The sequence below is a fragment of the Rutilus rutilus genome, assembly GCF_951802725.1.
Source record: "Rutilus rutilus genome assembly, chromosome: 25".
NCBI lineage: Eukaryota > Metazoa > Chordata > Actinopteri > Cypriniformes > Leuciscidae > Rutilus > Rutilus rutilus.
Window position 1 is genome coordinate 18902079 of NC_140229.1, and position 67666 is coordinate 18969744.

General features: G+C 38.0%; 2 protein-coding genes across 2 annotated transcripts in view; both read right to left on the bottom strand.

The window, feature by feature from the left end:
• Positions 1 to 27788: 27788 nt before the first annotated feature.
• Positions 27789 to 60670, bottom strand: igsf9a (immunoglobulin superfamily, member 9a). Its single transcript, XM_084400508.1, has 21 exons — positions 60418 to 60670; positions 55287 to 55371; positions 53376 to 53570; positions 41319 to 41468; positions 40157 to 40308; positions 39511 to 39628; positions 38016 to 38157; positions 37781 to 37926; positions 37180 to 37322; positions 36768 to 36908; positions 35344 to 35460; positions 34712 to 34862; positions 34255 to 34366; positions 33726 to 33913; positions 33068 to 33285; positions 32860 to 32944; positions 32511 to 32678; positions 32321 to 32357; positions 30014 to 32224; positions 29552 to 29733; positions 27789 to 29328 (listed from the first exon to the last, which is right to left on the bottom strand). Exons 2-21 carry the CDS (start codon positions 55342 to 55344, stop codon positions 29171 to 29173), a joined length of 4872 nt encoding a protein of 1623 aa, XP_084256634.1. The 5' UTR covers positions 55345 to 55371; positions 60418 to 60670; the 3' UTR covers positions 27789 to 29170.
• A 3822-nt stretch (positions 60671 to 64492) lies between these two features.
• The window catches only part of tmem230a (transmembrane protein 230a), a 4231-nt gene continuing 1057 nt past the window's right edge, over positions 64493 to 67666 (bottom strand). Inside the window, exons 3-4 of the mRNA XM_084400642.1 lie at positions 65482 to 65604; positions 64493 to 65393 (exon numbers count right to left, since the gene is read on the bottom strand). Coding sequence (XP_084256768.1) covers positions 65253 to 65393; positions 65482 to 65604 — 264 coding nt within the window. The 3' untranslated portion in view covers positions 64493 to 65252. The remainder of the gene's footprint in view (positions 65394 to 65481; positions 65605 to 67666) is intronic.

The following is a 67666-nucleotide window of genomic DNA, read 5'->3' on the forward strand; positions in this document are numbered from 1 at the left end:
CAAGTGAGTGTGTGTGTGTGTGTGTGTGTGTGTGTGTGTGTGTGTGTGTGTGTGTTGTTGTTGTTGTGTGTGTGTGTGTGTGTGTGTGTGTGTGTGTGTGTGTGTGTGTGTGTGTGTGTGTGTGTGTGTGTGTGTGTGTGCGCGTGTGTGTGCTTGTGAGAGAGAGGTTGTGTGTAAGTGTGAGAGTGTGAGTGCAAGAGTGAGTTTTGTGTTTCTACCCCTGCCGTTCCCGCAGGGTTGCAATTCTTAAATGTGATCTAACAAAGGTGTAAAACTTTAACCACATATGCTGTATATATTGCTTGTAATTGGGATGAAGTAAACATCTGTTGAGTATTTTAACATAAAATTGTTTGATTGAGTTGAATTAAAAAACCCAAAATGCAACGGGTCCACCAGACCCACAAACACTGGCTGAATAACAAAAATATGACCACCACACAAGAGTTAAATTAAGTACAATCAACTTGGATGTTTGAGTCATTTCAACTCAAATTACAATAAACTGACTCCAAAATTTTAATTGAATCTTGTATAACTTCTAAAAGTAAAAAAAATTGCTTCATATAATTTCACCACGAATACAAGCGTGACAAAGCCTAGCCCGAAAGTTCAAAAATGTCTTAGCCTTGAAGTTTGAATAAATTTTATACGGTAAGTTGTTGCTAGAGCGCTCTGTGGGTTGCTGGTTGTTAAGTTGTTTTGGATGAATGAAAAAGCAAGATCCTTGCACTTCTGATGGAACAACATGCTCTAAACTTCAAATCGAAACAGATCATTATTCACAAATACAGCCATCAGACAGCATAGATTTGTTTAAGTCTAAAATGTCAAAATGAACTTGATCGAGACTGGCAGCATCACCCTCTTAGCCTCATGGACCTTCAGTTGGACAAGCTGACAGGCTTTCTCAAGTAATCAAAAAATGATGAGAAGTGAGTGCATTGTCTTGTTTTTATATGGATTATTTGAAGCAAACAGCTGGCTGCTCCCCTCCTTGTTTATTTCAACACAAACAGTGGTCTTTGTGCAGAAGATTATAGTATATCTCAAAGGAGGAAGGAACTGTGTCAAAGCATCGCTATATAACTGCATATAGCATTCAAAAGCTTGCTGTCGGAAAGATTTGTTCAACTTTTTAAAAGAAATCGTACTCGGTTACTAACGTAACCTCGGTTCTCTCTAGAAGAGGGAACGAGTACTGCGTTTTTGTAAAAACGCTACGGGAAAAGTCTCTTTTCACGAAATACTGAAGCAAAAAATTATCCTTAATTTTCATACATGTAAAGCGCGTTGCGGCAGTGCTTAGCTATGGCGAGACGGCTTGCTCGCTCATTGGCTGCTCTGCAGCAACTGCATAAGCCTATCGAGCGAGGCATGAGGTGACGTCAGGCCAATGAGGACGCTTCGCGCCCTCCTAGCCATTTCCCGCCGAGACGGGTGTGGCTAACCTCTATATAAGGAGCTCGAGAAGGCTGATTCACTTGATTTTCATCGCCGGAGCGAACCAGAGTGAACCATACGCACGGCAGATAACGCAGTACTCGTTCCCTCTTCTAGAGAGAACCGAGGTTACGTTAGTAACCGAGTACGTTCTCTTACGAGAGTCCTCTCGTACTGCGTTTTTGTAAAAACGCTACGGGAACCCCTTGTAAAACGCCGTGCGTGCTGGGATAAAGACACCGATCACTGGAAGCTAACCAGGTGTACAGTGCATAATCACCAGATAGACTCACAAAGAGCCTGGGATTAAGGGAGGGGAACCTTAATTCCCTATATTGTAACGTCCGCAGACGTAAAACATGACCTCACAGAGAGAGTCTAGAGACAAGAGGGGATTCCTCTGTCCTTATATGGTTGCGTCAGCAGACGCGAATATGACATCACATAGACAGGGTGGGGAAACCTGAACTAAATGTGGGAAATGTGGGTCTTACACAGTTCTGCCCATAAGACAGTCGGCAGCGCGTTGCGCATGCGATTTCAGTGTTCTAGTTAGACAGCTGAATCGGCTATACCGATAGTAGCTTAGCCTGCAAGGCGGGAACCTCTAGGTTGTAAAACCTGATAAATGTAGACGGCGAGGCCCAGCCCGCCGCCGTACATATATCCTGTAAGGAAATCCCGCTGGACCAAGCCCACGAGGAGGCAACGCCCCTCGTGGAGTGCGCTCTAACTCCCAACGGGCACTGGAGGCCCTTGGCAGTATAAGCCAGCGCTATGGCGTCAACTATCCATCTGGATAAGCTCTGTTTCGACACAGCCATTCCCTTGGAACATCCACTGAACGAGACAAAGAGCTGCTCAGTCTGTCTGAAGACAGCAGAGCGGGACACGTAAGCTCTTAGAGCCCTAATGGGGCAAAGAAAACTTGAGTCCCCTTCCTCACTTGATCCCGGCAGGGCAGACAGGGAGATAACCTGAGCACCAAATGGTGTGTTGAGGGACTTTGGCACATAGCCATGCTTAGGTTTGAGTATGACCTTAGAGTCGTTGGGTCCAAACTCTAAGCACGCTGGGCTCACAGAGAGCGCGTGCAGGTCGCCTATGCGCTTCACCGAAGCGAGAGCCATCAAGAACACTGTTTTGAAAGACAAATGTTTGAGGCTAATAGATTGGATAGGCTCGAATGGGGGCACCTTTCATGGCCGCCAAAACCGTAGAAAGGTCCCACATAGGGACTGAAGGAGGTCTGGGAGGATTTAGCCTCCTAGCTCCCCTGAGGAAGCGGATGACTAAATCGTTCCTTCCTAGAGACTGCCCCAGCGTTGTTCCAGAAAACGCTGTAATAGCCGCCACATAAACTTTGAGCGTGGAAGGGGATCTGCCCTTATCCAACAGCTCCTGTAGGAAGGAGAGAACCTCCGTCACCTCACAATCGAGAGGTGATAGGCTCCGAGCTGTACACCAGCCGGAGAAAACCGACCACTTCGAGGCATAAAGCCGCCGAGTTGACGGCGCCCTGGCCTGAGTGATGGTATTTATCACTCCCTCTGCGAGGTCAACGGATAACCGTTGAGCGCCCACACGTGAAGGGACCACAGCTCCGGGTGTGGGTGCCAAATTGAGCCCCTGGCCTGCGAGAGGAGATCTCTCCTCAATGGCACTGGCCATGGAGCGATGTCTGCTAGCTGCATCAGGACTGGGAACCATGCTTGGTTCTTCCAGAACGGTGCTACAAGCAGCACTGAGCATTTCGTTTCCTTGACCCGCTCTAACACCTGTGGCAGGAGGGAGACGGGGGGAAAGGCATAAAGTGGGCAGCGCGGCCACATGTGGGACAGCGCGCTGTCGTTCTTGGAAAAGAACACGGGGCAATGAGCGTTTTCGCGGGACTTGAATAGGTCCACCTCCGCTCTGCCGAATCTTTCCCACAACAGCAGGACTGTTTGCGGGTGTAGAGACCATTCGCCCAGGGGAATGTTGTTCCTGGACAGCCTGTCTGGGCCCACATTCTGGAGCCCAGGCACATGCACTGCTCTCAGCGAGCGCAAATTGTGCTGAGCCCATATTAGGAGGCGTTTCGCCAGCCTGTACAGGGATGTGGATCTCAGACCGCCCTGGCGATTTATATAGGACACCACAGCCGTGTTGTCCGAACGGACTACGACGTGTTGGTCCTTGATTTGGGGACAAAAACGCATCAGCGCATTGTGCACTGCCAGCATCTCCAGGCAGTTGATGTGTTGGAGCTTTTCTCGTTTCGACCACAGGCCGAAGAACGGTCTGCCCTTGAGCAGCGCTCCCCATCCCGAGGTGGATGCGTCTGTCGACACCATCCTCACTCCCGAGGAAGTCCCCAGGCTTACACCTGATCGGTACCAGTCGCCCGCCAACCAAGGTATTAGGGCTGTCACACAGCTCTGATTGACCTTGAGACGTAACCGGCCGGACACCCACGCTCCGTGCGGTACTCGCGCTTTCAACCAGAACTGCAGAGGGCGCATGCGGAGCAAGCCCAGCTGAAGAACCGGTGATGCTGAGGCCATGAGACCTAGCATCCTTTGAAACGTCCTGAGCGGGGTAGTCGCGCCGCAGCGGAAAGATCTCGCTGCGCGCTGAATGTGCAGCACGCGCTGTGGCGACAGCCGCGCTGTCATAGACTGTGAGTCCAGAATGGTACCCAGAAACGAAATCGTTTGACTGGGGTTCAGTGAACTCTTCGTCCAATTGACTGTGATACCAAGATTCTCGAGGTGATCGAGTAAAATGGTTCTGTGCTCCACGAGCTGTGATCGTGATTGAGCTAGGATCAGCCAGTCGTCCAAATAGTTCAGCACTCGCATGCCTCTGAGTCTGAGAGGAGCGAGCGCTGCGTCCATGCACTTCGTAAATGTACGAGGTGCCAGGGACAAGCCGAACGGCAGGACTGTATACTGGTATGTCTGACCCTCGAAGGCGAATCTCAAGTATCGCCTGTGATGTGACGCTATTTGTATTTGAAAATACGCGTCCTTCAGATCTATCGACATGAACCAGTCTCCTCGGTGAACATGCGCGAGGATTTTCCTGGTCGTGAGCATTTTGAAACTGCGTTTCACTAATGCTTTGTTCAGCCGTCTTAGATCCAGTATGGGTCTGATACCACCGTCCTTTTTGGGAACTAGAAAGTATCTGCTGTATAGCCCCCCTTTGCTTTGAGCTAGGGGTACATGCTCTATCGCCCCTTTGCTTATCAGTTTTGATATTTCGGCGCGAAGTAGGTGTGCTACTTCTAAATTCACCGAAGTTTCGACGCGCGCTGTGAAGCGGGGAGGGCGTCGACAAAACTGTAGCGAGAAGCCTCTCTTTATAATGCCTAGCACCCAGTCCGAAACCCCTGGAAGCGCTGCCCATGCTACTGCATGGCTGGCTAAGGGCTGGATGCGAAGCACGCTCTGTTCGTCGTGTGACAGAGGTGCTTCGGGGTGCGATAACATAGGCGTTATGCCTGTGGCATTCGAGGCGGGGGGCGCGCTTATTACAGCGGGCAGAGCGCTCGTCCTCGACCTTACTACAGTGCTTAACTGAGTGAGGGAGGGCTGAGCGAGTCTCGCGGGACTCATGTCTGCGAGTAAATGTGGGCGGGACGCGGGCACATTCACTGCTTTGGACGCGCTGTCTGCCTGAGCAGAGCGAGCGCACACAGGTCTCGTTTTTACAGAGAGCCTGTGGTCTGTGAGACATAGTGTATGTGGGCACTGGGAAGTGGGCACTTTCACTATATTTGAAGCGCAATCGATCTGAGTCGATTTTATGTGCGCGAGCCCTAAGTGTAGGGCTGTGCTTATGTGTAGGGATGGGCACTGAGGAGTGGGCATCGACACTACATTTATAGCACCATCGGCCGTGGCCGGGACACCAGAAAATACACTCTTTTCGGGATATATCTGGGTAGCCGTGAAAACGGCTTTTGTGTGCAGGCAAGCGGGCAACTGTGCGGGCTTGCGTCTTGCAGAAAACGCTGGAACAGTCGCAAGTCTTGGGACTGAAACAGCGGCGCGCTTGGGTGAGAGACCGGCCGCAGCGGGACTCACACACCTGCGCTTTCCTAGGAGTGCTAGGACTTCTTCGGGGCTTCCGGCTTTACCACAATCCTCGGCCGCGGCCCGCGCTGAGCGGGGCGTCGGCTGGTAGAGCGAGAGCGGGACCTAGAGCTGTGCTGCTGTCGCTGCTGTCGCTGCTGTCGCTGCTGTGAAGATGTGGCAGAAGGCGGGGGCTGAGGCTGAGAACTCCGCGGAGTCTGTTTTTCACGACTCGCTGCAGAACCGGAGCGCTTCGGGAGGAAGTGCTTGAAGGCTTGAGACGCTTTCTGGGCTTCGGTAAATCTCTCCACGAACTCGGAGAGAGAAGAACCGAAAAGGCCAGCGGAAGACAGCGGGGCGTCGAGAAACGCGTTGCGCTCGGAATCAGCCATCTCCGTGAGCGTAAGCCATAGGTGTCTCTCAGCAACAGTGGCGGAAGCCATACATCTTCCCATGGCTTGTGCAGCAGACTTGGTAGCGCGGAGTGTTAGATCCGAAGCGCTCCTCAAATCCGCGATGCAGATAGCTTCAGGTCCCATCTCATCCAACTTACGGAGGAGATCACCCTGGAATATCTGCAGCGTAGCCATGGTGTGTAGCGCTGACGCAGCCTGCCCAGCGGCGGAGAAAATTCGCGCGAGCAGCGTCGACGTCATGCGGCAGGCTTTAGAAGGCAACACCGGTTTAGTCCGCCGTCCAGCAGAGGGCGGGCAAAGGTGGGTCGCTATCGCCTGTTCCACCGGCGGAAGTGAAAGGTAGCCTCGGTCTTTTGCATTATCCAAGGAGGAAAATGCTGGCGACACAGACGAGCGCGTTCGCGCAGAGTAGGGCGCATTCCAAGCCTTCGCCACTTCTTCATGAAGCTCAGGAAGAAAGGGGGCGGGCTTAGATTCCGGAGAAGTGCGCTCACCAGGGAGGAAGCTACCATCCAGCCGGGTACGAGAGGGGAGTTCCGGTGCAGACCACTCGAGGCCGAGGCTCGCCGCGGCCAGCGCGAGTACTCGCATGAGCTCCTTCTCGATGTTGGCTCTCGTAGTGGGCTTGCGGGCAGGAGGCGCGAGGTCCTCAGAGCTCGCCCAGTCCTCGCTGCCTGAAGCTAGCAGAGAGCAGGAATCCTTCTCCCCCGACGCGGCCTCGGAAACGACTTCCTCTGATGAAGCGGCGGCAGACTGCGGGCGCTGAGCATCAGGAAGAGGTACAGGAGAAGCCGGTGAAGCAGGCGGGCGAACCGGCGAGCTTGGTCGGGCTGGAGCGGGTTCCGGGACCCGCTGCGAGCGGCGCTTCTTGCGGCGCGGCAGCGCGGCGGGGAATGCAGACTCTGAGAAGGATGCCAGGTGAGTCCGCAGAGTCACCATCGGCAAAAGCTCGCAGTGAGGGCAGCCGCCGTCAGCGAGCGCGAGCGCTGCATGGTCCTCTCCCAAACAGGAAACACAGATGACGTGGCGGTCTCCCTGGGAGAGTGGGGCTCGGCACGAGCCACACGAAGGCATCTTTAAAAAGACGCAGCTCTTTTAGGGGGTGAGTGTCGCGGGGCGAACACACACACACACACACAAGAACAGAGTAATGAAAGGATATAGCGCCGGAAAGCGCAGCAGGTACGGCTGTAGAAGGCGGCGTTGCCAGCAGCTTCGAGTGGCTCGTCCCGCTGAAGTGCTTGCCTCAAACGACGCTTGCTTCCTCGTGATCCAGCGATGTGAGAGCTTCGCTGAAGAGATGAAAAATCAAGTGAATCAGCCTTCTCGAGCTCCTTATATAGAGGTTAGCCACACCCGTCTCGGCGGGAAATGGCTAGGAGGGCGCGAAGCGTCCTCATTGGCCTGACGTCACCTCAGGCCTCGCTCGATAGGCTTATGCAGTTGCTGCAGAGCAGCCAATGAGCGAGCAAGCCGTCTCGCCATAGCTAAGCACTGCCGCAACGCGCTTTACATGTATGAAAATTAAGGATAATTTTTTGCTTCAGTATTTCGTGAAAAGAGACTTTTCCCGTAGCGTTTTTACAAAAACGCAGTACGAGAGGACTCTCGTAAGAGAACTCTTATGCTCACCAAGGTTGCATAATAAAATACAGTAAAACATTCATATTTGAATTTAAAATCACTGTTTTCTATTTATTAATATGGCAAAGCTGAATTTCCAGCATCATTACTCCAGTCTTCAGTGTCACATGATCCTTCAGAAATCATTATAATATGATGATCTGCTGCTCAAGAAACATTTCTTATTATTATTAATGGTGAAAACGGTTGTGCTGCTTATTTTAGTGAAAACCGGGATACGAATAGAAAGAACAGCATTTTTTAAAAATGGAATTTATTTGTAACTTTATAAATGTATTTACTGAAATTGAATGCTTATTTGCTGAATATAACTATCAATTTCTTAAAAAAAAGAAGAAAAAAAAAAGAAAAATGATCTCAAACTTATATTGGTATAAAATAAAGAGAGAGAATATTGTGAACAGCAGCAGTGACTGCTGTTTTTTGGGGTTTTTTTTTTTGTTATCCAAACGAACCGACTGCCTAAAATGAACTGAACTCCCCGATGTGTCATATGAGAGTGTTCATTTTAGGTGAACACATTTAGCTCAATATATTCCTATGTAAAGCTACTCTGTTTTGACAACAGCTGTGCTACTGTCATACTATTTAAAAATGAATTTTGTCACATTGCTCCTAAACTTAGTTCCTTAACAATCAGAGATTGTATGAAAAAAAAAAAAAAAAAAAAATCTCCCACTACAAATTTTTGGTTGCTCTCCCCCCATAATTGACAATGCACTCATGCCTTTTGATTCTGATTTAGTGCCTGTAGAAAAGCTTTTCATAATTCATAGTACTGAGGGTGAGCTGTATAGTTGTTTCTCTCAGTCTATTTTCATTTCAGTTCAGATTGATAACTCTAATTAGAGAGAGGAAAATGGCTAATTAGACGAGACACGTCAACCATATCAAACATGCAATTGATCATGTGAACATGTGGGCTGTTACCAAAAGAAATCTATTTGTCTGACTCCATACAAATCCATATGCAAGCTTGGATAGACATTCATTTTTCATTTCAAACTGCTCATTAGGTTGTAACAAATGTATTTGCATATGTATATGTGAATATAGACCTGAATAAATCATGTATTCCAGTCCAATGAAGCTAATTAATGTGGCTAAACGCTGGTGTGACATTTAAGAGACAATGATTTCTCTAGTACAATTCAGTGACTGACCATATCAACTGATCATTCTCCCTGACCTCCCATGTAGACTAACACTTTTCTTTTTTTCTAACGGTTTTATGAGGAGGCATATGTCTGTAAAGCTCCAGGTCAAAAAGGACAAGTTCTTTCTTTTAAGACTTATTTACCTTGACATAAAAGACAGTGCTCCAGTAGCAGAGCAGGCTCTATAATGTATTATTTATATGTCTCATATTTATCACGCTGTAGTTACGAAGCACATTCTTTTTGTGTGTGTTTGTACTGTCAACCGACAGCATTTGTCGCGTAAATGTTGATTGCTACAAAAAATGATTTCATCTGGTCCCTCCTCACTTCCTTAAAAAATTATCTTTGCACAGAAAAGGTTAGGGAGAGATTTTTTTCCACACTAAAATCATGTTAACATGCATATAGTTTACATCTTGTGGCTGTACTTTTGAAACATTGAGTATTGTAACATTGTAACATCAGCCTCATTCACTTATTGTAAGTGTCTCACTGAAACCCAGATTTTTTTTTTTTAAAGAAAAGGAAAGTGAAGATTTTAAGCCTAGCTGCACCCATTTGCACATTAACTCTTTCCCCGCTAGCGATAATAAAAAAATTAAAAAATAAATAAAACATTTGCCAGCCACCACCAGCGTTTTTGATGTTGGTGATCACGTTATTTTACATATGCATATGATTACATGCATAGATATCATATAATAAAGGCTAGATGTCTCGTGCGCGCTTCTGGCCAATGGAGGTCGACGTCCGCACGTGGCGGCCATCTTGCCACAGGCAGCTCGCTCACTCGTAACGTTGTTTTAATGCTGCATGTACTTTTTAAATAACCATAACTTGCTCAATTTTCTACCGATTTTCAAACGGTTTGGGTTTGTTATAAACGTCAGAGATGTAGTTATGACACTGCATACATATGAATAATTATAACCATGGACATCAAGCATTCGGAATTATAGCCACGTTAATAACGTTTGTAAGAAACCAAACCGATGAACACGTTTGTGTTCGTGCTGATCACTCACCTTACATCAGGTACCACAGAGCCCGCCAGAAAGCCTGCCTGTGACAAGATGGCCGCCGGTGATGCCGTTCGAGACCCCGCCGTAAGACATCTGGATATCTATGATTACATGTGAGATCGCTTGTTCCTGCATTTTCTTCGCATGTGTTTTGATCAGGAGATTCTGTTCAGTTAGTTCTTTCAGAAGATGTGTCATAGCGCCCCCTAGCGTATAACAGTGAAAACACGGAAAGCAGGAAATTTCTGTCAATGGTTGGGAACCGTTTCCTCACAAATTATGGAAATTTCTGTCAATGGAGGGGAAAGGGTTTGTAATAGTTCACAAAATAAGGGGGAGTCCATGACAGAATTTTTACTTTTGGAGACTTACTTAGACCTATGTATCCCATAATTTACTCGCCCTCACCCTTCCTCCAGAACTCGACTCTCTTGTGAATGTGCATACGGCCATCGCCGAAAGCCAGTGATTATAGTTTATAAAATTTTAAATATGTATATTCTTCTTACAAAAACCCATTGCTTCGCTTCAGAAGGCATTTATTAACCTGCTGGAGTCGTATGGGTTACTTTTATGATAGATGGATGTGCTTTTTGGATCTTCAAAAACTCTATTTTTTAATTAGCTATTCAGCTAATTCACTTATTCAGTGCTATTACAAAAATGGGAAGAGCTAGGATATTATTTAATGTAACTCAGATTGTGTTCAGCTGAAAGAAGAAAGTCACACAGGCTACACGGGATGGCTTGAAGACGCTGAGTAAATTATGGAATAATTCTCCTTTTTGGGTGAACTATTCCTTGAATCTCTTTTTTTTTCTTTTTTTTTTAGTTTTGCAAATGCATGTCAAGTTAGCTTTGCAGATTTATTTTGTTGTTAGCCAAGACACAACATGAATCTTGGAAAAGCAGCTAAAATGCATCTTTCTTACCAGACATTACACATTCTCATTATGCTTCGCCAGCTCTTGCCACCTTTGTTTATTATGGGATATGTTAACTAGCGGGGTAGAGCTAATGTCTTCAGGCATCTTGGCACTGACATCTGCCACCTTTGCCTTTGTTAGCTGCTTCTGTTCGTGCAAATGTTTTATTGATTGGGATATTGTACAGCAAGCAAAGGGTAGGCAATGTCTGCAACAAGTCAAACTGGCTCCCCTAATTTCCATTTTGCACTTTATTTGATTCAGGCTTTTACTGTCATGCACTGGGACTCATGAGCACTTCACATCTTTCCAGAGCTTTGACTAGAGTTAAATGCTTGGTCTAAAACGATGTACTCTTAGTGTGCAAGTATATTGCTTTTGAATGTTTTAAGCTTTGTTTCGGTTTTACAAATTATGTAAAATGACAAGCATCCATTGCCTTGAAACTAAATGAGTATACTTTAAAAGCTGCCGCATGCCGCATGCCTCCGGAGACAAAGTAAAACAATTAGAATCATTGACATTGTTATTGTTTGCAAATATTTCTACAATTACGCTTATGGATCTTTGTATCTCTCCTTAATTAAATAACCTAGCTGAAATACTAATGACTGCTACTAGACTCTTACACACCATGAATCATACCATAAAAAATAAAGTAAATCAGTAATATTGTGAATTTTTTTTACAGTTTAAAAGAAGTTTTTCTATCTTAATATATATTTAAAATGTCATTTATTCCTGTGATGGTAAAGCTGAATTATTAGCATCATTACTCAATTCTTCAGTGTCACATGATCCTTCAGAAATCAGTTTAATATGATGATCTGCTGCTCAAGAAACATTTCTTATTATTATAAATGAAAACAGTTGTGCTGCTTAGTATTTTTGTGGAAACAATTTTTTTCAGGATTATTTGCTGAATAGAAAGTTCAAAAGAACAGTATTTATTTGAAATATAAATCTTTTGTAACAATGTAAAATTTGTTAATGTCAACTTTTATAAATTTAATGTCCTTTCTTAATAAAAATAGTAATTTCATTCATTCAAAAAAAAAACTTACTGACCCCAAACTTTTGAACAGAAGTGTACTTTTCAAGATAAAAAGTACTTTTCTTTACAAATACAGCAAATTATCATTAATTTATCAATATCACTTAGGTTTTTAACACTGACCAATCAGAACTAACCTCGCCTTTGTCATAAAAAGGTTAAATTCTGATATTTTACAAGACTTAATGACTGTGGTACTATTTGTTAACAAAATAACATGAAAAGGGCTGTTGTATATCAAGTGATCAGGGGATGTGTACACAACACCATTTTCTACTAAAAACAGAAAACCCACGACAATGGCGGTTTGGGAGCCTAAAAATGCAAACTTTTGAAAACATGTTTCAAAGTGCAAGTTTTAAAAGAAAACTTAAATTTGTGAAAACGGAGACGGAGGCGCGTGCATATCACGTGTTCAGTCTAAAGTGCATCGCCAACTACTGGCCTGGCATGAATAATACAGTGTTTTTAGTTGTTCTCACGGATCCATGTGAATGTGGATCGCTTTGACAGCATTCTCATAGGAAAAACTTGCATCGATGTCGTGTAAACGTACCCTCAGTCTAATTCTTCCCTTTTATTCAAAACGATTTGCGGAATGGACCTTGTTTGTATCATCAAATGACTTTTTTAGTATTATCATTATCAGAAAGCACTCCTTGGGAGCTGTAAAAGTGCAGTGCTGTGATTTCTTGTCCATTAGCATAACTAGTTATTTTATTTATGATATGATGAAGTAGTCAATTTATCTCATAAGAATATAAGTGTAAGCACTAAAAATTCCAGTGATAAAATTAGCCCTTAGCAGAGGAGTTTCACTTAATGATTAGTCTTACGTTACAGAGCTTCCTTCCAGCTATCTTTAAAGAATGTACTGCACTTTGCCTCAAGCAATTATTTTTCCCAAGATGCTGCCATCTAGAATTACACTCCAAATTACAGGTATGCATTCAGAGGTTAGAGTGTATCCCATCATTCAACACTTACACACACTGAGTTAAATGAACAGCTACGCAGACAACGGCGCCGTAAACTCACATCTGCTGTAGTTCTTCTCCAACGGCAAACTCCATTGCCCCATATGCAAATGACTCTGATTATGTAAATGCTTCTAAATATGACAGCTATTCAGGGAAGAGACAATTAAAGTAGCATCGCTCTATGGAATCAAGCTCTGTGTAACTGGAGCCAAGACACACGGGGAACGTTTTACTCTGCGTGGGCCTTCCTGTTATTTAATGCATCGTTCTCTGCATGAGACTAGGTTTATGTTACTTCACACAATTTATAATAATGCCAAATGAGATTGTTGAAGAAAACAAAGAAGTCAGCCAATGTCATTTTAAATTTGTGAGAATATTATAGTCCTTGCATTCTTTTGAAAAAAAATAATCCATTTAATTATAGATATATTTTGTATTGGTCACACATTTATATATTCTCCCATATGTAGTGGAAAGATATTTTATTATTGAAAAAAGGAAAATTCACTGTGAAGTGGAAATGTTTAGTGACATCTCAGTATCAAAATTAGAACCTGATAATTAACTGCTGGTGTTACCGTGGTAACAAGTGGGGAATAGAGTGTAACTTTGCTGCAGACTTTCTGTAAAATCACTACTGCCCAAATGTTTCGTTGTACATATAGTTTCATAATATGGACAGAGATTATCGCTGCAGAGAGCTAAAGCTGTAAATATCAACACAGACACAAGCAGCTTCACAGAGAAGAGGACGCTTTGCCTTGTGGCTTTCAAGTGCAGAGAAAACTGGGAGGGTTTGTCACATCCAGTGACGTGCGGTCTGGGTAGGCAAACTAGGCACTGCCTACCCTGCCAAAATTCAAAAATAAAATTGTTTATTAAATAATAAACTTGTATTTGTATTTTTACTGTTTATTCTTGTGATTTATATATGTAATATGTGTGTTATTCCAATTATTTAGACGTTATGATGACAAATGTAGCAGTTACGCATAATCAAATAAAAAACAAATCGTAGAATAAGCAGTGCTTTTACTGTCCATTCATTGCAGACGGCAAGCGAAAAACCCATGTTGCGCATGCGCACTTCGATCCTGTATTCTTTAACATGTACGTCAAAAAGCACAACTCTGCTGTGCCTTTGGACGTAAATATGGTATGCCCGTAACATCTCCGTAACATATCAGACATGGACCAATTAAAATCGAGATATTACTGGACATTTGCGCAGCTAACGTCATTAACGTTACACCACAGCTAGCCCATGCCTATAATCCCCGCGCCAAATTCAAAGCCAAAATGACAGCAGTGCACCCGAGTTAAAAGGCCGTCATCACAGAGTTAAATGTTTTAAATTGAGTGCCAGAGACTTTGCAAACTGAAGGCCCGTAAAGACGAGATTTACAAAGCTGTGATCGACGTCTTCACGAGGAAAGGGCTGTGGATGAATTTTATGTAGGCTACAAATCTACCGATTGGTGAGTCAAAAACTATTTTGGGCTTAATATTGAATTGATAAATATGGTTGAATTAATGCAAGCCATTTGCCTTCATATTCAGTTGAGCAGTGTGTGATTTTACTTTTACTTTTGGCCGCTGTGCAACAATAAGGATTAAGAATGGTTGCATTCTAATGCTGAGCTGTGTGTGCCTGTGTGCCGCGCTTGTGTGTGTGCGACGTGCGTGTATGTATGTATGTGTGTATGTGTGTGTGTGAGAGAGAGAGAGAGAGAGAGAGAGAGAGAATACACGCGATATACATCCTGATTTGTACATTTCTTGATATGCCGCGCTTGTGCGTAACGTTTACTGTTATTATGTATTATTAGCCTAAACAATAAATCAGGTAATCTGGCTTTCATAACTCAGTGCCTAGCCTCTTTAAGACATCACCGCACGTCACTAACATCGGAACTATATCTTTAAGCATCTAGTTGGAAAAAATATATATTTATCCATTATGTCATCCAAATTAAAACTTAAGTGTCATCATGTTTTTGATCTTGGATGAACACAATAAAACAACACTGATATACGTTCAGAAAAGCCACATAAAACAATTATGGTAGATTTTAACTGAAAGTTTGAAGTAGCCTGTTTAACAGGACATGGGTATTTCCATGTTAAAGTTGTTTTACTTTTGAATTTGTCCTGAAAAGCCATAAACTGCCTTTAACAAGCTGTTCAATGGCTGGTCCTCTTTGTGACAACATGCCCCTTACAGGTCATGTTCACACAGCCTAGGCTACTCTGTGGCTACATTTACATTGACATTTTTTTCTGTAGGGAGAGTGGGGTGATTTGTGCCAGGGGGGAAGTAGTTCCACCCTTTTTTCTGGAAAACCATAGAAGAAATTGGTCATGTGTCCACATAATTTTGAAAAGCAATCACTTTTACTCGTCCTCCAAAGACGGGAGACACATGGCATGAGAGTTAAGCATATTTTAGTGCAAAAAACTGTTTTTTCCCTTTCAAAGTAAAATTTCTATGATTAAGGTTTTTTGATTGTAGTGTCTGAACAATTATAGACAAGTTTGAAAACATTTCACACATGTTTTAGTGCTTTAGTAGGCTACACAATGAGTCTATACAGTTAGCATGATGTTAGCTCTTAACTGCTGGATCATGCTAGTTTTTCAAACTTGTGGGTCCGGGGTGATTTGTGCCAAAGGGCCTGGGTTAAGTTGTGCCAGATCCAGACCACCTAGACCTACATTCTCACAGGGGATAATCTTGAGAAGTGAGGAGATGGGCATGCCTCATCATTGTTTTACTTGGGCCTGCCCAAAATTTGTTTAATTTAGCTAACACTGATTTCAGTTTTGAGTTTGCTCTATGTTATTAAAGAGAAGTTTTATTCCGTTTTTAAGTGGCCTATGTCAGGATGTTTAGAAATTAGCCTAGTCACTTTATTCTTATATGTTACATAATTGACAGACAGCGCTATGTCAACAGGCATCTATTGCCAAAGCCTTTTTGCCTGAAATGATATCACAAATATCATATATTGTGTTGCTATGGTGCTCTAAATGGTTGCTAGGGTGTAGCTTGATAGCTTCACAATGATCCTGAGAGACTTATTGGTCGTCTGAGTAAAATGAGCCTGCCCCCTTGTCTCTATGACACTGTGATCCAGAGTTATGTTCAACACAAAATCCCTATGCAATTGACCATAGTAGGAAAAACACATGCTATGGTATTCCGGGGTGACAATATCTAAATAAACCTTAAATGAGTAATTTTGTATTGAATTTATCTTGCTTTCATATAGCATTATGGTTCATAACATTAAAATGTTCTGTTTTACTTCAGAAATCACTGGCACAATTTACCCCCAATGTATTCCCCCAAAGGCACAACTTCCCCCACACCAGGGGCAAGTTGTGCCATGAGAACACTTTTTTTCCAAGAGCTATATTTCTGAAACAATTTATTTCAGATCCAAAGTTATTGTTCTCAGGGATGCACCACATCCTGAAATATATGTACATCCTTAAGTTGAAGGCATTACTGCCATGGCCTCACTTTAAAGTCACTTTGAGTAAAAACTGGCACAACTCACCCCACTCTCCCCCTACTCGCAATCAATAATTGTGAACCATGATGACTGAACGACACAAAAGCGGCGTGCAAGATACTTTATCATAGAAATATACATAGATTCTCTTTGGTGGCTTAGGAATAATGAGGAATCTATGTAAATCTATGGTTTATTCAAATGGAAAACGAGGATATCGCGGATATTACGTCACCATAGGCGACAATGACGAGGGACGAGCCATTAGGTAAAACTGGAATTTTTGGGAGAATGTAAGTGCACAACTGCATGAAATATATCACACTGTTAAAGTGTTTTTTGAATATTTTATTACAAAAATCGTACATTTTGTACCTTTAAATCAGCTGTAAGTTACTCGCGCAGGTGTTACTGAGTCGCAATACGCGGTGGAAGCCCATTTCCGACAAATAAGAAAACAAAATCATGCTATTGGTAAATCTTAATTATAACATAAAAAATTATTATTATTTTATGACCTTTTCTAATCGAATTAGTGTGTAACACTAATGACCTTTATAATACCTTTACCTTTTTAATATTCATTACGTAAACATAATGTATTGATGATATGATGTGAAATTTCCTCTCGAGACCCACTCTCTTGTTTGTGATCCATCTCTAATTATTTTATTGTAGAATGTATACATAAAGTAGTTGACACGAACACAGTAAATGCATAAACTGAACACGCAAGTCACGCGTGCACGACCACAATATAACTGGTATAGCTTCTCCAGGGACGAGGTCACTCGCGATGAAATCAATTACAGCATATGCACTGCGACGACTAAACAAGGGATTGCATTGAGATCCCACTCAAAAGACATGTAGACCTACCTCTCTCTGAAACTGTGGGACCGAAATAGAAAAAGACTAGAGGGAAAGGTACACCCACAGGATGGTACTGTCGCTTACTTTTTGGGCTGGCATGTGTGCCAGTCCCCTGTGGCTCCGTGGGGAATGATGGGTGAAGAATGGAGGTGACAGAACGGACTATGGCGTTACGCAATCGCTATCCGTCGTGTGTGCCAGTAGATCTGACGTGCAGCTGAGGAATCACGGACAGCATTGGGATGTCAACACTGAGAAAACAACAGCGATAATGAGATATCATTGTTCAGCGACAGGCTGAGACTTGTGTAGGAGTGCAGGCGACTTATTTCTAGTAGCCAAATCTCAATAATGTATTCAGATCATCTGTATTTTTAATTTTCATGTTACTTTGGGGATCTAGACATAAAGAGAGAACGAACGATTTATTTTTACAGCATATCACTCCATGAAGGAAGCTGAAGCTTGAGGTGTCAACGAACTAACAAGATTTATGTTTTAATTTTTTTTAATGATTAATGTATAGGCCTATATATGTATGCATGTATGTGTGTCCGGGTGTGTGTGTGTGTATATATATATATATATATATATATATATATATATATATATTCACATATATACAGTAAGGTCTACTGTAATAATAGTTTTCTACTAGTTCATTCTGCAAAGCCTTCAAAGTAGCAAGCAATATTAAATGAAATCCCAAAGCACCTGTCTAGGGCTGAATGCATAATGTATTTTGCAGACTGTATTTACTTTAGTTTTAATTAGTTTGAATTTGTGTGTTCTGTTCATTTAGTTGTGTAATGCACATAGGTCTAAAACATCTGCGGTTCTCCATAAAAGTACAACTTTTTTGGAAGGTGAGTAGAGAATGTGCCGGAAACAAATGGATCAGTCTATTTTACTGCACCGATCAAGCAAAGATTTTACAATCCCTTTGGGAATGAAGCTCAACTCATTAGTATAAACAAACATTCACCTTCATATGTCCATTCAGACTCCGGCTATCATTTCAGGCCTTCTCTTTTCATACAATCAAGATGCTATAATAATTGATTATATTATATATTATAATAAAAGTTGACACTTTATCTTACAGTATGTTACATGTGCTGTCAATTATGCATGATTACATGCAACAAACCCTAAACCAAACCCTATTGTAATTAAAATAATACAATTAGTATTATTATTGCATCTTGATTATACATGAACTGAAAGATTTTCCACTATTCCTTCAAGAGAGTTCATAACACAAACTGACTTCATGCAATCATAATTTCACAGTCTTCATTTTGTATAATTCTGTTACACTGTACTTACAGCTGTGAACTTAATGTATACTATATAACAATGTACATAATCAAGATGGAATAATAGTAGTGGTATTGACTAAGACATACACTTTTTCCCTTAAAATAATAATATAAAAAGACTATACAAGTACATGCAGTTTTGAAGAAGAGAGTTCAAATTACACAAACTGACTTCATAAATGTATAATTTCTCAGTTCCAAATCTGTATAATTTTCTGTCACACTACACTTACAGCCTGTGACCTTAATTTACCTCTGTTATGAATTTCTCATATTTCTAGGCATATCTCAATATGCACCTGTTCTCACTCCTCAATATTATGAGTGTTACCAAAAATTAAGGTCAACTGAATAACCTTTAAATAATTTGCCCTCTTTTCTTGCTGCAATTTAATATAGTGAAAAAAGATTCACTGCAACAGATCAACTGACTTTCCTCCAGCAATATACTCACATGCTGCGCTCTCTTAAAAAGGATATAGCCTGTCTTTACTTGTTTATATGCAGTACCAATTCATTCTTCGAACCCTTTGCAAGCAGTCAGGATCTCAGTAAGTTATCAGAGGAGCGTCTGGATCTGCTAGATGTATATGTGATGCAGTTTCTGTATTCCTGTGAATCAAGTAGTCATTGAATAAGGTTTGTTATCGTCAGAAACAGACGGACTGTCATTCTCCAACCCTATTTAATCAGCCAAGCCACAGGATACCAGGACCCAGATGCCCCATACTGGGAGCCAATCTTTTCCAGCTTTAGCTCTACAAAACTCGGCAAGGAGAATATTGACATGGAAGTAACTATATTTGGATTTATAGAGGCAGTTTCACAGACTTCCGCAAGTCTGGCTCTTGACCAAAGAGTTACAATAGAGTCGCACTGCAAAGTTCTTCACAGTCTTGAAATAAACTTCACGTAAGTATGCGAGGAAATTATGCCTCAAGATATTCATAGCTCTTCATCTGTTCATTCGTACATACTTCACTCAACATAATCAGCATGACGACGCACTTACAGTACAGAGGCAGTTCTGCATGAAAAGTGAATAAAAATAAATGAATATAACAGAATGTTAATTCACACCGCTCAGACTATATTTTATGTCTTACAATATACCATATGCATACTTGACACAAGGTGATTTAGAAAAGACCCAAGGCAGCTCTGAAAGAAATAATTACAATGAGCCATATGGCGACGGTTCTACACCTCGGCGAACACTTTCACAAAGGCATTTTCTCTGCTAGAAAATGGAGAGACAGCAAGAGATTTTTCCAATAAAAATGTTTCATGAAGGTCTGACCTGAATTCACTGCTGCTTACCTGACAGCTTTTAAGAATGATTGACATAATCACACTTAGCTGTCTCAGTCAAGCAAACGATCTGTCTGGAGACATCATACTAAGTGGTACAATTCAAGCTTTTGTTCCTGTTTCTAATTTGGTCTCTTTGCTTATGAAGTCAGGAGGTATGTCAAGATCAATGGAATGGATTGCGCTGGAACGTTATTACGTTTTAAGGCAAGCGTGCTAGATATTCACCAGGATTATCATATTATTTAACTAAAACTAAAAATGTTAGTTGAATTTATTTTTATTTTTTTCAAGAAATAAAGGTACATTATGTAACTTTTGGCCATTTAGCGGTTAAAAAAAATGCATGCATTGCGAAAAAAACATTGTTTTGGTTGTGCTTTGGCTCTGTCTGACTGTGTGGATGAATATGGTTATCCTACTGCTCATTAAACATTCAATATTGGCTTAGTAGATTGTAGCTGCGTCCCAAATCAGAGGCTGCATCCTTCGAAGGCAGCATTTGAAGGCAGATTGTGTCACAGTGGCGCGACGAAGGCTGTCCAAATTCGAAGGCTCCTTCAAAGAACAATCCTCTGCAGGCTAGACCGTCCAACTAAACCACACTTGGTCCGACCTTCGCAGCCTTTGAAGTCCATGTCCTTCATCTCCTTCTTCCACATCCTTCATCTACAAAAAGCCAATCCAATGTTGATTCTTGTTTTATTACGAGCTCTGTCGCGTTCTATTTTTCTCAACAGACTCTCCTTGGTTTCAGTGATTTGAAACAGACGATTCCCAGGAGGTTTGAGATTTAGCCTGGTCCATGTCAACCTTTCTCGCTAACTAACCTATGCCCACACCATACACGGGTCAAAGTAACCGGAGCAACTTCTCTCCATATACAGATGTGACGAGACAATTTCCCGCAAAAACCATCGCGACAGGTCTAAAATATAAACGCTAGGCTTACCATAGTGAATCAGGGTAAGACAAAAACACGTTTTGGAAGAAGGATTGATGATGTATTTACTCATTGTTTGAATTTTGTACTTTAACATTTTTTTTTTAACTTATATTTTTATTTAGAACCACAGCATTACATACAATACAGTATGGCATTGGGTTTTAACATGTTAGTCCATCATGTTCCCACAATATTGACAATTCTTCAAAACGGAATTATATCGTTCACATTATACAGAGAATGAAAACACATACACCTAGTACAGGGGAAGGAAGAAAAAAAAAATAATAATGGAGAAAGGCAGAGATGAACACAGGATGGATATGACAGTATAGCGTCTCTGTTACGTCTTCGAGTAGTAAGTGGGTGTGGTTACCAACATGCTGGCCACAATTTCTCCAGCACTTGTCTGAGCAAGATGGATTCCATTTTGCAATTATCTGTGGAGTTCGAAAAAATCTGCTTATTATCTTCTATTTGAATTTCCTCCATTACCTGTGGAGTTCGAAAAAATCTGCTTATTATCTTCTATTTGAATTTCCTCCATTATCTGTGGAGTTCGAAAAAATCTGCTTATTATCTTCCATTTGAATTCCCTCCAGACATTAGAGTTGGTCACGAGATGTACCTCTCCACAAGCTTCCTCCCAAGTTTCAAGAGGGACAGTTTCGGCTTCCCATTTTTCCTTGATCTGTAATGTGTTGTTTGAATTCTTCCTCCCATACTTGGAGCTATGAGCTTCCCATACTTGAGAATTAGGTTTTTTAAATATGGAACTATTGTCTCAGGTTCTGTTAGGAAAAGTAGGACATCATCGGTGTATAACGACAACTTATGTTCCTCTCCTTCAATTACAATTCTCTTAATTGCACTGTCGTCCCGAATGAGTTGAGCAAGGGGTTCGATGCTGATAGCAAACAACAATGGACATCCTTGTCTGCATCCACGTTCTAGAGTAAAGCGTCCAGATCTAAAACCGTTAACTCTCACTGAGGCGAGTGGATTTGTGTAGAGTGTTTGAACCCACTTTATGAAATTGGGGTCAAATTTAAACCCTTTAAGAGTTTGGATCAGATACTGCCAAGATACCAGATCAAATGCCTTATGAGCATCAAGCGATAAGAATACTGCCTTTGTAGATTTTGTATAGCTCATAATATTTAACGCTCTACATAGGTTATCTCTCTGGGATAAATCCGGTTTGGTCCGGATGTATAATTTGACTAATTACTTTATTCGTTTATTTTTATTTAATTCATTATTTTGCCAGAATATTATCATCAGAGCAAGTATCAGAATTTTCAGTGATTTGCAGAAATCTGCAAAGGATTCTGCAATTTCGTCAGGCTTATATTTTTTTGTACGATGTTTGAAGATATTTCCTTTCTTAATCTAACTGCTAACAATCTGCCAGCTCTATTGCCATGTTCATAATATTTTTGGTTAATAAATCTTAGATTGCCTTCGATTTTATCAGCGATTAAGCTATTGTATTCTCTTCGCGCATCCTTTATTTTATTTAGTAGTTGTGGGTTTGAGGTTTGTTTATTTTGTTTCTTTTTAATAGTATGTTCTAATTATTGTTGTTTAGCTACTCTCTCTCTCTTTTCTTGGCACTTGCGAATGAAATAATCCAACCTCTGAGATATGTTTTTGCACAATCCAATATGAGTGGTGATACCTCTGTAGAGTCAAAATACTTAGATATAATTTAAGTTCTGTTGTGACAAAGGAAATAAATCCTTTATCATTAAGGAGCGAGGCATTTCATCTCCATTGTTTGGAAGTTTGTCCTATGCTCCATAGTAGTTCCACTGGTGATTGGTCCAAAATTGTCATTGGTAATATCTTCATATCGACTATTCTATATAGCTCTTCTTTGGGAGTGAAAAAATAATCTATCCTAGAATAAGATGCATGTCTATAAGAGTAAAATGTAAAATCTCTACAATTTGGAAATTTACTTCTCCACACATCTACAAGTCCAAATTCAGAAGACATCTTACTCATTCGGGAGAGTGAAGTAGTAGAGCTGGGTTGTCTATCCAAAAGTTGTGACATAATACAGTTGAATCTCCTCCCATTAATAATATTCCAGCGCTATACTGTGAAATTACATTGAAAACTTTTTTAATAAAAGCAGGCCTGTCCTCATTTGGTGCATACACGTTCATAAGTGAAACATTAATGCCATCTATGGAGCCATTTACTAAAATGAATCTTCCCTCTGTGTCCTTATGAGTCTTTGCTAAGGTAAAGTGTACCTGCCAATGTATTAGGATAGACACTCCTTTCTTTTTCCCTGATGGATGAGAGGAAAAGCACACTTTATCTGCCCATGATCTCTTTAATTTCTCATGTTCTGCGTCAGAGAGATGAGTTTCTTGTAAGAAAGCTATTTGACAGTTAGTTTGTTTTAGCTGATGCAGAATAATTTTTCTCTTCATAAGACTATGAAGGCCCTTAACATTATAGCTTATAACCTTTATAGATCGGGTCCACAACGTGCTTACACTCTGCTTATTACACACACAGGGACACACAGCAGCACACAAACTAGCCAAATACTAAAAGATTACAAAGATTACAATGTAAAAGATTATTATAGTGTAAATAAAGATACGGTGGAATACGGTTTAACCTCGCGGATGAGCAGATCCGTTTCCTCTCTGGAGACGCGTTAAGTCTTTCTGCTTGCAAATTCTGCCATGTAAATAGCGAATCCGCCATGACGCGAACACAACTGGCTTTTAAAGGGAATGGGAGATGAGACTCGGATTGGTTTATTGCACGTTACACCCAAAACACACCCATTACTCATTAAGAGAATAGGGACTACCCTTTTAGACCATGCGCCGGGCGCGCCGACCATTTGTCCCGTTGTTAAACTAGCAAAAATGGATTCGGACATGCCCTAAGTGCTTTAGACCATGTGCTTAGATCGTTAAAATAGGGTCCAAAATATTAAAGAACTTTAACTTTAAAAATGAATTAAAAAAAAAAACCAATATAGACATAAAAAAACTACTAAAAACTAATTTATTATTTATTATCTTAATGATACTAAAGTAACACTGCTATTTACTAGCATAACTGCATAATCTGCTCAGTTAGAGAATACACTAAAGTGTACATAAAAATAAAACAAATTGCTTTTTATGTTAGTCAGATAGTCTTTTCCTGTCTAAGTGGGTGGTTCATGGCCAAAAGAAGCCGTAAAGTGGACTAAACTATGCCTTAGGTCTAAAGTCTGGCTGCGTAGAACTTTTCTTGGATATGACCCAATACAAAGTCGCCACAGTAATTTATTCTGCACGGGATCGATATATGAATGGCCAGAGGGAAAGAAACAACTTCCTGAACACCTAGATTGCTATCTCTTTTTTTCCTGATGCAGGCAGAAAGAACCACTCTAGAACTACTTACAGTCTGCCTGTGAATGATGTGTCACAATGTGATTGGATAATCAGTAAGGGCTATAGGGCACAGAGAAGAAATGGCAAATGGCCACTTTAGTGACATATTGCATTTAGGTCAACATGACCGCAAAAGGCCAGGGTCAGAACAGATCAAATCTCACATAAGAATTTGTGAAATGAAACGGAAGTCAATGCGTCATCTCACAGGAAGGATCTCTACATACTGAAGGAGATGATCTTTGAAACTTAAAAATAGTGCAGCATTTTAAAGGGATAGGTCACCCAAAAACGAAAACTCTCTGTACTCGCATCATGTTGTTCCAAACACGAACAGTATCACTTTAGTTTTTTTGCAGGACAACCAAAATACATTTTTGAAGATGATTTTTTATTCTCTTATCCATGGAATAACAATGAGGACAGTAGTTTTAATAAAAAGGAACCAAAGGTTATTGGACTTTATTTACTGATTCTCGAATTCAACTCACTGATTAAGTGATCTGGAGAGGAATTATCAGTGAATAGAGACTATAAAGGGATATATCCCTTTATAAATTGAAAATTCTGTCATTATTTACTCACCCTCATGTTGTTCCAACCCTATTCTAAATTTCTTTCTTCTGCTGAACATAAAAGAAGATATTTAGAAGAATATGGGTAACCAAACAGTTAATGAGCCCCATTGACTTCCATGGTATGGTAAAGAAAAAAAAAAAAAAATACTATGGAAGTCAATGGGGTCCATTAACTGTTTGGTTATCAACATTCTTCAAAATATCTTCTTTTGTGTTCAGCAGAAGAAAGAAATTCATAGAGGTTTGGAACAACTTGAGGGTGAGTAAAGGATGACAGAATGTACATTTTTGGGTGAACTATCCCTTTATTTCATACTATTCATCTTGGAAAACCTTGACTTCAGAAGACTTGAAATACAGTATAACAGTTCATATGGAACATTTTAAGATACTTTTATGACTTTTTTTTGCTTCCTTTGTGAAGATTGAAAGCTTCAGTCCCCATTTATTGTAATTGCACAGAAAATATCGATCAGCACAGAATGTGTCCTTTTTGTGTTTCACTGAAGAAAGTCAAAGTGGTTTAACGACATGAGGGTGAGTAAATAATGACTGAATTTTTATATTTGGATGATGTAGTGAAGTACGTGAATGGTAAAGTATTCCTTTCACAATTAATCTTTTTAGATGGTGTTTCTGGCACACGTTTGAAGGAGAGGTCTTTAGTCATTTTGTGTGTGGTTAATTATTAATGTTATATACAAGTCATGCATACTAATTATGAGTGCCATATTACACTGAATTTAGAAAAAGATGGACTATAAGAAGTGGAAAACTGTTTGAGAGAAATGCAGTATGCATGTTTTTATTTTTTTTGACACATCTCTGCTTTTCACCTCATCTGTGATTAATGCAGCATGTGGCATCGCTGGAAGCTTTAGATAATGATGGAGGCTGTGCACCTTATGTTCAGTGCACACGCTATTGTGACCGCCTGTAACCTGTCAGGATTTCACAGTCTACTCAATCACTAAAAGAGAGTTCACAAATAGAAAAAAGTGCATATCTTGCTGCTCAATGGAAGAAGAAAAAAATAGAGAGAGAAATAAAGTGATTTGGCTTCCACAGCTCACAACATTCAGATGAAATGTTGTGATCAGAATGGTCAATAATGGCAATAACTTCAGAGGCTTATATATATATATATATATATATATATAAAATTTAAAAACAAGGTGACAAGGTGACATGTGTTGAAGATGTTAACCTAGTTAACGCAGGCCTTTTTAAAATCCAAGAGGTCTCTTCTGATAAAGTTAAAAAGATAATTATAAAATATGAACAACTCCGCGGCAAAAGACATCCATAACTTAAGTATGACCTTGATTAAAAACATCAGGACAGTCTGCTACAACCAATTACATATTTAGTTAATCTCTCAATTCGGTCAAGTACATTCCCACAGTGAAAATACCCGCTGTAATAACACCAATCCACAAGTCAGGGGAAAAGGACACACCCAACAATTACAGGCCTATTGCAATTCTACCTGTTGTGTCTAAATGGAGAAGGTAATTGCAGAACAACTCATTGAACATCTTGAGTCAAACCAGCTGCTGCATCCTCAACAGTTTGGTTTCAGGTGCAAATACAGCACCGCAACAGCTAATTGTTACTTGCTAGAGAAGGGTCTCTAGACAAAGGGCAAGTAGTTGGTGCTGTATTTCTATACCTAAAAAAGGACTTTGATACTGTGGATTACAGTGTGCTAATTAACAAACTCCAGCTCTTCAAAATGTCACCTAGTTCTCTAGCATGGTTACAATCATATTTGGAGGGAAGGCAACAGTGCGTTAAGGTTAATGTGGTGATGTCAGCTCTTTGCCCTAACAACATGGGGGTTCCTCAAGGATCAGTACTGGGGCCATTGTTGTTCACAATGTACATCAGTGACTTCCCTGATAGCTGCCAAGGTGCCAACTGCCAGCTGTATGCAGATGATACAGTCATCCATCTATCTGCTAAAACCCCAGCTCTGGCAGCGCAGCAGTTGACACTTGCCCTAGTAGACATCTCTAAATGGTTCGAGTCGTCTCATCTAACCTTAAACGTGAAGAAAACCGTTGCTTTCTGACAGCGCCTTTGAAGTAAGCATAAACAATGAAATTATTCAAAAAGTAAAAGAGACCAAATATCTTGGAATTATTCTTGACAACAACCTTAAATTTCAAAGTCAAGTCAAAAATGTTTGTAAAAAGGTCAAATCCAACTTGAATTGTTTATGTTTTATCAGGAGGGATCTGTCTCATCAGGCCGCCCTGTTATACATGCATGCAATGATTTTCTCACATCTGTCTTACTGCGTCACATCCTGGTCACAAACCTCCCCGTCCACACTCAAGCCGGCTGTTTCAGTGTACAAGCAGGCAGTCAAGGTATTTGACAGAAAACCTATGAGATCGCATCACTGTGACATCATTCATAGACAATCTTTTTACTCTCGAAAACTTTATACATTTTAGTACTCTGAAATTGTTTTTTAAATGTTTGAACAGTCATGTGTCGCCGCTGTTTTCTGCTCTCATTATTAGGCGTCAGGGCTCACTTAGACCCTCCACCAGAGCCTCAGTCAGTGGGGACTGTGTTCTTCCAAGATTTACAAAATCTTTTGGTCAGTCCAGTTTCTCTTTTAATGGATCGAGACTATGGAACTCTCTGCCCACTGACTTAAAACTGCAGACAGACATGATCAGCTTTAACAGAGGTCTGAAACAATGGCTGAAGTCAAGTCAAAGCTGCACACATGGTAATGCTGTATGAAATGTATATTGATGATGTGTATTGTTTACCTTCTTAAATATTGTACTGTGTACTGTTTTGCATTGTGTTTTGTATATTGTATTGTGTTGTGTCTTGTGAAATGTGTAGCCTCCTATGGACAAGTGTTGCAAATTGGCAGTTTTGCTATAACACTAAAAAACAATGTATCTGGTTTGTCCAATGCTCTTGTTATGTCCAAAATATATATATATATATACATGCATTGCTTTCAAGTTTTTTAATTCAGAAAAAAGAGGTTATTTGTGAAAGTGCAGCACATCCTAGTGGATATAGAGGAACTCAACTCACTTTTGGCTTTGTAGTATCTACACACCAACAAAACAATATATATTTTGTTGTCTTTAATCAATATATAAATCCACATACATGAAATAAAACACATAATTTGATGAAGTAACAAAAATGTAAGTACAAATTGTTTCCAAAAACATAATAGGGTTGCAAACAATTGGAACAATCCTCATTTTCTACAAAGAAAAGGACCTTCTTTGTACAGTCTTGTTTGAATAGGCTTTGATTAAAAAGCTAAACGATAACAATTAATTACATATAGACATATTTGCAAAGATACCATATTCAATGAACTTTCTCAGTTGGCAGTAGATGCAAAGATATTTCATACTGGCAGAAAATTAAGACTAGTGGAATTTATGTCAGTGCAATTACTGCATAGTGTTTTCTAGCATACTTACCAATAAAAGCATATAAAGTAGAATTCATTTGCTCAAAAATGTTTTGATTATTAAAAAAATTGGAGCTGTGAAATGTTTGGTTAAACTGTAAACAGTTCAGCTCTGTTCGTTAATGTAACTTTGTATTGGCAGACGCATTAGCGGCCAGACTACAGGGCGCAGTGATACGTAATTAACTCATGTGACCTGCAATGAACATAATCATTTCTTCAGTTGCAGTCTGAAAGAGAATCCGTTTATTAGGTTCCTCCATGTATGAGGTAGGTACGAGTGGGTGGAGTAGGACCAATGATTGTCAAGAAAACTGCCAAAAGATTACTCCAATCATATTTAAATGCATCTCCAACTTGCTTGACAACTTGAAGGTATAGCTAAAAATTATACTTTTTTCAGCATCCTGTTTCACATGATAAAATATTCCTATAACCGTGCATACAAAGCCTTTGATGAGGTTTCTAAATCATAATGTGCTCTTTACTGTCAAAATAGGAATTAAAGAACAATCAAACGGCACTCCAAAAATCAAATTTGAAAGGGGCTCATTGTAACAGCTTTAACATTTTTATTTCAAATTCAGTTTCATCAGCAACAGCAGGGTGCAGAGAGCAATGTCCTGTATTATTTATTTCCCCTTTGATTTGCAACTCCAGCACATACTATAAGATTTTTAGACTACAGTTCTCTTCAATGAGGTCTGGCCCATCCATCAGATAATGTAATTTCCATTAGTTGGACAGAGGAGTGTGCGTTCTTAGGTTCCAGTGTGCTTGAGTGGTCCTGAGACGTCCAATTAATTGTGACACCCAGTGTCCCCTTTTATTCTGTCCATTAAGATCTGTGTTGAGGGAAACCATGCTGTGTCCAGTCCAGATTCGAGAACATACAAACATTTGGCTACAGTTTTGACAAACAAATCTAAACATCTTAAGTGTATCAACACAATTTCAGACTACTTAAGAGTCTAGGGGCTAAAATGAAAACAGTGCAGGCTTATCAGCGTGAATGGTGTACCTACTATCAGTAATCAGAAAAGCACAGTGTCGGGCTCTGGGTTTGGGAATGATGTGAAGCTCTTCCGAATCTCATGAGCAAGGAGTGATTCTTGCTCACAGTGAGGAGGAAGAATACTGGGAAGTTCAAAGAGTGGAACAGATTCCTTCAAACCAGCCGGAGGGTAAAGACCTTGGGTCAAAAAGACAATGGAGATGAATGAAATGCCTTGAATACATTTAAGTTCAGATATTTGCATGGCACACCAAGGTATGTTAAAAAACACCATAGTAGTGCCATGGTACATGCCCACAAAACCATGGTATTGCCAATGTAACATGTCTAACAAAAATGTAGTTAGTGAAGGAACAACTTTTTGCTGAGTTACAAAATACAAAGCAAGCATTTCTCTTACTTTTTTGTTTCAGGTCTAAATCTGGCCTGCCATCATCTTTGGTAGTTCTGCCCAGCTTCCCTTGACCTTGAAGATCTCTTCGTAGACCTGCCTTGCTCATTGACACTTTGGGGTCCACAGGATGCATTTGGACATAAGTAGAGTCCCACTCATAAATCTCATCCACAGAGCCTCTTCTAGATCTAAAGTCAGAAGATAAAGTAACGTGCGATGTCGTTGAGTCTAATGTGACACATGGATTCCATTGGAACATGTATATGGTACCATGTCAAAAAACATATTATTACTATTGAAAATCCCCCCCATGGTATTACCATGGTCTTGTGTTCAAAAAAATTTTTTATCATTGCAGATGCCCATGGTACTTTTTGTAAGGTAATTAACCATAATAATCTATTTAAATCCTTCAAAATCACTTTTAAGATAAATATATAAAGTAAGACAAAGAAAAGCCAGTATTACCTTTCAGGCCCCTGTAGAGCTGCCTCATCTCTGTCACTGTCCTCTGTGGTCTCTGGTGAGCTGGTGAGAGGGGGGCTGAGAGAAAACTGCCTGCTGTTAGGGGCATCCATGCTGCCTCTGCCACTGCTTTGGCTTGCATAACTTCTATAACTCCCCTCCGTCTCTGAACCCTTCCTGTATCTGTTAATTTCCACATCCACCTCCTGCCCATTTACAACTTCCTCCCCTCTTTCCACCTCTTGGCTCTGGCTCTGTCTTCCAGATGGCAAGGCTGACAGAGAGGGGCCATAAGACAGAGGCCAGCTAGAACCTCCTGGAGATAATAAAGCAGTATGGGTGCTATGTCCTGACACTAGGTTTTTGCTGGATTGTGAGTCATTGATTGAGCCATCATGGGATTTAGAGGCCTGAAGATGGTGATCTTGCGTTTGACTTTCTGAAGGCACAGATGAATCTGTTTGTAATTTGGGACAACTTTTAGGCTTATCTGCCACAGAGTTGGGTCTGCACGGAAAGGGGGACATTGTAGAATCTCGACTAAGTGTCAGCGAATCTACCCAGGCATCAGGGGGCAAAAAATGGTCCTTGAATAATTTAGAGTCTAAACTATGCATACTCTTGTGCCGATTCCAATTGTTTGGCCCAGGACTCTTTGTCTTCCTTGGCATTGTTCCAGAGACATTCATTGTAGATACAGTTTTGCTTGACCAATTGTTCAACTTCTCCTGTTTTCTTGTTCTCACATGTCCTGACTCTTCTGATCTGTCCTTTTCAAGCTCTGATAACCTGGGTCTGTCATAGTCTAGAGTCTCATAACTGTGGTCCATGCCCAGTATAGACCTTGAATATGGAGACTGGCTCTCAAGATCAGGTCCATCCACACTCATCTCTGAATAATCAGTAATTGGAATCATCTGTCTAGTGCTTCTTTCTATGGCCTGCTCCTGCTGATCATCTAAGGATGAACTAAAATATGTGTCAAAATATTGTTGACTTTTGCTAGAGGTCCTATGGGCTCTATGTTCTACAGCAGTTTGGGTCTTTTCCAAATTGTAGTTTAAGGGTTCATCCTTTACACGACCAAAACTTGAATCAACAGGCGTCCTGCTTCGTCTTCGGTCCCATGTTTGGGATTTTCGGTGTTCCCCTCTGTCTAGACTTCGAGACCGTTGGTAGTTGGATCTCTGGATGGAATGATAACCTTGTTGATTCTGCCTATACTTGCTATCCTTACCATAAGAGGTATGTAGGGGCACCAAGCTTGCAGAAGAAATCCTGTGTCTTTCTTCCCATGGAATGCAAGAGGCAGCTCTTCCCTTCAACATGCTGGTTTTCTCAGATAAAATGCCTTGTCTTATGGCTTGGTAGTTAATCTGAGGTGTTGAAGTTTCTTGAGTTTTCCAGATTTTTCCATATTCATCATCTGTCGCATTATCAGATGGATTTCGATCAAAAGCGAACTTTCTCAGTTCTCTTTCAAGCTCCTCTCTCTCACGAGCCAAAGTCAAACAGCGACTTAGGTTTCCTTGTTCCCTCTCATGCTCCATCTGCAAAACGAGGGTACTGGCCGCAGAGTGGTTGGTACCTTGTTTCAGGGACCGTTGACCCAGAGTACTTTCTGAATGGGGATAGAGAAAAGAGCCACTGCTATCTGACGAAAGACTTGTCTGGTCTGGTCCATTCAAGATCTCTTGCTCCTGAATGGGCATGTAATGGCCATTTAACGAAAGGTGCTTAGCCATAGCTCGTGTTCTGCTGGAAGAAGGAATATCTGATCTAAAAGGTGGAAGATCCACCGAAAGGACAAAGGGTGGCTTTTTTCTTTCATCTATGTAGGATCTCAAAGACTGTGATTTCTGGATTCTGAAGCTCCTGTTTCCATCTGATGACCGATGGGAGTTTTGACTTGGGTTTCTCCTAATCTGAGAACTGACAATGTTGTCATCTTCAAGAGCATGGACAATAAAGCGTCCATCTGGGCCTCTGTGGATGAACTCCACAGAGGACACAGGGGCAAGCGATGCCCGTTGGAGGTGGCTCTCAGGGAGGGAGTGGTGGGATGGAGGGTTAGCTTGAGGCAGGAGATGTTGGCGCTGGGCATGACAAACACTGCGACTGGACTTGTCAAGAGAGGAGTGATTGGAAGAGGAGGAAGTGTAGGAGAGTGGAGGAGCTGGTAGGAGCCTTTGCTTCAGGGTGTTGTCAGGGCTGCTAAGGTCACGGATAAGAATTTAGTACATTCTACAATGAATGGAAAAATTTTGGACAAAGAAAAAAGGTTTTGAGAGGTGATGGTGGTGCACTTACTTTACAGATGGGTTGTCTTTTATTGCAGGAGGGAGATCTGATAAGGGAACCAATTTTACAATGGAATGAGTGTCAGGATAATTGAACATGCAGGAAAGGTAATTTCAGGAGTGAGAGCATCCTCTAAGGAGGATACATTGAGGCAGACTTTAAAAACAGTTCTAAGCAGTTCAAAGTGTTGTTTCTTTACCCTTGATATTCTGCCTGCGCCTTCGGCCCCTTTTGTGAAAAATGAAACCAACTATTGCCAGGGTCAGGATAAGAGCAAGGCAAAGGAGTCCCACTCCACCCATGACACCAGCCATTAGCCTATCAGGAAAGTCTAGGAGGCGGGAACTGGCTGGGTGCTTATTCATTCCTGTGGAGCCCAAAGAAAGTGTTACATTTAATGGTTGGATGGGTTGAAAGAGTTCCAGGTTTTCTTGAAAATAGTTTGTGTAAATAGTGTTGTGTAAATTGCAATTATTAAATTCTAACAATTTCTTTAGAAAATATTACAGACCAGGGAAAAAAAACATGGGAATGTGTGAAGCACTGACCGATGGTGGAGACACTGATTGATGGACTGGGCATGCTCAGCTGATCTCCATGCTGAGAAAGAAGCCTCAGTTCATACTTGCAGTCCTTCAGAGAGTATTACACCATGAGGAAATGACAAAATAAGGATGAAAGAAAAGGAAGGAAGGGTTGCATTTATCAAAAATGACAAGCTGACTGATTCATGAAAATGTCTTCGAGAATATTTACCTTACATAACCCCTGAAGAAAGATCTGACTCTCAACTGGGCTAATGTCCTCTTTCAGATTAACCCATTCCCCACCCTCAAGGCGTGACTGTATGATAAAACTGTCAATGGGTGGAGACTGGGACTGGGGTGCTGACCACCACAGAAGAATTCCCTCTGAACTCATATTGACTGAGAGATTTGTAGGGGGTTCCAGCTTGGCCACAACAGGAAGTGTATCTGTAGAAAAATATTAAATAAGGGAGAGATTGAAATGAATAGCTTGTTTTTATTCAAATATCCACAGTGCGTAACATAAACACAGATGGTGTATTAATTTAAGTCGCCATGAGGTAGCCAACCCACAAGCTAATTGTTTTAAAGATGAATAAAATCAAAAATAGATTTTTTTGGCTTTTATACCATATCTATTAGCTTTGATTATGCTAATGTACTTTAGTTGACTAAATTAATAAAAAATTAAGAGGTATTCATATTCAAATTTACAGGCGTTCTCTTCTTTCTATAAACAATATTTGTCCAACAAAATGCCATCCCCCTAATGCCACCTAATAGCAACATAATTTAGCAAATCATGGTCCATTCATGGTCATGAAAAGTAGGCTGGTAAACTCATTTCATAGGGTTTTTAGAGTTTCTTATGCACAGCTAATGTTTACCCATAGTTGTGATGGTGGTGATCTCACTGAAGGGTCCAGTGCCAATTTTATTTTGAGCCATGACACTGAACTGGTACTCAGTGGCAGGAAGAAGATTGGTGACCAACAGACTATTTTCAGTAGCGAGGTCTGAGAAAGACAACCACTCTTGCTTTTCCTCTATCCTTACTGCTGACACCTGCTTATACCTGGAAAAAGAATGTTCTTATGAGTTTTTAAAAACTGACTTATGAAGACAGGCATAAACCATCCAGTGAAAACTTGGCTACTTACTTAGCTAAAAAAAAAAATCAGAAGCATGGAATTATCTCAACTATTTTTACAGTACAATTTTAGCTAACAAATAGCAATGTATCATGACAAAATGCTACATTACTTTTTTTCTTTTTGATTTTGTATTGTGCATGCAGCTTTGCAACTTTGCATTGTATACATTTATCAGACAAATATTGCTCTTATTACAATATTATCTGAAAGACTACATTTCAAAATTGCTTCCCAACATTTACAATGATAAACAGACACCAACCAGACAGTGAATTTCTGGGAATATCCTCCATCAAAGCCAGCCATCCAGGAGACATTGGCCTGGTTAATTCCTGGGATCACAGATACTGACGACACTGCATGAGGACTTGTACCTGTGAAACAGAACGATGAGCAGAAAACAAGATATGTGTGACATGAAGAGTGACAAATGTGTGACACATGACGACAGCAAGTTCAGAACTACTCAGGACTACTCAGCTACAAGGCAAGATTCCCTTTAGGGCTTTTATTTGGCTGAAATGTAATGCTTTGTATGCTTCATAACCATGTAATAATTCCTGTGTTTAAATATTTCTTGTGATGTAAACACTTTCTTTTTTTTAACAATTAGAAGAAGTCTGTGAGCAATTATTGCTGTTACAGTAAACATCACACGAACATAAGAATGGCCTAAGGGTTGCATGTGGTAGTGCTGACCCAGATGCTTCTAGACTTACCGAGCACAAAGACCATTGTTTTGATGGATATAGTAGCCACTCGGTTGGTGGAGCTGCACTCCCACTCCCCCTGGTGGTCTTTACTGAGAGGATGTAAAATGAGGGAGCCATTCGCTGCTACAGTGAACTGTGAGCGAGAGGCTGCACCAACCTAAGAGGAGCAGCGCCATAATCAAGCATATAATAAGATTAAACACCCATTTTAATTGAAAAATGATTTCCAGCTGTAATGGGGTGCAGTATAATATTTGGAGAAAATATTCTCAGTGTTTGTGCATAGAATTGATGCTATAATTTTACATGTTAATCAACAGTTTCATATAAGCAATTGTTATATATTGCTGCTGAACATTATATTACACCTTTTAACATGACATAAATGTTTTGGGTTAAATATGTGTTTAGCTCAATCAACAACATCTTTCAAACAGTCTTTCTACTGATTAGAAATGATCACAGATGTACTTATTTTACTTTAATTACACATATAATATAAATAACTGAAAAAGGGTAACATTTGTTTATTGTAAATACAGTTATTTTGTGTGTGATAAAAAATATGTTATCATATCTTCACTCTGATAGGCGATGACCATGGGATTTGTGCTAGAGAAGATTGTAATGACATTAACCTTTTTCCAGCTGACTTTTGGAGCAGGGCTACCATCCATCTGGCACGGAATAACAAGCATTCTCCCCACATCCTGTCTGTACTCCTTACGAGGTGAAACTTTAAATGACGGAGGATCCTAAAAGATAAAACACAAAGTTTAAGGCTCCATAGCATTCCACCATTGTTTTTGTACAACAATGTAAGACAGCTGTCTAATTTGTATTTGTACAATTATATATATATATATATATATACACTACCGTTCAAAAGTTTGGGGTCAGTAAGATTTTTTATGTTTTTAAAAGAAGTATCTTCTGCTCACCAAGGCTGCATTTATTTGATAAAAAAAAAAAAAAACAGTAATATTGTGAAATATTATTCCAATTTAAAACAGCTGTTTTCTATGTGAATATACAGTAAAATGAAATTTATTCCTGTGATCAAAGCTGAATTTTCAGCATCATTACTCCAGTCTTCAGTGTCACATGATCCTTCAGAAATCATTGTAATATGATGATTTGATGCTCAAGAAACATTTATGATTATTATCAATGTTGAAAACAGTTATTTACATTTTTATTTCATGATGCTATGATGAATAGAAAGTTCAAAAGAACAGCATTTATCTGAAATCTAAAGCTTTTGTAACATCAAACACTACCGTTCAAAAGTTTGGGGTCAGTAAGAAATATAATTTTATTTTGGGGGAAAAGAAATAAAATAAATCAATACTTTTATTCATCAAGGATGAGTTAAACTGATCAAAAGTTACAGTAAAGACATTTATAATGTTAGAAAATATTCTATTTCAAATAAATGCTGTTCTTTTGAACTTTCTATTCATCAAAGAATTTTGAAAAAAATGTGTACACAACTGAAACATGAAAGTCATTTTAAATTGGAATAATATTTCATATTATAATATAATAATAATAATAAAAATAGTTTTTATCAAATAAATGCAAACTTGGTGAGCAGAAGATACTTCTTTTAAAAACATAAAAAAATCTTACTGACCACAAACTTTTGAACGGTAGTGTATATATATATATAACATTAGATTTAAATAAAAACGTGTTTTGACCAATTTATAAGCCTTTCTTTTTTCACTTAAAGTGACAACCAACTAGTGAAGAAATTTTACTGGTCCTCACTAGTTGGTTGTGGTTAGGACAACAATATTTCACTACATAAGGGAGGACATTCGGCCCTCACAAATATAGCCATTCCTGTACACGTACACACGTACACACACACACACACACACACACACACACACACACACACACACACACACACACACACACACACACACACACACACACACACACACAGAGACAAACATGTGTGTGTGGTTCAGGTATACCCTACATTATTGGGACAAAATGTCAAAGATGGTGATAGCCAAAATTGAAAAAATGACAACACTCAGTAAAGCCCCACCTGTAGTATAACAGTGCTGGGCTCAGACTGGCCCATTGTCCCAAAGCTATTGTAGGGTGTACACGCGTATACACCTGCAGCGTCATCATTAGCTGTTGCTATGACGATAGAGCCTTCTGAGGTCAGTGTCCATCCAGGATACTGTTGAAAGAGTTTCACAGAGTAATTTTTTCATATAATGTTCTGGAGAGATGTGAGGTATTTCTAAAGTGCGTCATCAAGAGAGGGGTATAAGTGTAAGCACAGTATGGTGTCCCCAAATCAAAATTAATATGTCAAGCATTAGTAGTTCTGAGAGAAAAAGCACTTTGTGAAGCACTTAGAAGTAGCAGTGTGCTTATACAAATGTACATATAAAAGGTTAAAATGTTTCTTGTATGTATAGTGAAAAAAGCAACTAACAGTTACTCACCATGTCTAAATCGAGCGGATTGCCATCTTTGATCCAGTCTACATGTGATAATGGTGGTTCAGCTCTGACGGGGCACGCAATGACACCCCTCATGCCAGTGGGGAGGAAGGTCAGACTGGGCATCTGCGTCACCTGTGCTGGGTCTATTAAACAAGAACAGTTATCAATAAGAATTACTATAGGGTCATATGTACCCAAGTATTCATATATATATATATTAATTTACATATATTATATATAATAATATATAATAATATATATTATTTTTAAGAATGGGGTTGGTAAGATTGATTAATGCTTTTGAAAGAAGCACCAAGGGGGCACGTGGTTGTGGTTTAAACTAAATTTTAGTTTTAGTTTTCATTTTAATTTTGCACAAAATATTGCACATATGGTATGTGAAATTAAGATGAAAATTCAAATTCAATAACATCACCTGGATGTGCTACATCTCATGTATACATCATTTTGAACATAATCGTTGAAATGAGTGTACTTTATAGTTAAATTAGGGTTATACTAGTGTAGGAAATCTTATACAAGTGCAGGCAAATCCACATTCATTATTCTCATTTTGCAGCATGATATGTGAAACACTTACGCTGCACAGTGAGTATGGCTGAGGCAGAGGGGGACACATGAAGTCCATTAGTGGGCATGCAGGTGTAGTTCCCTGAATCCGCTGGAGTCAAACGTGATATGAGTAGTGTACCATCCACTATGATCTTAACACGAGACTTCAGAGACCTAAGACAAACACACAGATGAATAGTACATAAGCTACCTGTTTCCGTAAATCTTAAGAGGAATGTTGACAGTTTTAGAACAGAACTCACTCAATGTGGTGAATGTCTTCTCCTTGTCTTTGCCACACATAGGTCATGTTGGGTGGGTCAGCCTCAGCCTGGCACTTTAACTTGGCATCCTGGGACATGTTGAGAACAGTGTCGGTTGGAGGGATTACAATCACCGGAGGGCCTGTTGTTAGAAAAATACATAACATCCCATAATGCAATATGTAAAAAAAAAACTAAAAAATACTTTCACCTGCTTCTCCTTGTGAAAAAAGTACACTTTAGCATGCTTTTAAAAAGAGTCTTTAATATTGAAATAATATATATTTAAAAAAATATACTTAAGTGTGAACTGAATGTAATGTTTCAGTAATGTTCTGAATGTTTTCAGACAATAAATTGAATGTTATTTATAATTAAATTAAAATGTATTGTTTAAATTTATATTAAAAGCAATTAGTTGAAGAGTCCTTTTTGACCCTCTAATGTAGGATTTACGTATATGTAATTCAATAATTACTTCTATTGACTTTGAAATATGGTTAAATTATACTGCTGAATGTACTAACAAGCATCTATGGTAAACTAAAAGATGCCATTTCTATTGAAATTATTACTTTATGTATTTAAATAGATTTGTAATTACACGTGATGAAGTTGCAATTTAGTACTAGTATTTGAATTAGTATTTAAAATATATTAACTTTAAACACACTACAGTTAAAATTATAGTCAAGTACTTCACATGTGCTTTATTATGTTAGTCAACATATCACAATAAATGTACTCATGTAAGGCATTTTTGATTTGACATTATTTGAAAAGTGCACTTTTTAAAAATGTACTTAAGTGTATTAAGAAAGTCATAAGAGTGTACTTTCTTTAAGTACACTTAAGTGGCCTTTTATTTCTTTAATATTATATTATCTACAAGTACAGGTTTTTAAAAAATATATATACACTACAAGTGCACATTCAATACAAATAAGCATTCGGCAAACTTGCCTTACTGCATTACTTTTTTAAGCATATGTTTTATCACTTAATTTCCTGGTAATTAAACCCATGACTTGGCACCATACTGTACTCTTTGAGCCACAGACCTTTGTGAAAGAGAAGTGCACTTAAATGTAATATAATGCAACGGCACCACTAGATGGCGCCATTCATTTAGAAAAGCTTATAGTTGACATTTAGAACATACTGGCATGAGCCAAGGGGCTTAGAAACCATTACAACTAAGGAGAAACTAACCCCCTTCCTCTTTTTTGGGCAATAGTCATATTTTTAAATGCCCCAAACAAACCTCTGCCAATCAGTTACATGGCAGTCGATCAAATAAATGTACAATCTGTAAGAAGTAATCCTATCATGGCTTGCGTTCACGTACCTGATTTCCTCCAAATCAGTTACTATTACTGGGCAAATGTTACGCCACCTAATCAATATTAATATTAATGATAAAGATTGATGACAAAGATTTATTCAGGTCTACCCAACACTTTTCAGATTGTTCTAAACATCATTGCTGACTTACCAATGACTTTGACCTTTGTGATGTGAGTTACTTTTCCTTCAGTGTTGGAGGCGTGACACTGATACTGGCCTGATGTTTCTCTGCTTACAGCCTGGAAAGATACACTTCCATTCATGATCTGTAGGATTAAAATGAGAGATATAAGAGAGTTTGTGAAAGCCTGGAAGAGAGAGTAGAGTGTAATCGTATTCTAGATTTGATCCATTGCATTTGGGAATTCAAGCCAATGAAATCAAAACGTAGGTCCTGTGGTTCTTAATCCATGTCCGTTAAAAAAGATCAAAGTGAATATAGTTTTAAAAGTTGACAAAACAAACTTCTTTCTTTTCCAGGAAAATAGATGACAAATGCAGATGACTCATGTTGTTTGCAGGGGTGTATACATATGTTTGTCCAATCAACTGCACTTTAGAATGAGCAATAGCAAGTAGCAAATTATATTTTTTTCCAGGCTGTTATGTGAAGTAAAGGTTATTGGCAATTTAAAAAAAAAAGGACAGGCATTCTGATATGTCCCCACCCCAGCTTTCAGTAGGAAATACATCAACACAGGGAAGAAAACAGCATTCACGTCAACCTTTTTCATGGACATTTTCAAGTGCAAAATCAGTAGATGTGATCATATTAACTAGTTAGAAATTCCCACCTTTACTTTGTTTTGAGGTTTTATTGGTCCTCCATCTTTAGACCAGGTTATTGTAGGCCGTGGATTCCCCCGGGCAGCACACTTCAGGGTTACTGATCTTCCTACAAATACTTCAATGGCAGGAGGTGAGGTTTCCGTAAGCACAGGAGGTGCTAGACATAAAAGTAAGCAAAGAAAACAGTCACAATCGTTCAAAGGATGGCAAAGATTCATTAACGATCAAATGTGATGCTATGAAGAGCGAATATATTCTCCATGAGAGAATATCTTAAAATGTAATTCATTCCTGTGATCAAAGGTGAATTTTCAGCATCATTACTCCAGTCTTCAGTGGCACATGATCCTACAGAAATAATTCTAATATTCTAAGTTGATGCTCAAGAAACATTTCTTATTATTATCAATGTTAAAATCTGTTGTGCTTCCAAATATTGTTTTTGTAGAAACCATGATAATTTTTTTCAATCAATAGAATGTTAAAAAGAAAATAATTTATTTTAAAATAGAAATCTGCTGTAACATTCTAAATGTGTTAAATATTTTAAGAAGGAAAAAAAATTACCCCTTTTTATTAGCAGTTTGTAGCTAAGTACTCATTCAAAATGCTAATCTGAATAAACTAATTCAAATTCAGAGTAGCTTGTAGCTTTGAAAGGTTTTAAAGTACTGTCCTCAGCGCTAGTCGTACTTTATCAACTTTTTCTTTTTCTTTTTTTGCTTTAACGAAAAGGCACAGTGGAGTCAAGCCAGGCCTGCAAGATGCTCTTTCTGCTTGGCGTCCTGTGGCTCAAACAATTGACAAGTTGAAAACCGAGCCGAATATGAGCCCGGGCCTCAGATGGCTTGTTTAATCTGGCCAACACTGCGTCTGAGTGTCAGCGAACGGCCTTAAGGTGTGGCGACAGAGAACGAGCTGCTTCTGGAACAGGTGCACAGAGCACTGTCTGTATAACAGGTGCATGAAAACAGGCTGGGTTGTGTATTCATTCATTGTTCACTGCATGTTTGAATGAAGTCATGAGATGAGCATAATGGCATTGTGTCACTGGTCTGACATAAAGAGAAATGCTTTGATGGTTCAGATTCAGACTGCTTGTAAAATTGGATATCCTTTCTTACAATAAATAATTCAGGCCTTCTCATTGGATATGGTGAGTCTCACCTGTAACGAAGAGTAGAGTCCAGCTCCCGTTGCTTCCAGCCTCATCTGTGGTTTTGTCTAGCTGGAGGATCCGGCACTCATACCTGCCTTCATCCTCTAGTAAAAGCCCCGTGATCTGCAGTGATGTTCCCCTGATGAGTGACACTCGACCTGGGCATGATCAGGAGAGGGAAGGGTCAGAGAACAGTATTTGTTGCAGACACATTTTTTTACAATTCACAATTCACAAATATTATTTCAATTATCAACAAGCTACAAGGAAAGCTAAATATAAAATTACAATTAAAAATAAAAATAAAAGTGCATGTGTAGTGCATTTGTGCATTCGTGTTTGATTTTTTTAATTATTTTATTTTTATGAGTATTATTAGTTTTTATATTATTATTTTTATTTAGTTATATTAAAAATAAATTGAAATTAAGTTCACAATTTAAAACATAAATTTAAATACACTTGCTTTTTTGAGTTTGTACAAAAATGCAAAGCGTATACGCTGTAGATTACACACTAATAATTCAGCAAGCTAGAAAACAAGCTAAATATAAAATAGGTCAATTTAAAGTGAGTACATTTTAAATGTGATTTTAATGATGTTTATATATGAGTATTATTAGTTTTTATGTTAGTATTATTTTTATTCATATTCATTATAAGTAGATTTAAATTAAGTTCACAATTTTTTTATCCATTTAAATGAAACATGTAACATACACTTGGTATTTGTGAGTTTGTACAAAACAAATGCAACGCGTATATATTCTGTTGTAGACATAATATAAATTATAGCCTAGCCTACTATTTATTTCAACAATTATTTATTTCAACAATTACCACAAGCTACAAGAAAGAGAAAAAAAAAAAAATATTAAACAAAATTTGCAACTATCTTTTGAAGTGTAAGCACATGTAAATGCTTTTGCTTTTAACTAAACAAAGTTTGAATATTTTATTATTTTGTTGTAGTCCATTTAAATTCAGTTTACAATTTAATTTTCAATTTAAACAAATATATATTACAACAATTAAAAACAGAAGTCATTGAGAGTTTGAACAAATGAAGTATATTGGTTTCAGACTTAAGATTTTTTAATTAAATCAAATTTATTTCAATAAAATATAATAGTTTTACAGAAATTTTAATTTAAATGTAATAAATGAATTAAAAATCTAAAATGCCCACTGAACATTTAAGTGTTTAATATATCATCTATTTCAGTTGGACAAGGCTCAGATAGACTGAGTGTTTAGTCTAGATCATTTTAGTTTGAAACTCTATCTCTCAGTTGCCAGGTGACTGCGCCCCATAGCGACGGTGTTTGCTGACTCACCCCTCCCTCCCTCCTTTTTCTTCTCTCTCTCTTTATCTCGCTTTCATTCAACCAAATGAGCTTTTCAAAGACTTGTTTGTTTCTCAAAATCTATAGTCATTTAAAGAGACCAGCGGTCAAAATCTTCACCACAGAAGCCACATCAAAGATAAAACTGACTTAAACTGAAAATCCATCATCTGCAAACACGTGCACGGCCGATGCATGGTGTACAGCTATGAGGTATTTATGAAAACAGGCGGTGACAGCGATCATTAACTGAGCTCCCAAGAGGAGAGACTGTGGAAACAGAACTGGGCATGAGATAACAGCTGAGAGCATCATCGTCCATCCGCGCCTGTTTATTTTACCCACATGGAAGACAGAGGTCACGGAAAAAGGGACACGGACACCATCCCAAGGGATTTGGAATATATAACCTGTTCCTGTCCAGCCCAAACACCCACAATCCGGCCCTAAAAAGCTGCCATGGTACCTGCTGCCAGTGGTGTGGATTTGAATTTAGTTGCTGTGGTGACAGGGATTAAAATCAATTCGGGGGCGGAGCTTAGGAGGAGTTTAAATTCTCAAGTTACTCGATACTACTGAAAACAAAGCTGAGGAGAAAGTAAACTATTGTTGAAACTCGTTTCAAAATTTAAGACAACAATGTGACGAAAAACAGCTATAATAGTATGTAATTCCAAAGATGCCAAAATAATAAATAAATACATAAAAAATATATAATAATAACATATTTATTGATAATAAAATTGATAATAACATATATTTACGTATTTATTTATTTATTTATTATTTTGGCAGCTTCCATATAGTAGCAGGGAAATCACAAATGGAAAGACAAAATAACTTGAATGAGATCATTTTAGTATCTCCCTGTTTCTCCAAGAGAGCAAAGAGGTTAGATGGAGAGCAAACTGAGACGTCTGCTGAAGTCTGTTTCTTCACAGATTTGTCTCCTGAGAAAAAGATCCCGGGTAAACACTCCTTCTCTCTTGAGTTTCTGAAGAGATCTCAATAATGTCTCACACTCAGATTTGCAAAACTTTGCATTCGAAAAAAGATTTCAATATGAACTCAGATATTTCTCCTCAGATTCTTTCCAGATCAAATGTTCAGTTATGCTATCCATATATATGTTATAGCGCTGCACTTTTTAATGTCAATTTATGTCATTTTTATTTCTCCTAAGCAACTAATGAGGGATAATCTGATACTTACATAAAACATAATAGAGAAATTAGTCCTCACCAATCTTTATGGGTAAAATAACCTTAGAGAGCGTAGAGTTTATGCCCATTTATGAATAATAAAAACAGGACTGGGAAGTATCTTTTAACAACCACCTACTATATATTCATTGCATTACAATACATTAAAGCACAAAAAATATCATCTGTGTGTTTCCTGGTTCAGCAAAGATTCATTTGAAGTTTCACATGCAAGTATTAACTCACTTGTTTACTTATGACTTACTAACCATTTACCACTGAGCAGATCACAGCCGAACAAACACACTCTCGTTGCTTAGTCGACGCCGAGTCAAATCTCAGGAGAAACTAATATTAGACTTGGAGCAACATATGCTGTCATTTGTATCTATATGCTTTATCATCTGAAACCAATGTTAGAACAGGTTTATGCTGTAGAAATACAATTATTTTAAGGGGTTTAAGAAAAATAATGTTTAAAAAGGAATACGCTGGAAGAATGACCTTTAATAAAGTCTATTTAAGTAACACTAGTCACCACTTCCACCTATTCGAATTTAAAAAGGTTTCCTAGTTGCAGGTTTAATTAATGACTTGAGGCTATGAAACTTGGAGTCTAAATCCTATCCGCTGCCTTGTATCCCAGAGACATTGTGTCACCTCTTGGCACAGGTTTCCCAGGTAGGGACTCTCCAGTTTCAGCTCAGGAAAGCGAGGGTCGGGTTTCACACTATAGTCATCGCCTGTTGTCTTTTTATTGTGTTTCAAGACACTGTTATCTTTTGAAATTTGAATCATCATGACAGGCTACTGGGAAGCTGCTTGGTTTGATCCGACCAATGGGCTTTGAAAATAGCGTGCTGCTCATTAGGAAGGTTTTTGAATGCTAGTAGACGAGGGGGATGGGTGGTCATTTGGAATAGAGAGCCTCACTCTTCACCGTAATCTGTAGATCTCGTCTACTTTGTGAAGTAATCTTATGATGATATCACAAATTCCACCACTGCAAGAGGCCAACGCAATTTTAGGTTTCTAGAAAGATAAGCGTGACAATTTTACACAGAGTGGACGCATGCGACGCTATCCCAGCCAACAAAAACATGTTCTAAGGACATTTTGCAAAGGTCTGTTATTTCTGTTCTCTGAACGTTTAAAACGTCGAGTTTTAAAATTTTTCTAAAAAAAATTCTAAAACTTTTTCTTGGTTATACGAACATTAAGGGAACATTCCATTTTATCATTCTGCAAACATTATGGGAACGTTACATTTAAAAGATGTTAGATGAATGTCCAACTAAATGCTCCATGAATGATGTATAAATAATGATTTTGTGCTTAAGATTTGAGAACATTATTAAAGAGCAGAAAACTTTCTATTAACGTTACTGGAAGAATGTTTGTTTATAACTTTGGGAGAACCTTGCAGGAATAATCTCTGTTAGCTGGGATATAGCCTAAGGCAATGAAATTCACACTAAGCTCACCCTTCACCTCTTCCCATACTTCCCTTCAACCCCACCTGCGGTTTGGCACCGCTCAAAAAGTCCCGGCTTTACACCTTTTGTTTCTTTTCTTTGTTGCACATCACATATAGCGACATTTGTGCCGCCCTCTAACCTTTATTCAGCTGTTGGTGAACATGAAGCCATTCATTCCCGCCTTTAGTTTACTTGAACAAATGTGAATAAAATGATATTCAGTGGCGTTCAGTCTCATATGAGCTACAAAACTATAAAACATGCTAAAAATGTGAAGCCGTTATTAACCGAACATTTGCCTATAAACAATAGCTTGTTTTTTGTTGTTGCTTAAAATTAGATACAATTTGCTTACAAATCGTTGCTTGTCACACAAGAAAATTTATTTAAAAACAAATCTCTTTGTAATCCATTGCTTGTCACATAATTCACTAATAAAAAATTGATTATCGCAAGAGCAAATTCATGTATCAAAACTATTGCTTGTTAAATTTGCTTATTGTCACAGTCACGTTTAGTTTGTTTTGTTTTCATTCAGTCACGTGTTTCCTTTTGTCTAGTTTCCCGCCACTTATTAGTTGTCATGGTTACTAATATGATTAGTCCTCTTAGTTCAGCTGTGTCTCCTTATTAACCTTGTTTGTACCACTACTTAAGTTCCTTTGGTCACTCAGTTCATTGTCGGTTGTTGTCTGTGCACTAGCACTCTGTTTTTCGTATTGGCTTGTTATTCTCAGTTCATAATAAATCATATGTTCTTTTATGGCCCTGTTTACACATGTACATGGTTATTTTGAAAAACGGAGACATTTCCCTTCGTTTGTGCCCTTCGTTTACACGCAAACGGAGAATTTGCCTCTGAAAACAATTCTTTCTAAAAACTCAGGCCAGAGTGGAGATTTTGGAAGACTTCATTTGCACGTTTGCATGTAAACTGAGAAAAACTGAGTTTTAGGGAGCTTACGTCATAGTATGCGACAACTTGCACCTGGGTCAAAAGTGCGACCAGAAAGAGGAAGTGATTGGTTGCTGTTGTTGCTATTTCAGGATTCTGATTGGCTAACGTGGGCTTGAGCTTCTTGTTACACTGCCACCTACAGGTTTGGCATGCTCTTGACGGCATATGTGACCCCGCCTGTGAAACCCCGGCTAAAGTCGCAGAATCGAATTATGAGTTAACGAGCGTCAAAGTAGTCATAGCCATAAAAATGACAAAAATAGTCAATGTGCGTTTATTGCTGTAAATGATAGATTATACCAATAGTTTTGAGATGCAATACTTACATTTTCATTTATAACATGATAAATACTGAAATTAATGATTTTATTGATACTACGTTGTACTTTTGCTCAAAAAAAAAAAACGGACGTGGGCTTCCTAAACATTGATTTCAATCGTCTCTGGGTTTATTTCGCGCAACAACACTGCTGATTCGTATGTCATTCGGTTCAGGAACTTGTCTTTTCTATTAGAAAGAGTAAAGACAGACTTTAATATCAATCCGCGAGCGCCGGTAATCAGGTCAACACAATGAAAAAAAAAGAGAGATGTCAGCCGCGTTTAGATGTCTGTGGTGATTTTTTCTTGTCATAGCCAATATTTTAAGAACTGCTTATTTGTTTTGTAGCTTGGTATTCTGCCAATAATATTAAACTTATTTGAAAGACATTTTTGGCCTGCTACGTGTTATTTGCTGGATGGTAACGTTAATGCGTTGTTTTGACATCTGACATAGCTATGGCTTTGCCGGCGACACCGAAGTATGAGCAGGAACGGAAAATAGCTGCTTGCTTAAACAGCTTGCTTGATATTAATCTCGGTGGAATTGCCCCAAATTATGATTTAACCGGTTTTATTGCGGATTATTTTCTGGAGGATGATTGTTGTGATGATGAACAGGACACATTCTTTGACGAAACTGACGAGGAATTTGACGGTAATTTTTTTTTTATGCTAAATATGTAAATGTATACTGTCAGTGTCCAGCGAATGTAATGCTAACACATATCTGTGATGCAAAAATAGTGGATTTAAATGTTTATTACATTTGTTGATGGGGATTGAGTCAGTTTAAATTACGTTTATGGCATGATGTGTATTTGTCTCATTAGGCTACACTCTGAATTGAAGTCTGCTTACCACCTATAGGCTGTTTCTTATTCCTATGCCCTCCCCTCAATTAATCAGATCCAGTCTGACTAAACTGAAAAAATATTTTCTGATATTTTCATATAAAATGCTTCATTATCCATTTTAAATGTGTAATTAAACCCACTTCCAATTCTTGCATGTTACACAATCATGTTTTTAGGTATCTTGCTTTGAATTGAAAAAAAATGATCTTTGCTTTTTCAGGCAGTGACCAAGATGATGAGGAGGACAAGCCAGTTTTGGTGATTGAACCCCAAGCTATTTGTCTGGCGAACATGAATAGGGAACACCAGCAAGAAGAATTTGCTTCGAATGCTGGAAGTCCAGATGTGAAACTGAAAATCAGTTTCTCTTGCAACTGCAAGTATTTCAATTAAATGGGGAAAAGTGTTCTTTATTTTTCAAGGAGGGAGAGTTGCTGTCACTCAGGATTTTATTTTGCATCTAGACAATTTTAGAATGTGTACAAAGTTTGAGACTGACCTGTTAAAGGGATAGTTCACCCAAAAATGATTTACTCATACTCACCCTCATGTTATTCTGATCCTGTATAAGTTTCTTGCTTCTGTTAATAATAAGATATTTTAAAGAATGTTGATAACCAGACAGTTGGCGGCACCTATGGAAGTCAATGGGTGCCGTCAACTGTCTCATTACCAACATTCTTTAAAATATCTTATTATTAACAGAAGCAAGAAACTTACTGTATACAGGATCAGAATAACATGAGGGTGAGTATGAGTAAATCATTTTTGGGTGAACTATCCCCTGAAATTTTTTTTTTTTTTTTTTTTCTCAGTTACACCGTGGGCCAGTAAGAGAATGATAATTTCAGAGAATGAGAAATGTTATGTTATTTAATTTATATATTATTGACATTTCACTGATATTACATTTTACTAATAAAGTTATACAAATCATTCCACTGAATTGACATGGTAATTGTTGCTACGATCAAGCTCTTGTGGTACCCCCATTCGTTTCAATGTGTTTATGCTTTTTGGACATGCACATCATAATAAATAGACCTGTTTTACAAAACTTTAAGAATTTTTCCACTGATGTGTCATATATCACTAAAAAGGGGAGAATCTCAGCTTTAATGTGTTATAAGGCACATATGCAGGATAACTATGGATCAATTGTGTTGCAGTTTTAACAAATAACTTTTTTTTAAATTGGAATTTCTCAAAAATATGATTTTCTGAGCCCGAACTTTAGCAAATCTTTGACATGGCCTTACTCAGTCAATATTAAAGATATCAAGGTTATATTTTCACAGAATGTTCTTTACATTATGTAGGATGATTTTATGTAGAAAACATTGAATCACAAAAAAATGACTTTAGCTGGGTTTTCACAGGCAGGGTCACATATATAGATGGGTTCGTGTAAACGAGCACTGTTATGAAAACTGACAGGTGTGCACGATGTTATTTTTGAAAACGGAGAGGGTGAAATGTCCGTTTATGAAAATAGCCGGCCACGTGTAAACAATGTAAACATCTTCGTCTTCTGTGGATCTAAGCGTACACTTATAAAGTGTTGCAAATTCATTTAAAAGATGTTGTGTGTTGTAACTGTTACATGTTGCACAAGTAAACAAATTTACTTACAAACTTTTGCTTGTTGCACGAATAAAAAAAAAAATTGAAATCACTAAACTGTTGCTTGTCGCACAAATAAAAAAAATATTATTGTCATACAAATATATATTTTTAAATAACTTATAAACTGTTGCTTGTCGCACAAATAAAAAATCACTTATAAACTTGCTTGTCGCACAAATAAAACAAATCAACTGTTGCTTGTTGCACAGATAAAAAATCAGTTATAAACTGTTGCTTGTCATACAAGTAAACAAATTTACTTGTGAATTGTTGCTTTTCACACATGTAAACTAATTCACAATTCTTTATACATTAGCATATAATCCATCGTATGGAAGCTTGTTTCCGCCACTGAATAAAACATTTTAAAAGATAATTGCGACTTTTTATCTCACAATTGCGAGTTTACATCTCGCAATTCTGACTTTATTTCTCAGAACTGCGAGATATAAAGTCAGAATTGCATGAAATAAAGTCGCAATTGCGTCTTATAAAGTCAGAATTCTGACTTTTTTTCTCGCAATTGCGACTTTATATCACGCAATTCTGACTTTATAACACATAATTGCGAGTTTATATCTCGCAATTCTGACATCTTTTCTCAGAATTGTGAGATATAAACTCACAATTGTGAGATATAAAGTCCAATTCTAAGGGGGGAAAAAAGAAGGACTTTTTTTTTTTTACCTCAGAATAGTTTATATCTCACAATTCTGACTTTACAACACGCAATTGCGACTTTATATCATGCAATTCTGACTTTATATCTCCCAATTGCGTATTATAAAGTCAGAATTGCGTGATATAAAGTTGCAATTGCGACCCCCTTAGAATTGGACTTTATATCTCACAATTGTGAGTTTATATCTCACAATTCTGAGAAAAGATGTCAGAATTGCGAGATATAAACTCGCAATTATGTGTTATAAAGTCAGAATTGCGTGATATAAAGTCGCAATTGCGAGAAAAAAAGTCAGAATTCTGACTTTATAAGACGCAATTGCGACTTTATTTCACGCAATTCTGACTTTATCTCGCAATTCTGACTTTATAACACGCAATTGCGACTTTATTTCACGCAATTCTAACTTTATATCTCGCAATTCTGAGAAATAAAGTCAGGTAACATCAGGTAACACAAGCGATGGTATGGAAGCTTGTTTCCGCCACAGAATAAAACATTTTAAGAGATAATTGCAACTTATTATCTCACAATTGCGAGTTTACATCTCAGAATTGTGAGATATAAACTCACAATTGTGAGATGTAAACTCGCAATTGTGAGATAAAAAGTCAGAATTGCGTGATATATAGTCGCAATTGCGAGAAAAAAAGTCTGAATTCTGACTTTATAACACGCAATTGCGACTTTATTTCACGCAATTCTGACTTTATATCTCACAATTCTGACTTTATAAGACGCAATTGCGACTTTATTTCACGCAATTCTGACTTTATATCTCGCAGTTCTGAGAAATAAAGTCAGAATTGCGAGATGTAAACTCGCAATTGTGAGATAAAAAGTCGCAATTATCTCAATGTTTTATTCTGTGGCGGAAACAAGCTTCCATACCATCGCTTGTTGCATAGGTAAATGAATTTGGTCATAAACCAAGTTATAAGGTGACTTTTTCAGTTTTTGCTGATGCTCAATAGGTTTGCATTCCATCGCCCGGGCAACATCGCGATGAACAGGTGCAATGCTGTCTTTGAGAATTTGTTTAATTGCAAAGGGACACACTGCATTCATGCATAAACTGCAGGGTTGAACCTGTCATCCGCTCACTGTGTGGAAGGTGAGTACTAATCCAAACACAGAAACTTGCAGTGTTACCGAGGCAGCCTCGGTCTTTCTATGTTACAGCCATTGTCTTTTTAAGAACAGGGGGAAAAAAGGTATTTTCAGCCATTGAAAGACTTTTCCCTGTAGACACCCTTTGTATTCCAGCTCCCAAAGACACAATAGGGACTTCTGCAATGAGAGGGGGAGAAACTAGCAGGTCCCACAGAGCACACAAAAGAGCAGAGTTACTGTAAGACGAGACACGCTATGACCGAAGTGGCATTCAGGAGTACAAATTACGAAAGAGGTGAGAGATACCGCATTGTGGATAGTAGGATGTGGTTTACAATACGACAAGTCCGGTTCAGCAGCCGTTTCGAAATTAAGTGCCTTTTTTTTTTTTTTTACGATATTTTACCACTGTTCCATACCTGTCCCAACTCAGAGGTCTTAACCTTTTTGATTAACAACATCAAAATGAAAATCTAAATGTCAATAAAATCAGCTGAACTGATATTCAATTATTTATAGAAATTAATCTGAGTCCAGCAAATATATTTATATACATTTTTGTACAATAAGACTTCTAGGGCCAGATTTACTAAACAGGGCAAATTTGCGTGAGAGCGCAATTCCAAAACAGCGCCGATGGGAGTGAAAAGTTCTGCGCGTGATCTACTGACGACACGCAAATTAAAGAACACAGACTCAGCCGGACCATTTCCATGATGACCAACACAATCTACCAGTTAGCGTCTGGTTTAAGACATGCTTTTTTGGGGGGTGTTAAATAATTGTGCAAATACCAGTACACTGACGAGCGCAAACCTTAGTAAATCACCTTGCATGATTCATTTAAATACTCTCCTCCCATAAATTCTGCGTCTGACTGGGAAACTCCTACAAATGCATAATTATGCCATAAATCCTGACAGTAGTTTTTAATGCCGAAAGAGGACCATAGAGTATTTAAGCTGTCTATCACTAGCAAAGCTTAATGACTATCCTAAGACTACATGTTAAAACATGCTAGTAGCAATATGCTAATTCATGTTAGCAATGTGATCAAACATGCTAGCAATGTAATTAATCAAACTAATTAATCGCACATTGTTTCGAAAGAATGCCAGTATCGTAGATACAAATACTGGTACTGGTGTCTCTATACATTTTTTTTATTTTATTTTTTTATTATAGGCATTCAGCATTCCAGTATAATTGAAAGCTATAATTTTTTAACATTTATTAGGCTTTAAATAATATAATAACTTTTTAAGTGAACTTAAAACAATCTTCACATAAACCCATTACAATAAATTTCACATTTACCAGCCCTCCAATATATCAGGGCTAATTTTTTTCTATTGACCCAGTCAGACCGGTTCAGATATTTACTTACCCAGTCAAAATGCACTAAAAGTTATTGTTTTCATTGTTTTTGACCCATGTAACCTTGTAAATAGTGCTTTAGGATTTTCAGGCAGGTCTCACAGGTAGGATATATACAGAAATTGAATAAAACTATCAAACACTTCACTGTCTTCACTGCATAAATTATACATTAAATATAGATTAATCCTAGGTTTATTAAGCTGCTGTCACTTTATGACCTGAAGCACATGATGTGGATCTGATGCACATCCTATTTTCTCACAAGTATTAACGTACATTTAACCCGTTTAACTGTCCTTGCAAGGATACAGTTTTGCATAATTATGTGTGTTTTTGTCCATTCAAGCGCTGCCTGAAGTCGCTTTCTGTGCACACGAGTGTGTGTGTGTGTCACACAGATAGGAGATTCACAGACGCGTACCAGTAGTAACGCACTGCGTTCTCTTTTGCGTCTTGTCGTGTGTGAATAGTTTAAAAGCATTTGCTTGAATAGAGCGTGATCATACTGTAACACCAGCCAAAGGGGGGAAAAAAACAGATTAAATATTTTCAACTTGTTAAACAAAAAAAATTATTAGCGCGCGTTAACACGACAATTTTGACAGCACTAGTTAAAACATGCTAGCAATGTGCTAAAACATGCTAGCAACATGGTAAAACATATTAGCAATGTTTTAATTGATGCTAGCAACATGCTAAAACATGCTAAATCATGTTAGTTACGTGCTAAAACATGCAATCAAAATGTAAAATAATGCTAGACACATGCTAAGACATGCTAACAACATGATAATCATGTTAGGAAGCGTATAAAACATTCCAACTTTCAGACAAGGCTTTGTCAAGCCAACATCAATATATATCTTTATATCTCATTATTTGGACTTTTCTTCTCAAAATTACGAACAAAAGAAATCTGTATTATGAGCAATTGTGAGGAAAAAAAAGTCAGAATTATGACATAAAAAGTTGCAATTACCCTTTTTATTTTCTTTTACAAGCTTAGAAATATTTTTGATGCATGGTTGCAAAAATTCCAACCTTTTTCATGTGCCTAAGGTTGCTGACCCCAGCAATAAGCTCACAGCGTTGCCGCACTTACCATCATAGCTGGGATGCACTCGAAGATTGTTCACTCCAAAGTGCATGAGGATGGGGATATCGTAGTCCTGACGCACCCACTCTATGACGTGCTGAGGGGCAGTGCTGCCCTTGTCCGGGGCTGGTAGACTGCATGTCAACACAGCAGTGTCCCCTTTCTTGGCACGGACGTGGGCATCAGCTGCACTTGTGTGAACTAAAATGATGAGAAAATAATTGTACATTTTGTAAGTAAAAATAAAAGCTGTGAGTATAATTATACAACATATTATTTAGATACAGAAATATAATATAAATGAATATAGTGCCCTTCACGTGTTGGTCAATTTTTTTATTATAAAATGTTGTTTCAATTAAATGAATGTACTATATTTTATTTCGATGATATTTTTATTTAATATTTTGTATTTTTAGGGGATTTTATGGTACTAAATTATATTTACGCTGTATTTACAATCCATTTATTCACTTTTTAAGAATAGACCTGAAAATTTAATTTGTACCTGTCATAAATCTTTAATGCTTTAGAGCACAGACTGAAGTTTGATCTCTTTTTAAAGACGATACTTGGCAGATTATTGCTGAAGTGAATTTTTTTTTATAAGTGAACATAAAAAAGTTGCAGAATTTTACGTTTATTGTAATGAAAAACAAGTTGTGTTCCATATTTGATCAAAAGTTTTCACTATATGAAATTTGTCTCCCATTAATTTCCAATGCGGCCATTTTTGACCGCGAGGAGTACAAGTGTGACTATTTTTTTCAGGACCATTTAATCTTTTCGAATCATGTCCATGATTTTTTTTGTGTGTGTGTTCACATACTAACTGTTAAAGGGATACTCCACTTTTTTCGGAAATATGCTCATTTTACATCTCCCCCAGAGTTAAACAGTTGAGTTTTACCGTTTTAGAATCCATTCAGCCGAACTCCGGGTCTGACGGTACCACTTTTAGCATAGCTTAGCACAGATCATTGATTCTGATGAGTCCAGTAGCATTTCTTTCAAAATGACCAAAGAGTTTCAATATTTTTCCTATTTAAAACTTGACTCTTCTGTAGTTAAACCGTGTACTAAGATCGACGGAAAATGAAAAGTTGCGATTTTTTAAGCCTATATGACTAGGAACTACTCTCATTCCGGCGTAATAATCAAGGAACTGTGCGGCTGTACCATGAGTGCAGCAGGCGTAGTGATATGACGCAGCGCCTGAAAATAGGTCTAATAGGTTAGACAAACTTAGTCCCGGTCACGTTGGAAGAAGTTACCGAGCTGGGGACTATTTTCAGGCGCTGCGTCATATCACTACGCCTGCTGCACCCATGGTACAGCCACACAGTTCCTTGATTATTACACTGGAATGAGAGTAGTTCCTAGTCATATATGCACCCATGGTACAGCCACATAGTTCCTTGATTATTACGCTGGAATGAGAGTAGTTCCTAGCCATATAGGCTTAGAAAATCGCAACTTTTCATTTTCCGTCGATCTTAGTACACGGTTTAACTACAGAAGAGTCAAGTTTTAAATAGGAAAAATATTGAAACTCTTTGGTCATTTTGAAAGAAATGCTACTGGACTCATCAGAATCAATGATCTGTGCTAAGCTATGCTAAAAGTGGTACCGTCAGACCCGGAGTTCGGCTGAATGGATTCTAAAACGGTAAAACTCAACTGTTTAACTCTGGGGGAGTTGTAAAATGAGCTTATTTCCGAAAAAAGTGGAGTATCCCTTTAAAATCTTTACCAAGTTTCGTACCACTCCGATGAAGTAAAAAATTCTATAAAAAACAAAACGTAAAATTTTTTGATCAAAAATGACCAAAGAACACCAGAGGTTTAAACCAGTGACTTTTATCCTGCATGTTTGTGTGTATATCAGTTGTAAAGTTGTTACTGTAAAATACTCACTGAATAGGGACAGTACTGCAACAGTGACTTCCAATAGAGGAAGATTCTTCAGTAGCATGATGGGTATTCATACAGATTCACATACCTGCAAAACATCAAACATACAAGATCAGACAACAGGCAAACAAACCTCAACCACAGTGAAAGCATACAGTATGTCACAAAAATAACCACACCTCTTTTGCTTTGCGTGTTTCTATAATCTCAGAGCACACAGGAGGATTATGGGATCTTTTGTACGGATTATATTGTAACCACAGTAAGTTTGCGCAACAACACATCTGCATTGAACTAATTAATTCATGAATAAACTTAAACTGTAAAATGAGATCCAATGATCTCCAGCACGACATGTGATGCCTTCAGCTCAAGAGAGATTAAATACACTGTAACTACTGAAACAGCCTCTCGTTTATTACCAATCTATGCAAAATTAAACATTTGCATTATAATGTAATTCCACTCAAAAGCCTTTTCTTTAAAAATCTTATTTATGTCATAAATACATCAATCGAACTGTGGCAACAATTGAGCAGATGGAGCTAAAAAACACTTTGAATCTTTGAAACTATTCGGCAATCTTAATGAATTTATTAATTAATTAAAGTAAATGTATATTTATAATACATGTGACGCATTATTTTTTTTATCTAATGATTTGTAAACATACAAATGCATGTCACACAGCAGGAAACTGGTGTCACTGCTTGATACCTCATGTCAACTTTTATATATATACTTGACCTGTGCAAAGATGACTTTACAGGATACCATCAATAATGGCTATGTGGGTAGATAGGAAGTTGCAAGACGATTGATAAAACTCCCTCAGAGTACATACACAACTGCAGCCGAATGTCATTGAGTCATCAGTCTAACACTGCGGTCTTTGGTAAATCATTAACACATCAGGAAGCATTAGGTCTGTTGCCGCTGTAAATACTAAAGTGTGTGATTCGTGCGAAGGGTAAAGCTAGCACTCCACTTAGCTCACTGTGAGCCTGTGCAACGCACCAGCGCACAATGCAAACTCCCGCTCATTACCCCCCGTGTGCAATGAGCGAGAGCCATTCTTAGAGACTGCTGAATGGGGTCCAAAGACAATCCCACAGGTCACACGTTTCTCACCGCACACTCAGCTACCAGTCTGTTCACCATTCAGCGTCTATTCAGCGATTCAGAAACCTTGTGGTACAAAAATCTGAGAACTTGAGTAATTAAGTAGTACGTTTTTGTGCATTGTAAAATGTACCGCAGAAGAAGCAAAGCTCTATGGGATGCTGATAAACCAGTTCTTCTCTGACAAAAGCTGGTAGGTCAGCGTTCTGCTATGGTTTGCTGCCTTCTAAGGGTAGACACCCAGCTAACAGGAAACGGTTCTCACAACTTAGGCTAATGTCCTAGCAAGGTTCTCTCAAAGTTATAAACATTCTTTTAGTAATGTTAATAGAAACATTTGTTCAAAGTTATCTGGCCTTTAATAAGATTCTCAAAACATAAGCGCAAATGTTGTTCATGGGACGGTTTTTCTGAAATATTTTAGTTGAACGTTCATCTAAGACATTTGTCTAAATATTAAATAAATGTTGCTACTTACTACTTGTTTCAGAACGTTCAGAAACGTTCCCATAATGTTTGAAAAATGATAAAATGGAACATTCCCATTCATGTTTTCTCTAAGGTTCACATAACCAAGAAAATACTTTTTTAAAATATTTAAAATCTTGTCGTTTTGAAGATTCAGAAAACACTTATCTTCATGGGAGCATTAGCAACACCTTCTAAGAACATATTTTTGTTAGCTGGGCAACACCATCCCAGCTAGACCAAAGTCCTACATAAATTACCAAGCACACAAAAGCTGTCTTTTTGATTTACTGTTTTACTGTAGTTTCAATAACCGACAGTACAATTCTATTTATTAACCTTTGGGGGCAAGGGTTAGAGTACTTGGCCATTAAAAATAACCAGGAAACAAACGTTATATTATACTGTTTTATGTCTATAAAGACACCAAACTGGGACCATATTGTGGGTTATGCTAATTCCAGGCACTGAAAGAACTGAGTCGTCCATTCATTCTTGGCTTTTACAAAGGACGGGTTAAACTCAAGTCACAAATTTCTCTCAGTCAATAAATCTGGCTGTGTTGTGAAGGAACTGGCGTGAAAGCCAAATATAGTCCACTCATTCTAAGCTTAACCTTAATGTGAAAGGATCAGCAGTTCTTCGATTATTCATATCTGACCTATTCTGCATACAAGTAAATGAAGATGACAATAACACTCAGAAATTTAGTTTAATCAAGTTGGCTGTAAATATGTTCTAACGTCAGATAAAGGAGTGTTAGGCCAAATTTTTATTGTATGACTAGGGTCAATTAGATCTTAAGTCAACAAGAAATCAAAATTGACACTTTTGTAACTTGTGTTTTCCAGTCTAATTGTGTAAAGTTTATTGGTCTTATGTTATTACAGATAAATAACACAACTGTTTCTTTTAATGGGTTTTTGGTTAAATGACTGAAATAAGGTTTGTGGTGAGCACAAGTTCAAGATATTTTCACACTTTATTCTACAACATAAAAATACATCAGTAATACCTCTTAGTTTTTAAAGCTTTTACTTGTCTTGTAAAATAAGGATGCTGACGAGTGGTTAAATGGGAGTACAAACGTCATCAGGACGAACAGGTAGACTCATCTACACACTATAGTCCGCTTTCACAGCCTCATTGTGCTTATAATCGCATTCTTACAATTTACTTGAACTTTCAGTGAAAATGCTTTTAAACAAAGAACGAAAGAGTTGTCAGAAACTTAGTGATGGTGACGTCATGCGACCGTGGTGTAGTTCGTTTATAGCCTACGCTTAGCTTTTGACGTCTGCTGATTGTTTTTACACTTCAAAATTCATAAAAGTTGTGTATTTTTTGCAATAATCCAAAAGCCTATGGAAAACTCTTATTGGGTTTTTGTCATGGGTGATGCGAACCTCTAGGCTGGTCTATTGCCATCACTGTAGCGCTCTACATATCGTCCAATTTTGACATTTAAATTCTCAACTTATATCCCATATTCTGAAAGTGAAATGAGATTCAAAGGGTGATTCATGACTTTAAATGAGGCCAAAGATGCAACAAAACCTCACATGATTGTGCTCCTTTGAGATGTGGCAAAGCAATAAACTAACTCGAGCTTCAAAGAAGCAAAGCAAACATTGTAAAGGACGAAACAAACAAGAGACGTTCACACTAGTGACCTGCAAGAGAACTACTTACTCTTTAAAAGCCTTTAAAACAGTAGTCATGTCATACTGTGAAAGTGAGCTCTATATTTACAAAAGCATTTGTTCATTAGAGCAAATAAACAGATCAGCTGTAGCAGCTGGACCTGAAACTCCGAGGCTCAGAGCAGATTCCCTGATGACGAACTCACGGATTTAATCAGACAAATGGACCAACATCGATTTGTGGAGGTCAGAAATGTTAACCCACTTTCCTTATTTTACAAAGCTACCAACAATACCCCTTTTTATAAACCGAACAGATGTGCAGATGTAGCCAGATGTGCACTTAAAAAACAATTGCAAACTCGTTTTAGAAAGATAATAGAGATTTAGCTGCTATAGATGGATTGTTTTGGTTGTATTATAAACCAGTTAAAATGATCTAAAAATGAAAGAAATGAGATCATAAGGAAACATTTTCACTGAAGCCGAAAGTTGACCATGAATTTGTCAAGTCACCAACATGCAAATGTCCTACCGTGGCGCCATCACAAACAAAACCTTTCCAGTGACAGGAAAAAAAACACGGACAGATTGTTAAAGTGTCAAACAATCAGTCATTTGGTGAAGAGAGAAAGCGCCATATCCATTACAGTGTTGATTACAGATTATCCATTTTCAAAAAAAAGGTGATAATCATTTACAACACTGTGTATGCAAGCATCATAATCCATACATTGCATGGTGCTGTGCATGAAAGCTCAGTGATTCATGAGAACTGGGATCAGAGTGTAATCCAGGATAATCTGGCTGCAGTGAACCTGGGAAAAAGTGACTGATTAATATCACAGTAAATAAGAGCGATGCCTCTGACCGGGTTATACTCTGTGGTATACTGGTGAATTTGACTACATTAAGCATGTGACTCACCCTGAATCTACGCGTGAGTCACATTGGGCTAACTCTGACAAAAAGGAAAATCCATTGTCACAACCTGTTTATACTCGATTGTTTACACTCAGAAAAGTTTGATCAATAGACGCTTAATGAACTTCAGTAATGGCAATTCAATAAGTTATATAAGAGGGGGAAATGATTAAATGTCTAAATGTAGTATGGTGTGTTGTAGAAGAACAGGTCAGAAAGGTAAGGTTCATTAGATTTATAGATTTATAGCCTAAGCCTGTATTGGATTTTGTAAAACTCCTTGTTGGATAGATGATGGCATTTTGTTTGCCCTAACTTGACCTGCCCCCACAGATACACTTGGACCCTTGCAGGGGCAACAAACCACTTTAATTCCTCCATGCTGAACTGCAACTGGCAGTCAAATGCTAGATAAATACCCCACTTTTTAAACTAACACACAAATAACATAGCCAATGCAGCATAAAAATATTGCTGGCAATGTACACACATCTTAAATTTGGCAAATGAACATGATCCTGTGCCTAAGGCTATATAAAAACATAGATAGACAGTTAGATAGATAGATAGATAGATAGATAGACATTCATCTGTTTTACTTGTTATTTTTTAATGATATCTTAACATTCTGAAACGTTCCCATAATGTTGAATGTTCCTTTAACGTTCGCATAACCAAGAAAAAAATATTGGACGTTTTAAGCGTTCAGGGAACATTCAAAAATAACGCTTTTAAAACTTATTGGGAACATAAGCAAAACTTTCGTTGACTAACATTTTTGTTAGCTGTGTAAGCGCTTAAAGAAACAAGCGATTTAAACTTAGCCTACTCTGAATTAAATAACGCTGTTGCCGCTTATTACACAAACCCCACAATTAAATGTCAATTACATTTTAATCTATAAATGTTTCTTCTTTCCTATCTATCTTAGAAAATAAAACTTGTAACAGACTAAACTGTGTTTTGTGTATACTCACCTGTATCACTTCATGTATCAGCTGTAGTAGGCAGCGCTGTTTTGCCTTGATGACGGAAAATACCACGAAGACAATTATTCCAAAAGTAAGAAATTGTATTCTCTCATGCGTTAATTCCACATCACAATCAATTCTCAAGGGCAACTTCAGAAACTCTGCCAGTAGTATATTATTTTCCTCTTATTTCTATGAATGAGGTGAAGAAAACAAGAGCATAAACTTTGTCTCTATGGGAGGTTTGAGCTCGCGCATCAGCGCACCTCTCGCGTTGAGTTCACTCCTCCTGCTGCTGTTTAATCAAACTAATGCTGTGCGCATGCGCAGAGAGCACACAGTCCAGCAGGAATGGAAAAAAAAAAAATGGGAAAAGGGAAAAAATCGTTTTAATTGCAAAGGAACACTTCAAATATTTGTAACTTTTAATACAGAAAAAATACTAGTGATGTTCGCAATTATTCATCAGCCCTACATTAATACTGGCGCAAGGCATTTCACTAACAGATAGCCTAACTCTGATAATACCGAGGTGTGTCTGTTGTACTTTGGTCAAGATTCTGATATTGTGTGTCATCTGGGCACACGTAAATCACTCCTGAGCCTGCAAGCACAGTAAACTGATGAATAATGACGATGACAATGAACGATGTGTTGAAGTGTGTGGGTTGGGTAAAATATGGCCTAAGTGAAACAAATGCAATGTGTGTTGCCATGAATTTCAGTGCTGATAATGTATAAAGTTGTATGAATAATACAAACATACACAACACTTTATGCTTTACCTGCAATGAAAATCATAGGATCATAACCCAATAAATTGTGTCTTCTTATGAACAATGTTTAATTATTACTCATCATCACCTCAATATTAATGATAGGCTAATCTTTATTCTTGTTATTATTAATATTATTATAATTAGTATTACTATTAGATAATGTCAACTTTCTTAAAGGCAGAGGGCCTATTAACAGTTTGGTTACCGACACTCTTCAAAATATCTTCTTTTGTGTTCAGCAGGAGAAAGAAACTCGTACAGGTTTGGAACAACTTGACGAACTCACTACCACATGGGCCTTTAAATTTGACCAGGCCAAATGCTCCTTGTTACATAAAACATGCAACATGGCTTATTTCTCCAATCAGGAATGACATAAAAAGATAATATTAATAATGCACATGCTCAGTTAGCCTCTTCCTTCCTGGAAGAAAGATGCCATATGTGACCATTCCTTCTGCAAAAATACATTTAAAGTTAAAGTATTTTTTAATGATCAGAATTTTTTGTCATACTGTCTAAACTGTTTGCGTGAAGCATTATGAAGTCATATTTTAATCTGTTTTTTCTTAGCTTCTAAACTGTATAGCTAGCATGTGTCAAGGCTATTGTGTCAAGCTAACATAGGAAGTTTTATCATGGCTGTCAGTATAGGAACAGTTGCAACATCAATGTAAAAAACCTTGCCATAACATACAATTATAATTTTATGTATTAATAAAGAACCCCTTTTAATTTTCAGGTATCTCCCGCTTTTATTTTAGCAAAGTTTTTATTTAAGTACCAATGTTTCGGCACAAGTATCCTTTGTCAAGGTCTGTTTTCAGTAACACAAGAGAGGAAATGCACAACAGATAGGAGTGTCCCTCTGTTCTGATGTTATAGCAGCAAACACAGTGAAGTATAAAGGCACGACACTAAGACTTTACCATTTGTCACAATTTTGTCACAACAGAATTTTGCATATTTATTTTTTACTGGTGTTTTACCTGTTGTCGACTTTTGACCTTCATCACGTTGTATTATAGGGTTAACGGAAATTGGATGAATATATATATATATACTTAAACACACAGTTCACAAACTTACACAGAAGTATTATTAAATGTCAATGTTAATTTTGATTTAATATATATAATGTAGTTCAAATGAATTGTAATAAATTACCAATAATTTTCACTGTTCACCCTTTACTAGTTTTTGTTTTTATACAGCCAATTTAACTTAGTGAAGTTAATTTAATGTATGTGCACAAGTAAAATAAATACATTTTTTAATGATGTTAAAGAAAGATTTATTACATTTTAATGAATGTTGCAGCTGCCCCTATGGGTGTGCTTGTGCTGTAACCTGTTATTGGGTCAGTCGCAGCTATTTCCCTTAGTCTATTCAAGTAGGCTATAAATTGTACATATATTTTAATATACACATATTGCAGCAGTGTGGGTGGGTAGCTGACATATGTGGGTATAATTGTATAAGTCTTTGATAAACTCAAATGCACACTCTACGCTTTATGAGATGAAACACTATTATGAAGGCCCCCTAGCGGTAGACAGCTTGACATGCCGTGGGTAAAAACACTTGAACCGATTTACCAGTAGAGGACAGTAAAGTTCTTCTGTTTTTTCTCTTCAGGACAGTGCAACGACATTCGGAAAGAAACTACTACATAAACGTTTTAATATTAGTACGCAACAACGTTTCGAACAGTAGTATTCTACATTTATGTCCCCATTACATTGTTGAAAGTCACAGAACCTAAAGTACAGCTCATTTCATTGTAGGATATACAGGCAGCACCCAGTTCCTTGACTTCTGTTAGCTTACTTCACATTAGTGGCAAATGCAGACAGTCATCCATATTCTGTGGATAAAAAAAAACAAAAAACAAAAAAAACTATATACTGCAATATTACAATAAGACAAAAAGGTAAAGTATACACCACATGGTTATTAAAGTTAACAAACTAAAACTAAACCAATTAAATGTAAAAAAAATCAATGTTAACTGAAATAAATTGATTTTATTTCAGCTGTTTTCAACATTTCTCATTTTTATGTACTCGATGTTCTAAAATAACTGAAACTGAAATAAAAATAATAAAAATAATATATAGACATGTTTTCAAATTTTGACAAACACAATAATTACTAATACCAAAATTAAAATGATTTTTTTTTTTTTTTTTGAAAATGCAATTAAAATGAAAAAGTATAAAAATAAAAAAAGAATTCATAATACTAATAAAAATACAATAATGATACTAAAATAGCACTGGCAACCTACACCATTCTAAACAACCTACTCATGGACTCCTATATACCTATGAGCCAAAACATTATGACCACCTGCCTAAAATGCTGTTGGTCTTCTGCATGCTGCCAAAACCACGCCGACCCGCCGAGACAGACTCTACAAGATCCCAGAAGGTGTATCTGGCACCAGCAGATCCTTCAAGTCCTGTAGGTTGCGAGGTGGAGCTGTTGTGGACCAAACTTGTTGGCCTTGTTAAGAGATTATCAATGATTACCGGTCAAAAGTTTGGATTTGGTTTTAATGTTTTTGTCTTTTATGCTCATCCAGGCTGCATTTATTTGATCAAAAATACTGAAAAAAAAGTAATATTGTGAAATATTATTACAATTTAAAATAATGGTTTTCTATTTTAATATACTTTAAAATATAATTTATTTTTGTGATGCAAAGCTGAATATTTATCAGCCAATCAGTGTCACATGATCCTTCAGAAATCATTCTAATATGCTTTTATTTATTTTTACTTTATATTCATCAAAGAATCCTGAAAAAAGTATCACAGGTTATATATATAAAAAAAAAAAAAAAAATTAAGCAGCACAACTGTTTCCAACATTGATAATAAATCATATTAGAATTATTTCTGAAGGATCGTGTGACACTGAATGGCTGATAAAAATGCAGCTTTGCATCACAGAGATACATTATATTTTAAAGTATATTAAAATAGAAAACCATTATTTTAAATTGTAATAATATTTCACATTGCTGTTTTCAATGACATTTCAAATAAATGCAGGATTAATAATAATAATAATAATATTATATATATATATATATATATATATACAGACTGTAATACTGTTACTGTCAACCTTTTCAAAGAATATAAATATTTTAATTTAAATTACTGAATTACTTTATCCTTCTAATTAACCTTCTGTGGTTCTCAAAATACAACACTTTTTGCTTCCTCAACATAAAGCAGCACAAGAAGGAGAACATCAATACTTCATTCAGTCATTTTAAAACCAAAGACGGCTGAATAAAACCAGTTTATTCCACAAAACAATACTGCCACAGCAACTTAACAACACTACCAGTAAAACTTTGGACACATTACCTCAGTCTTTATTTTTTACTATTATCCACATTTTAAAATAATGGCAAAGTAGTTAAAACTAGAAGTATGGGAACACAAATAGAAGTATATGGAAAAATGTAAGCAAGAAAGTTAAACAAATCATAATTATCTTACATGTACTTTATAAATTGTCACCCAGATTGCAGTTACTACACTGTTTTACATTGTGAAGAAGTTCACATAATTATTAGATGCTTTTTGACTGCCTTTCTTCACTTTCCAGGCTAAATTATCCAGTAATGTAATTTTTATCAATTTACATTTGTGTACAAAATTATCTAATTTAAAATATAACTTGTGTCCAAATGTTTCACTGATAGCGTATATGCAGTAAATAACAGATTCTCTATTACAGAAAACATACATCTCTAGTTTTTAAAATGATACAGTTGTACAAAAGCTAGGAAAATATCAGCATATTTCTTGTTGGCCTTTTACGTGTTTAGCTAAATAAATACTCTTAATATTGCACTTCATTGTTTCTTTTGGTAAAATAAAGGTATTCAGCTCAATAAAGCTCAGCCAAGCCACTGTGTGCCACGGTTTCTCTCCTAGAGAGACTTATAGTAAACAGAGAATGAATGTCTGAAGGCAAACCATGCGTAACAGCAGCAGAAAAACACACAGAAGTAACAGCATTTAGTATGACTAGATCCGTTTAGTTATCGAAGTCTGGGATGTCATCGTAAGAATAACCACGGTAACCCTTGGAAGCATAATAAGCAATCCGCAAATGATAGAATCCAGGAAGAAAGATCAGTACGCCGATGATGAGGACTGGAATTGTGCGATCTGGGTGCTACAACAAGACCATAAATTACTGTCAAACATAGTGACAGATACAGTTCATCTTTTTCAATTACAATACCGCAGTTTTGTCTACTCACCGTGACATTAATGTATCCCGCCAAAAGAAGTGATCCAATAATTATCAATACAGAGCCAATCAGAAATAGGAACGTTGCCAGGGCAATGGCCTTGTAGGGTACTTTAGGTGGGGTTTTCTTGAACTATAAAACAGTGTTTAATTGAATACATGACACAATAGATACATATGTAATACCATTTACAGACATGTGAAAAAGAAATTCAATGGTTTTACAAATCAGGACAGAATGCAAATCATCTGGTGGATAGCAGGTCTTAAAATTAGGTATACAACCCAGATGAACAACAACATGGCATATTACACCGTGGCATTATTTATTTAACAAAAACTAGGCCAAAATGGTGAAGCAATGTATGACAAACTACAGTGGGTACGGAAAGTATTCAGACCCCCTTAAATTTTTTACTCTTTGTTATATTGCAGCCATTTGCTAAAATCATTTAAGTTCATTTTTTTTCCTCATTATTGTACACACAGCACCCCATATTGACAGAAAAACACAGAATTGTTGACATTTTTGCACATTTATTAAAAAAGAAAAACTGAAATATCACATGGTCCTAAGTATTCAGACCCTTTGCTGTGACACTCATATATTTAATGAGAAAATGAGAATCATGAGGTCAAAGGAACTGCCTGAAGAGCTCAGAGACAGATTCTGGCCAAGAAGCAATCTCAAGGCACAGATCTAAAAAAAGATTCTGCTGCACTTAAGGTTCCTAAGAGCACAGTGGCCTCCATAATCCTTAAATGGAAGACGTTTGGGACGACCAGAACCCTTCCTAGAGCTGGCCGTCCGGCCAAACTGAGCTATCGGGGGAGAAGAGCCTTGGTGAGAGAGGTAAAGAAGAACCCAAAGATCACTGTGGCTGAGCTCCAGAGATGCAGTCGGGAGATGGGAGAAAGTTGTAGTAAGTCAACCATCACTGCAGCCATTCACCAGTCTGGGCTTTATGGCAGAGTGGCCCGACGGAAGCCTCTCCTCAGTGCAAGACACATGAAAGCACACCTGAAGGACTCCAAGATGGTGATAAATAAGATTCTCTGGTCTGATGAGACCAAGATAGAACTTTTTGGCCTTAATTCTAAGCGGTATGTGTGGAGAAAACCAGGCACTGCTCATGACCTGTCCAATACAGTCTCAACAGTGAAGCATGGTGGTGGCAGCATCATGCCTCCAGGTGTGTGTTAAAACACAATGCCAAGGAGGAAATTATTATTCTACAGTAAGGAAGATAATTCACAAGTGGAAAACATTCAAGAAAGTGGCCAATCTTCCCTGGAGTGGACGTCCCAGCAAATTCACCCCAGGGTCAGGGTAATGCTCAGAGAAACTGCAAAAAAACTCAAGAGCAACATCTCAGACTCTACAGACCTCAATTAACATGTTAAATGTTAAGGTTTATTACAGTACAAATAGAAAAAGACTCAGCCTGACCAAAACCACAGGACTTGTGAAACAATGTCCTTTGAACAGACGACACCAAAGTGGAGATGTTTAGCCATAATGCACAGCAAAAACCAAACACAGCATATCAGCAAAAACACCTCATTCCAACTGTCCATCATGCTGATGGAGGTATGATGATTTTTGGCTTGTTTTGCAGCCACAGGACCAGGGCGCCTTGCAGTCACTCAGAGTCGACCATCAACTCCTCTGTATACCAAACACCAAAGTATTCTAGAGCCAAATGTGAGGCCATCTGTCCGACAGACAGCTAAAGCTTGGCTGATATTGGGTCCTGCAACAGGACCATGATACAAAGCACACTGGCAGAATGGCTGAAAAAGAAAAGAAGCAAGGTGTTTCAATGGCCCAGTCAAAGTCCAGACCTCAACTCGACTGAAATGCTGTGGCGAGACCGTAAAACAAGTTCCCGCAAACCTAAATGAACTGAAGCAACTTTGTAAAGAAGAGTAGGCAAATATTCCTCCACAACGATGTGAGAGAAAACGATTACTTCAAGTCATTGCTGCTAAAGCTGGTTCTACAAGCTATTAAATCATGTACTTAGTTTTTCACACATGGCTTCACCATTTTGTCTTTATTTTTGTTAAATAAATAATGACACAGTGTAGTATGTCATGTTGTTGTTGGTCATCTGAGGCTGTATTTACCTAATTTTAAGACCCTCTAACGATCAGATGATTTTTTTTTTTATGTCCTAATACATAAAACCAAA

What these genes read in the sequence shown, in the direction of transcription:
- igsf9a (XM_084400508.1), bottom strand. Translation starts at nt 55,344, where the DNA reads ATGCTACTGAAGAATCTTCCTCTATTGGAAGTCACTGTTGCAGTACTG. An exon ending in AGCCATACTCACTGTGCAGC is followed by an intron (nt 37,323 to 37,780) that starts GTAAGTGTTTCA and finishes CTTGTTTAATAG; the next exon opens with ACCCAGCACAGGTGACGCAG. An exon ending in CCAGCACTGTTATACTACAG is followed by an intron (nt 35,461 to 36,767) that starts GTGGGGCTTTAC and finishes TTTATCTTTTAG; the next exon opens with GATCCTCCGTCATTTAAAGT.